The following is a 72,089-nucleotide window of genomic DNA, read 5'->3' as shown; positions in this document are numbered from 1 at the left end:
TTTCTCATCTATGTCACCCTCTCAAATGCAGGTGCATGACTTGTGAAATAGAGGTTAAACATATCAAAATATTTCACTTTTTCTTTGTTAGGATTACTACTTAGCGTCCTCTATAAGCGTTAATCAGTGGCGTCTGTGAACGAGCAAACTTTCCCCCTATGTGTGCAAATCAGATTAAAATATAGCAATATAGAGGCATCTAGATGAGCATGATAGCAGACAAAACAGCAGCATCTCTGTAAAATGTTACCCACCTTATTTGGAAAGGGAGGAACTGGGAAAGGATTGGTAACTACCATCTAGAGAGATGAGATTTTCAGTTGGAGTTGTGTTTTGGGGTAGTTTTATATACATGTTGGAAGAGTGGGACACTATAGCATGATGATCCTTAAAGAATGGGACATCTTTTCAAGGATTCAGGTTGGAGAAAGTAAACAGTAGATGGCATGTGAGGAAGCGAGCCCTGTCAGAGCTCCCATCAGCCACTGTGGGCTACATCTGCGCTAGCAGATTAAACAGTAGCAGAGAGCAGTTTTTGGTTCTCAGGCCAGCTGGCAGGACTTGACCTTGTCCATGCTGTTAAACTCCTTCAGCTGAGCTGCATGCCCACATGGAAGCTGCCTGTTGGACTTAGTTGCTGGGCTGTGTGCTAACAGCAGAATTTGGGAAATGCCTTGTTGGTGCAGGCCGAAGCATGCTGCAGCCGATCTGCAGATGTAGCGTAGCTGACCGTCAGGCTCCCGTGCCCAGAAGTGGTTTCTGGCACTGTGTTTTTGCCTGTCTGTCTGCCTCTGGATACTTATATTTACTCTACCGGTCTGTTATTTCAGAGTGCCGAATTATCATATATGCAGAAATTTGGTGTGGTGCGAGAAGCACTTAGCGTTTGAAAATACCTTAAACTCTTCCCTGACTTTCTGAACCTGACTTAGGCAAATCCTCATTAGCCCTATTAATGACATGAGATGCCAATGGAGCCGGGAAGTTGGTTTACAATAGCGACAACTCCTGTTTTGCGAGTCAGACTTGTGTCACTGAGCCATGACCCTTCGGAGCTGGCAGCTCCTTTGCCATCCGGAGAGGGCAGGCGCTTTACAAAAACTTGCAGGTAGTGTGGAAGAGCGTCATCAAGCAGACGGTTTCTGGTTGCCCCAGTCAAACAGTTGTCTTTCAAGACGTGTCCTAGATTTTAACCTATTGAACAAGAACACAGCAAATCAAATGGAAAACACATGGTTCACTGCTCTCAGTTTTGATAGCATCAGGAAGGTCAATCAAAGATTAATGGGTGTAACTATTTTCTAAGCCTATCTATAATGCTTTTAGCTTGGTTTCCAAAGGAAACGGGGCATATGTAGTAATCCTCTTCTGGTTTTTTCCTTCCCAGTAATTCTTACTCTGAACAAATCTGAACAAATCTGACAACTATGTCAATTCTTCCAAGTTTTGTCTAGCCGAGTATAGGAGAGAGTCTCTGTCAGTGTCCTGAGCGAGGAAAGATGTTTCAGCTCAGCAAAAGACAAGCAGAGATTGCACAAGAAAGAGCACTTCTGTAAACACCACAGCTGAAGGAAGAGCTTCATCCTGAGTTTTCTCCTTCATCAACAGAGATCTATAAGAAAGTAGGGCTCAAAAACTGCCTTTTGGGTACTCTCTATCACACCTCCATCTTTTTTCCAATTTGCAAATGGGACAAAGTAAATAAAACCTACTTGGGAAGGTGAGGGCTGGTCTTTTGCAACTCTGCCTTGGTGGATTCGAGCATTAGTTGCTAGAAGAGAGTGGCATCATCAGGCTTTGCTGCCTAGAGGTAGCACTGCTTGACACAGCAAGCTGCAAAGAGATCCAGCTGCCTGGTCCTGCAAAGTACTGTGTGCTCAGAAAACTGTGCATGCTGCAACTTCTTCACAGTGGTAACAGACAGGAACAAAGAGGTGTGTTTTGCCCAGAATGGGAGATTTTAAGACACCATTTTTGAATGTGCCCTGTCATTATGTGACTTTTCATGTTTCATTTAGAATAACAGCCTAAATGCAAGGCCAGGGTAACAGAGCTGCACGCAAAACCTTAGGTAAGTTTCAGGAAGGGAGAAGGCAGAAACAAGGTATGGCGTGTTTTCCAATTTTTTCTATATTTTCTCTTCTTTTGTTCCTTTCCATGCGTGTCTCAGCTTTCTCAGTGTCTCCTAACCATCTTCCATTTCTCTCTTTTTCTGTGAACTCCTTTGCTGCTCACTTTGTATTTCTTCTCCTCTTCCTTTCTCCCCATTATTTTGTTATTCCAGGTAAATCTCATTTATCTGTTTTGAGCCTTCTCGCTCCATTTAAGTCTGTCCTGAGACTTTTCCTTCTCTTTTTGTCCCCTTTCTGTATTTTGTCACCTTTGTCTCTGCTGATACTGCCTGAATTCAAATACCGTGACTCAGGTGGACAGCAAACTTCCCCGGGTGCTGAAGAGACCCTTCATTTGATGGGGATCAACTAAAGACCAAGCTTGAGCATCTAAATTCTAACTAAAACAACGTCGCATCTTTCCCTGATCATGGCCTGACTTTTCTGCAGCCCTAAGGGGTGTGGAGAATTGGGTGCCGTTAGGACCAGTTGTCTCTAACTGGAAATAACAGAGCTGAACTCTGTCAGAGCAGAACTACAGCTACGCAGTGCCATTCGACACACGCGTGCTGTATTTTGCAGTACAGTGAACCTGGGAGTGCTAATGGCGCTCACATCCGAGAGACACAATGAAAATGAGCACTTGCTCCAGCTATTTCAGTTTGCTATTATTTTGGACCATTGGCAATGAATGAAGTTCAAGCCAAATTGAACACGGATCACCTAGAATTGCATGTAAAAGGTCTCAGATAAAATTAGCAGTAGAGCCGCTAGCCTCATGCAGCTTAAGTGAGCCATCATTGCATATCTGCCCCTAAATCTCAATACGGCTCTTCCTGCCTCCATGCTGCTTTACATTTGAGAGCACATAGCCTTGGCAATGCTTGATTGCCACCGTACACTCAAACGCTGGCGATATGGATTGCCTTTCTGTATGGCATTTAGTGAGCACATTGAGTGACCGCTGAAGGTTAATAGGACTTGTGACAGTGGGGACTGATGTTTGTTCTGTCTCCAACGGCACACGGGTAGCGATGGGGAGGCTCTTCTGCATTGTCCTTCGGGTGACCTTTCTCCTTCGCACAGGAGGAAGGCTCGTTCCACTGCCTACTCATCAGCAATGCAGGAGGGCTCTGAAATTACAGGCATCGGCCACAGGGACTGCATTTCAACCAATTTCTGGATGTGGGGGGAAAGGACAGTAAAAAGAAATGCAGGAGTTTGTATGGGAAATGTTAGAGGACTAGATGCCTTCTGTTCCAGACCCTGGAGCTGTGTTGCTTTGTGTGCCTGTCAGTAATCAGGAGCGGGAAAGAGCCACTTCTCTCTAATTGTCCCTCTAATTTTCTTTAATTGAGGAAATGGCTCTTTTTGTAGACGTTTTTCTCTGTTGGGCGGGTTAACGCTACCAACGGCTGCTTCGGGCGTCTTGTGCAGCGCTTGAATGAATGGGAGGAGAAGTACCTCTGGCTGCCTGGCATTTATTCATTGCCTCCTCCTTGAGAGGGAGGTTAGTGTATCACAGCATGATTAAGGGCAACAGAATCTTGCCCTAAATCAGAGAAAGCTTAGGAAGAAATTAAAATTGACTTCCTCAGGCCACATATATTTGTTTTCTTTCTGCTGTCTTTCCCCCATCACAGAGCTCTAGCATTGTGGGCACGTACGATCTAATGGGTACACCAGGGCCAGCAGCATGATGGATTTTAATGTCACAGAGAGAGTACTGAGTGAAGCACATAGGAAAAAAAGAGAAAAGAAAAGATCCTTGGATTTCATTGCACAAATAAATGTCAGAATGAAGCAGGTCTGGCATGACTTCAGCTCCCTGCTACCCAAAGTCAATCACACTGAAATGCTCATATAAGCAAGAAACACTGTACTGCTCTGATACGGGTGAAATACGGGGTCTAGAACAAACCTTGTTGACCACTGAAATGCCGCTTAAAACTTAAGAATAGGTTTAGTAGCACTTCACTGGAGTCTGGGACTTTCCACCCAGCCTTTTAGCAAGGGTAACCAGTACTGCAGGTTATCAAGCCTGGGTTGGAGGAGTTGATCTGACGGTGTGCTGTGGGACCCCAACTGAAGCTTCTCTCACCCCTTTTACACAAGAGCTGTGTGTCTTACACTGTGCCATCACCAGGTCTTGAGCCTGTGTTTTTGTGCAGCACAGGTCCATATTTCCCAAGCTGAGGGCGGGCATCCCCAGCTCTTGCAGCCAGCACCTCCAAGAACCAAGAGCAGGAGCACATCTCTCAAAGGCAAGGAAAAGGTGACTTGGCACCTCGGTGTGATGCTGGCTGAGATGGAGGTAAGGGTGTGGTCATAGAGCAATTTAGCAATGTGTAGTGAATTCAGATCATATGTATGGCCGCCTCCAGATGTGCTGCTTGCAATGCTGCTGTGTGACAGCAGCTCAGGTCAGCTCCGTTCAGTAAAGATTTAGCCTGGACTTACTTGTCTCAGGAGACCAGCTATTGCTGTTTAACGGTTTTCATTGGAAATCCTGTAAGTAGAAAAAGGCTGGGCTTGCTTTGATTTTTTCCTTTTCCCCACCACTTTTCACAGGCAGGCTCTTTTCTCAATTGGAGCAAAACACTGCATCTTTAAGGAAAAATAAAGTCAAAAGAAGCAAGATTTAGAAGTACAAGAAATCTTTCTTCACAGAATAAATTGCCTTTAAGACCCGCCAAAAATATTTTTGAGCTTTTAGTTAAAATATTGCTTGTTACAGCACAATCTCTTGTGATTGCAGAGACTTTCCAGAACCTGCAGTTGTTGGAGGGCAGGTATCTAGCAAACAGCACAAAGCAGCAAAATATTCATTAAATACCCTGGCAAGGGTACACTTGTGGCCAGGTCTAGATCCCAAAGATATTTTTTTCCTTCATTAGTTCCTCCATTTCTGCAGGCATTACAAGAGGGCTTAGCACATCCACCTTGGTCTGGAAATAGTCTAATCTTTATTTGCTACTACCAAAATGGTAGTTTAAAACTAGAAACTAGCCTAAGAGGCATCATGTCAATTGAACAAATAATCATAACAGTTTTCGTGTCTCCTGCAAGGTTTTTCTTATTTAAAAAATAATAATAAAAAAGCTGAAAGCAAGCACTGAATCTTTGTGTAACCCAGTGAGTGCACAGACAATAAAATTGCTTTATAAGTGTCCCTCTCTTACCCTTACCTTTCTTCAAAGTATCAAAAGAGGAAGGCAATAAAAACAAATACCTTATAGCATGGTAACCTCTGAACTGCACCGTTTTAAATAAGTAGCCATATAATCTAACATAATACGATGGTGCTGTTTCCCTTGCTGATGCCAGGCTGAAATGTAAGGTGAGGGCTGTGTCCTGTATGTAGCTTTTGAGCTGCTACTTGAAAATTTGGTTTAGTTAATGTGGTACAGATGTCCGGAGTTACTTGTATGGCGATGCCCTTAAGGGTTGTTTCAATTAAAATACTACAGTATAAAATTAAATCATTAACCGTTTGGGATGGAAATCCTAGCTCCTAAATAGTTCATTAGTACAAATCCTTAATGTACAACAGAACTGTATGAATACCATGGGTTTTTGTTCACAGGCCAAAAAAGGGAAAAAAGGTAGTTAAAGCCTCTGGTTGTTCTCATTGAAAGAAAAGACAACCCCAGTGTTTTGAAAGAATTTTATTTGACCTAAATAACTGAAATTTTGAGTTTTAAACATAACATTTATCTTGAAATTTAAATTCTATTTGCAGTGATAAGAAGCATTGAGTGGAAAACAACCTCCTGACTCTTTTCAAATACCTAAACAAACTGGACACTTGCAGTACTCACCCATTCCTCTTTTCCTCCCCCAACCGCTTGTTTCTGTCAGCATCATCATGAGTTTGCCACGTTGGCTGTATGGGGCACCTGAGAGAGCCTGGCTCTTTTTAGGTAAAGCATGGCATATCTCAGAAGATATCCTTTCAAAAGTGCTTGTGATCACATGGTCATACTTAAAAAGTCATTGTTTTCTCAGTTTCTTAAACTGTACACTTATTCTTCTTGTTCTTTCCTTTGGAAGATAAATTTCTATTAATAACTTGTACACGCTGTGTAGGGACAGAGGAACAGCTTCACATTAGGTCACAAAATCCTTCGTAAAAGAGTTTGCCTCCAAGCTGTCTGATGTGCTTTGCTGGGATTATTCTCTGCTCTCTGGGTGAGTTTCTGTAGCGTCATTGCTACTGAGCCCCTGGGTGCCTCAGACAGGGCTCTCTGGGACATGGGAGGTGAGGGGATATTTCACACTCTTCTGGAAGACATTTTGGTGTGAAAAGAAATGGGCCAGATTTACGCATCTCCACTATTTTATGATCCTGGGTATAGGAAAAGAGGCTGTTGATAGCACAGCTTACGAGAAAAATATGTTCCTCAGTGGTGCAGCCCTTCAACATCAGGTAAGAATAGAATTGAGGACATTTCCAGGGACTTGCTAAAAACTTACCTTCAGGGGAGAGACATGTTATGCCCACACTGCTGTTCCTGAGCAGTGGAGAAACTTTCAGGCTTGATTTTTTTTTAATCTGAATTGGACAAAAAGTACTCTGGCATAAACATCAACCTGGAAGGAGTTTTGGGAGTGGTCCCTTATGTTTCTTACATTTCCCACAGAATTTTTAGCAGAGATGTCAGCTGCTTCTGTGGTAAAAAGCAGAAAATCAGGACGGGGCAGTGCTTGGTTTGCATCTGGTCTTAGGTCTCTCTTTCTGTTCTCATAACGAAAGTCAGTGAGTTTTCACACGTCTTTCATTTCATCAGGTGATTCTCAGTGCTCTGGGATGCAGGCTTCAAACCAGTAATCCTCTGGCAACAGAGAGGTTCAGTTCGTCCCCCAGATGCAGCTCTAGCAGTATCTGTTTTGCGTTTGCTTTGGTGACAAGGTGGCATCTTTGCCTGTGAAAAACAATCTGGAAACCTTCCAGCATGGTAATGCAGAAAGGAATCGTGGTTGGTACGTATGGACAAGTGTCAGTTGAGCAGCCTATATCTCACTGATAGCAAATGAAAGGTAAATATTGTGAGCGATGGGGTTGTTCAAAGGGCTGAAATGAAGCTTTGCTCTGACTCTCCAACATGCCTTAATTTCCAGGCAGAGGAAACTTTTGCCCACCTTGAGACGTGTGCCAAAAGCAACTTAGGAGACTGGAAGGAAAGCCATCCTCAAAACTGTGGTTTTGTCACTCATAGGTCCTTTCCACAAAGAGGAACAGTAATCAGAAGGTGCTGCTGGTGTTTGATGGGATGGCTTGACTGTGAGCTGAACATCTTATTCCTGCTGTTGCTGGGTCCAGTGCTGATCCATAGCTGTTAGAGTCCTCCAAAGTTCTTCCAGCAGCACCAGAGCAGTCTGAGTGGTTTTTAAAGGAGATGTGGTACAGTAATAGCGTCTTTGTTTGGCACATGGCTGTGGAACAGATTGCTTCTGCAACCAGATCATTTCATTTACTTGCTTTCAGTCCATGTTCTCATCTCTTTAAAATGGGCACTATAATGCTGTCTCATTATGCACAGACTTTATGGGAGAGGTTCAGTAATCATTATGAAAAGGTCAGATGCTTCTGTGAAGGGCACCCATAAATGAGTCTATAAATAAATAGTCTGGAAGCCTTTAGGAGAGGCTAACAACTTATTTATCTTTTATCCTGCTGGTTGCAGGGGATGTATAAAAGCACTAGCATACTGCTAATTAGTTTAATGCTCAAGTTTTGGTTTGGGGGCACTGAGACACTGCTGGGTGTAGGAATTGGCTTGATACGAGACCTGACCAGCGCTGAGCTCATACCAATGCAGAGTGCGGCTCCATGAGATCTGTGCTAATCCTCACTGGGGACTGCACTTTTAATTGGGAAACACATGTGTTCTATTGAGATGATACTAACTGCAAAATATATCCTTGGCAACAGTGTGGCACCGTTTTTTTCCGCTTGGCTTAGAGGAGAAGTTAGTAATGCATTTTATTGACTGGTCTGAGTGCTGCTGGTTGTTCGGGTAGTGTTCAATAGTGTCGGGTCTGGACTTGAAACATGCAGCTGTCTAGCAAGAAGCTGGTTTCATTCCACACTCTAGTGGTGTTTAAGGCAGGTAGTAAGAAACACTTCATTTGCTTTGAGGTCATTCCATTTTTATGGGGGAAGACGCTCCTGATCTGCCTGTATACCAATGGGATGGTTATTTTTGTTCGCTCTCTGCCTGTGCAACGGGTTTTGGCTGCAGCAGAAAGGGCTGTGGTGGAGCACAAAGACACTCCCAGTTCTGAGGGATGGCAAGAGACAGGGGAAGTTTCGGGGTGACTGGGGGGATGCCTCTTTGAAAGGCTTCTCCCTTGGGCAGCTCGTTTAATCACGTCAGTATTGCTTAGCTTTTTGTCACATGGGATTCAGCACTTCCAGCTGCAGAGAAGCTGAAAGTCTCAGTGTGGACGTTTTCAGAGTCTCTGGCACCTGATCCTTAATACGCAGCTCCCTGGGAGATCCCATCCGACTCCTTGATCCCTGGCTGCAGACTGAAGCACAGAAAAGCCGCTTTACTTGAACTGTAGGACATAGAGTGCCCCCCTTCTTTTCTCTCCGACCACGGAGACTGGAGTTACAAAGGGAATTCAGTCCCAAAACATCCTGGTGCTTCTGAATCCATCCTGATCCAGGTTGCAAATCTGCTTAGGCCTCTGACTGTTCCCTGCGTTACACAGTTTAATGCCAGGTAAAGAGAGAACGTGGCAGTTACTCATTGTCTTACCTTTGTCAGTCTTCTGAAAGCATTCAGCCAGGCTGGGTGTTCATTTTCAATCTGGTTTAAATAACTGAGTTAAAAGAGTGGCCTTTTTCTTTGATAGCCTGATCCCACCTGGGTTTGCTTTTATCAGCAGTCTGACGGGAATCAATCTGACGGGCTCAAACCTTCAGTTGCTTCATGACAGACAGGCTCGTTTCTACCTGCGGGGCTTGCGCAGGATGGTACTGGGTGTTGTACTCTTTGCAGGTGAGATTTTAATGATTGCAACCTTTCCTTTGTTGCAGCCCTTCCTTTCAGAGAGGTGGGAAAGACGTGTGCGTCCATGAGAAATAGCAGGGACTACTATGAATTCTATGATTCTATGAAATGCACTGATGCACCAGGAAAAGAAAAAGTGAACCTGCAGACTTTGTTCCTCACTGCAAGATGACCCATATTAGGAAGGCAAATTTGGTAAGTGGCTTATTTTGTCTTCAGTCCACTGTCTCTTCTTATTATCTCAGAATACAAAATGTTCTCCTGCTTTGGCATTTGCACTGCTTTGGTCGGGCTGGAGAGAACCGCAGGGCAGCCCCTTTCTCTGATGGGGCACTGAGACATTTCAGCCCAAGAAGCAGGAGAACGCCCACTCCAAAAGCATAGAGGCAATAGGAGCTACAGCAAAAGGTACAGCTGAAGAGCGCCTGCATTCAAGAGGGTTCTTGAGAATGAATGAATGGAAGAGGAAAGAATTAAACAGCATGTTGGCACATTGCCAGTTAGTCTAGCGTCTGGCTGGCCTTCCTGAGCCTCCAGGGCAGGCGTGTAGTTGAGGTTCAATTCCTACAGACCGGCAGTGCATGAATTGATATTGTTGTATGTATTAATTCAGCAATGTGGGAGCTTTTCCATTGGCACATCCAGCAAAGCAGCATTATTCTGTGTAAGATACAGCAATGTGCTGGACTCCTCACTTTGCCAGAAGAACATAAGGTAAGGCTGAGAAGAGCCTAAGTTTGAGCCCCAGCTAGCTGGGCAGTGCCCACTGCGTGTTGCCTTTCAGTGAGATAAAGGACTCCATCTTCAGAATTACTTGGTCGCTTGACCTCTTTCTTTTTCCCCAGAGGTCTCCCCTTCTCCCCTGATTTTTTTTTCCCCAAAATCCTTTTCTCACAAGGGACCTCTCCATTTTACTTCATGCTAGCCTTCTGAGAAGAGCTCAGACAAATATGATGAGGTTGGACAAGCCGAAGAAGAGCATGGATGGAGATTTTCTGGATAAATAGGTCATCAGGTTCCTTGGAAGCTTATCTCCTCTCTTTCTCACGTGGGTGTACCCTGTTTCTCCTGGGGCTTTTTCTTAGTCCAGAGCAAGGAAGTAGCTCCTCTTTGCAACTTTAATCACCACTGAGGAGTATTGGATCTTCCCTGAAAGGAAACAACATATTTTTGCAAGCAAAGAAGCGAAGTGCCCTGATGACTGCTGCAATAGACTTTCCTTTCAAGCAGAACGAAACATTTTTGCCAACCTGAGGCTGCTTTGCTTTGGGAATCTCTAATAATGGAGATTATAGTCATTGCTAGATGAAATATTGTCAGTCTTCCAGGCTCCACTTGCAGGCATTAGTATGTGTGTAAATGAGAGTTTTCCAGACCAAGCCTCACACCATATAAAAGTGTATGTAGCCAGGGCTAGACTGGACATAGCGTTAGCTGGACTTCCATTCACGGTGTGTTATAGTCGTAGGGATCATTCATTCAAGCCCCAACTTGCGTTATTTTTCATTACTGCCCAGGTGCTTTCCTTGAAAATTTTCACCTAAAAATTTCACCTAAAGAGCTAGTGAGTTCTTTTTTTAATATATATAAATATGTATTTTTTTTTTTCCTCTAGTAAGCTAGTGAAACGAGAGCATTTTCCTCGACATCTTTCCTGTGTGACCATTTTTTCCTGCAATACTGGCAAGACACTTAATCACTCTTTGTTTATGTTTCCCCTTTTTGAAACAGGCATTAATGGTTGCCTCGCTAGGCAAATGTGTGAGAAGGATGAATCCAGTCGTACATGTGAAGAGGTCATATACTGAATATGGAAACGCTGAGCTTCAGCTCAGTATCTTACTCATTGCCCAAGCTGTGGCCTGGCCACGGGAGATGCCAAGCAGCTCCTATCAGCCAAGGTATCCCTACATAAATGGTAATATTTTTTTGTCTCAGGTCAGATGATGATCAACTTGGTGCTGGCTGACAGTTATACTTGCAGCCTTTTCATTTTTTTAAGAAAGAGGGGTTTTTTGCATTTGCTGAAGGAGGAGAAGTGGGGATATTTGTTCTACAAGTGCCTGCTCCATACAAGATATTTCATCTCTATTTATATTCCTTCTTTCTACAATGGGCACTGTTATTTTTGTCTCATTATTCATAGAACTTTGGAGGATTAATTAAGCAATAATTGAGAACAGGCCAGATTTCTTATTTAAAGGTTCCAGATCAACAAGGCAATGAATAAATAGGACAAACAGATTTAGCCAAGGCTTACAGTGTATTAACTGCGTCTCATTACTCATTAGTTTGGTATCAAGCTTGTCTTTTAGTCTGCTGGAGTTGCACTGTATCTAAAAATCTCCTCTCAAAAGCAAGTTGGTAGTTTCTGGGATTTATAAATATTGATGGCTGAATGTGGCTCCCGCTTGTGTCATGACATTTCACTCTGGAAAAGAAGAAAGTTGCAGCAGCTGTGCAGCATCCCAAGATCCCTTGTCACCAGCCTTTTTTCCTCCACTGTTCAGCCTTTCTTTTCAGCCCTCCTGAGAACAGAGACATCTCTTTTTTTTCATGAGCTTGAACCTACTTGGGAAATAAACAGTCTGCATACATAAAGGCTAATAGCTAACTGTTAATTTTATGTTACTCTTGTTAAAAACCCTGCCTCTTACACGTGCCTTTATGCTGTCCCCTCAGGCACGGTCGGAGGTTGTGCTCTTCCATGGTCTTGGACCGAGGTGTCAGAGCTGTAATGGTTCAATTCTGTGAATTAGCTGCTCGAATTCTTTCTCAGGCCTGGAAATGAGGAATAAATATGTCATGTGTCTCTAAGAAGTGAAGTACACCTCTTTCGGTCTCTCTGCAAAGACTATCATGTTTAAGAAAACAAAGCAGAGGATACTTGCGTGTGTTTATGTCTTACTGAGAAAGAACTGACACTGTTCTTAAAAGCAGAGGTGCAGAGAGCAATCCAGGCTATCGATTTTTGACCCAAGTTCGTTTTGTTCCAAGGGAGAAAGTAATTCATCCTTACATTAAGCTGTGGTTGCATGAGAGATTGGAAATCTGTATAGCAAGGGGAAAAGGAATGGCTGCCCTAAAACTTCATATAAGTCTGCATCCTCTCTGGAAAAATCCCTGTTGTAGCTACAGAACTGGTGACATCTCATCAGCTCTGAGCAGGAATTGTCCCAAAAGGGGGTTCTTGTGCGCTTTTTCTTGCAAGCTTGCGCCTTGGAGGAGAGCGGCTGAACACCGATCACTATCTGACAACTGCCTGTGCAACAGCTTTCTCCTGTAATGAGTAAGTCAGGACATTTTGTATTTTTGTGTTCATATACCTCGCTCTGTCTCAACAGCTCTTGTAACATTAACTCACCGAGGAAACTCGCTGTTATGACAAATGCTGTAATAACCACAGAGATCAGCTGTTTTAGGAAGGAGCTCCACTTGCACCCTGATAAATAAACAGAAGGGTTGTTTGATAGTGCTTTCAGGGGGAGAATAAAGAAGTCCTGTTTCCCCTCATTGTCTCTATTTATGAAAAAGGTTATCTTTTTTTCTTCTTGGTTTTTTTCTGACCACTAGACCAACAGAGCCGTTTCCCAAAATTTGGGAAATTTTCCCAAAATGTGTTGACACAATAAACTGTTGTCTGCCAGTGTCCACAGCTGCTGTGCTGGGAAAGGAGAGGGACCTGGTTGTTTTCCAGTGATGGTTTGTTGCAAGCTTAGAGGCAAGGATACCTGCTTTTTTCCCTTCACCTAACTCTTTCATTTACTCCTCCGAGGAGAAAGCAATCCTGTTTGGGAGACACGAAGGGGATACAGTAGGGTAGAGTTGGGATAATACTTTTCTCAAGGTAATTCAACCCTTACTGCAAGAGATATATCTTCGTATGGGTGGATGGGAAGAGTTTTCTTGCCCAAACACTGCTCAGTGATGTGGGGCATGCAAGCTTAAAACCTGTGACTGTCTGGCAACATAGTGGTTCAGTTTTGTCTCCTGGTGCCAGTGAAGACTGTAAAAAATACAGTCTGGATCCAAAGATGAAGTGGCATTTGTTGCCCCATCTTGTCACACATTTGTGTGCATGTATGCCTGTGGCTGTCCCCCCTCAATTACAATTACACCCACTGCTTGGATGCAACCTAGAAGTCTCACGGGTGCTCCTTTGAGTTTTGTGAAAGTAGGTGTCCAGATGGAAAAGAAGTGCCCTGCTGAGGGAAGGGCTTTCAAATTCATGCTTTATTAGACTTTGGGGAAGCCACACAGTGGTGCCTGTTGGGTAAGAGGATACATAGCTCTGTTGAACTCAAAAACCTACCTGTTGGGTGTGTTTGGTTTCCAGACTGCCAACAAACCCCTCAAATCAATCAGTCATGCAGCTCTACTTGCAGTGCATGTTTTACTGCTGTTTGCAGGGAGAAGCCATTTTATGTTCTCTCTAATTATTTTTGCATTCAGCTTTTCTTGCTGGCTAAGGCAGGCAGTGCTTTTTGTGGGGGAATTAAATCCCAGGTAGCTCCTGGGCTTTTCAAACCTGCTGTAACCCACACTGAATATCTGCACTGGTCTCAGACACTGTTTGTATCACTGTCTGGCACACTTAATGGGGAAGGAGAGAGAGTGGCAACTGTTTAGCCTCCCCCATAAACCTTTGACACTACTCTTTAGGGTAAGTAGAAGACCACTTCTTCTTCCCATGGCCAGATCTCCATCTCTCTTTCCTAGATTCAACTGGAACTTCAGAGTTCAGCTCAGAAAGCAGGATAATGTGATTGTTTGGTTACATGGATTTTAGTAAATTGTTTTTATACATATTGGTATATGCACGTGTATTGCGTGTGTATTGCAATCTGTTGTATACATGAGCCTCACTTGGATGGGCAATGGGCCCAACCACCTGTAGGTGGTTTCCTTTTTTGGGTGCACTCAAAGTTTTTTCTCTCCTCCCTTTGAAGAAATTTTCAGCTGTCAAAGATGCTGGCTGTTAGGTCCCAGCAGGAAGAGATAACCCACTCTGATCTGCATTGGGAAGTGTCTGTATTATCCCAGGAAAAAAAGTGTATCCTGGTCTTACTGTACTAGAAGAAAGTGCCACTGTGGAATTTCATATGTGATCCAGGCATCAGCAAATGTTTTCTGTCCACTAATGGTCCATGTTTTAAACTTAGCTTTAAATCAAAGAAGATGATCCTTTTTCTACCACAACCCAAAGGGATCTGAAGGATGTGGAAGTTGCCCCTTGGAAAGCTGGACTTCTACAGGGAGCTACATGCCTGTTATACGTGAAGACACAATCCTGTTTTCTCCTGTGCATTTTCTTTGTGAGACCATCGTATCTTTTTTGGTCTTATTGATTCTCACCGCAATGAAGTACACACAACGATTTTTTTGAGCCCATCACTGCAGTGTTCACAAAGACTGCGCCTTAGCCCAAGGAGGTTCACTGCTCTAGGCCTCCTTTAGCAAGGCGAGAGGTACATGTACGGGGACATCACACGAGCGGTGGCCTTACGATGCCAGAACAGCCTGGTGCCAACAGCATGCACAGGCAGAAGCCAGCAGGTATTAGCCACACATTTGGTTTGCAGTCCTAGCAGTAAAATTAGGATTTTAGTCATTGATTTTACTGAACTAAAACAGATCTTTTTATTTATCATAGCTCTCTCCCAGCCACCAAGCCAACATAGGAGATAAAAGGGATTTATACTGAAAGCTCAGCCAAACGCACTCTTGTTCCCCCAGCATTCGATGGAATTCTGTTTGGAAGTGTCCCCCTTGATAGCTTGGGCTACACACTTCAGATGTGTTTTCTCCTTTTTTTTTTGAAGGAGGGTCTTCTTCCATGAGAGGGAGCTGGAGAAAAGGGCTTGATCCTGAGCATGATGGGAAGATGTCAGGTTATGCATTCTCTTAATGAAGTTAAGCATGGACTTCTAAAGAATGGCTAAGCAGTCCTTGCTGGCTTCTTGTAGGAGCAGCAGTAAATGCAGCAGTTAGTAAGGCAAAGTTTGCTTGCAAAACGAACTGGCAGGTGATGGTCCTGTTAAATCTGCAGCAATCCCTCCTTTAAGAAACTGCAGCAAGCTTCCACATCACAGGGCAGAACATGGCCCTTGTTCAATAGCTCATGATCCTCTGCATCTGTGCTTGAGGAGAGAGCACACATATCCTTTATTTTAGCCATTTAGTCAATAAAAAAATAACAGTCCTTTCAGCAAGATGAATCCTTTTGGCCACTATGTATTTGACATCACGAGAATTCCTTTATAGAGGGATTATATCACCCTTATTGGTAAGATTTATCTGGGATGCACTTTACATTCCTTAATGTTAAGCATTTTCCTTTGCTGTAGAAATCTTCTGTGGTGTGGGGTGCAGGCTTCAAATCTGTGGCTGTTTCACAACGGGGTGGTTCAATTCCTCCTCCTGGAGGAAGAAATGTAAGGCTGGGTGCTAATTCTCCAGCAGTTATCCCAGCACTAAAGTTTGGATAACGCAAGCAAATTTGGCCATCCTGTGGCTGTGTCTCTTGCAGACCCTTGTCCTGCTAAGGAAAATGCCATAGAGGAGAAGGTTTCAAGTTAATTTGACAGGTTTTCCCCAAAAAACATCCATTAGTTTCTTCATTTACAGAAGTCTGTTAACGCTTCTCAGTGCTGAAGGGGATGCTCCCCATTATGTCTCACGCTCCTCCACCCACTTGCTCCAGTTTTTCCTCATCTCCTCTTCCCCCTTTTTCCCCTGTCCTCAGCTCCCTGTCCCTAATTCCATCCCTCGGCCATCTGCTAATGGTTACCCCGGCAGGAGATGGGACGTTTTGAGGCTCGCTGTGAGCTGCCCAGTGGCTGCTCAGCCGCCTGGCAGGACGCGTGGCACAGGGGACAGCTGAACCCTTCTGCTTAGCCCCAGTTTTCGCAGTTTGCTGCGATTCATCTTTGAGATTTCTACCCTCCCTACCAACCCGGTTGAAACCGGGCGAGCAGCTCAAATGCTGTTAGGAGGGGCCTTTCAGACAGCCACAGTGCAGCCGTGCAAACGCACGCCCTTAGCAAACCAGGGCCAGAAACATCCTGTTCCAGCTAAAGAGTAAGAACGAAATGGGACGTTCTCACGCCAGCGGAGTGTTTCAGGGTGATCTGTGAGAAGAAAATTTGAAACGCTGCCTCTGTCTCTGCTCTGTCCAGTAGCTGTCCTGGGACCTGAGATAATTTGGTAATTTCATTCTTACGACTTCAGCTCCCCTTAATGACCCTTAAAATTTATTTGCTTCATTTGCTTAGATTTTAAGAGATTATGCTTAAGTAATGCTTTGCTGCATTTAATGTTTTGTTGTATTTTAATTTACTGTGTAATGACTTTCTATATTAACTAATAGTAACAACATCTGAAATTATTAATCAAGAAAAGATGACAGATAATGCATGTTAAGTTCTCTCTGTATTTTGAATCGTTTCTTTCCCAGGTAACGTAAGAAAAATGTTAAATCGTACTGAACCACATTGCCTCAGCTGATGTAAATCAGCTAATATACAGCAGCTGAATTTCTGGCCCATTATGTTTTTCCATGAAAGATGTCTTTGCCTTCGGAGTATTAATTATCCATGATTCTTTTACTTTTCTTGTTTTCTGCCTTTGCAGGTGCTGCTAATTCTCCCAATTTCTTCCAGAAATGGGAAAATTGATCTATATTAGGAAATGTGTTCTTCCTTTCTTCAGTAAGCTGCATTTTCATTTTTGGCATCCATATTTAAATCCTAATGCACATACACATATGAATGATGTGGGTTTTACTGCTGACAGTTTTAAATCCTACCATGTGTCAGCTGCATCGACAGCTTAACCCCTTCTTGCTTTAGCAGAAGACCATAGGTTTTTTGCGAAAGATGACCATGTCATGTACTTTGTCACACACTGCAACAGAGGTCTCTGTCAACAAACTGTCCCCATCTTCAAGTCCTATCCCCAAAATCAGTTAATTCAGATAATAAATGATGCACCAAGACTGGTTGCTGGAGGGGGGATGAAGGGAAGGCTCAGAGCCTCTTACCCCACAGCTTGCTGGCACCGGTAGATGCACCAAAGCTCCCACTCAAAGGGACATGGTTGCAGAACTTTCTTTGCCCCTCCCTGATGCCCCGTTCAGCAAAGCTCAGGGTGAAGCCCACAATATCTGAGCTCTGGCATAACTTTTCCATGCCCCACTGCTGTACGTGGGGGGCGTTTTGGGCAAGAGTGGGTTGTATGCCAGGGCAAGGAGCATCCCATGCTGCTCTGGAGGAATTCGTCACTGGTGACCTGCATCCAGCAGGCATGACCGGAGCCACAGCCGTGGGGGAGATCCTTTCCCCGTAAGCCTGCGGGTGCGATCCACCACCCAGCAGCGTTTCCCCCAGGAGCCGCAGGGCGCGCAGCCTGGACAGAACAGGGGAGAGGATTAATCCTCCTGTCTCTACTAGATTTTAATTGGAAGGGAATCTGGTTTTGACTTAATTTCCTTTCTTGTCTCGGCTGAAGTCTAGTGGATCAAAAGAAATGCAAATTGAAAGAGAGTATTTTGGATGTGCCTGATTTCAAAGTTGAACATGAATAATCTTTCATGCCTCTGACTTAATGTCTGTACCACTTTTCTCACAAAAGTCTTGAAACAATGAATATTTCCTTATGCGCCAAAAAGAATTTACTTTTCATCAAGAGGGGAAACCTGAATGATGCTGTCGCAGTATAAAAACGTAGCTACTAACTGCTTCATGTTATCAAACCTGACATTATCCTTTACATTAAAATACTGTATGTTTTATTTTATAATGAGAGGCCAAAGACAGAGTTACTACAAAGTATTACGGTACTGTATGTGGGCTGCCATTATATTGCAGGGGTTATTCACAGAGAAATTAAATCGACTCATTATCAGATTATTGGCTAATGCGATTTAATATAAAAATCTTTCTTTTCCTTTTTCTTTCTTTTTCCTTTCTTTCCTCGTTATTTTGAATTACAGCACTAGGAAAGTATTTTTCAAGTGGTTAACTTGAGTTTGCTTTCCGACATCTCTTTATTTGGGAAGAAATGAATTCAATGGTTCTGTTTTATTTTTAGTGCTTGTGAAAATGAAGGATAGTTGTGCCTGCACTACAAGAAGGGTGATTTAGGTAAGTGTCTCTGAGGCAGCTTGAGACAATTTACTTTAGTCTTGCCCTGAAATTCTCTATTGCTTTGTTGCAAACCTTCCCAAGAGGAAAGATTTACTCTTGCTGAGCTGTATCGGAGTAAAGGGTGGTTTTGCTGGTGTCCTACATTATGGCTGAAGAAAAGAGGAGAGGAAAATGGAACATTGATGGAACCACTGGGGAGGAGAAAAGATTTAATTGGTTTTTGTCCACATATTCAACCTGGTGAATGGGTGATGGATGTCAGTTGTGTCATCTGTAAAATTCACAGCAGACAGCCAAGAAATCTATAAGGATTTTTTATTCCAGGTCTCCTTGTTACTGGTTTTCCAAGAATTCGTCATTTTCAAAGTGCACACAAGAGATTTTTCTGCGACCGCTTGACTGCAAATAGTAGAGCCTTACATGTTGGCTGACATGTCGGTAGAATAAATGCCCAGCCCTCTGCTCAGCCCTAGCTTGGGAAGGCCCAAATGTATAGATGGGAAAAAACCTCACCTATCTTCTCTGCCATTAAAACCATACTGTCCTGAGCACTTACCCCGTATCCGCCCCATGCGAAGGCAAAGCCCTGAGCCTAAACAGAGGGAGAAGGTGCAAGGGCAAATGCTATTTTTGCATTACCATGGCACTTATTTATAGATTGGGAAGAATACTTGTGCCTGCTCTTTGAACGGAGCCGTTCCTTTGCTCATGCAGAGACATCTCGCAGGCCAGCTGTGCTGTCTCTGAGTTGCTTGTTATCAACTCTTACAAGTCGGGGGGAAAGCAACAAAATCATGACAATGACAAATACTGCTTCTTTACACGCTTACACGATGCCAGCCCAGTTTGTGGTCCAAAAGCACCACTGTGGTCTGGCTCAGAGTAAACAGAGCTATTAGCAATCACAGGAGGCCGACAGGTTGCAGGTTTGAGCTGGCCAGTTCTTACAGAAAAACAACAGATTCCTCCTCTTTTTTTTTTTTCTTTTTTTTTTTTTTTTCCTGGGCTCCTTTTATTGCTGAATCTTTCACACTCCAGAGAAGAGCACTGCTGTTGTCTGGTGGCTAAAAGCAAAATCACATAAAGGGGGAAGAGAAAGGATAATAAAGCAAAGATGACTCTCTTTCCCAGCTCGGTAACAAATGCAGCAAGCGATCCCGTAGGTGCACCAGGTAGGGCCCCTGGGCTGGCACAGTGCTTGTCCATGCCATCTGCTGAGTTTCAAACCTTCTTCTGCTTCCCATCCTGCAGAACCTCCTGCAGCCAGGCGCTGCTTTTCTGCCGAAATCACTGTGGCATGTAGCCAGCCCAGGTTAGCAGTTTGCTAGCATTTACTACAAAAAAGGGGAACGGGAGTGCATTACATCTTCGTATTTTTGCAGTTATAATCTCTGTTACGGTATTTGTGAGTGGAATAGGACATTTCTCCAGCTATTTACAACAGGTCGGGGCAAGAGCCCCGCTTCCCATATGCCATCTCACTGGAAATGTGGATGTTTGGCTATTTTTGTTTGCTGACTGCAACTTTAGATGGAGGCTAGTGAAACAGCCACATTGGAATCATTGATGTGATTAGTGGGTTGAAAGAGAACAATAAATAAAGATATGTTGTATATATTATGAGATGCAGGACTCAAAATGATGGACTGTCATATAAAAGTGGGAATGAAATAGGAAATTGAGACCCAAAAAAAGACAGTAATAAAACGCTCAGTATTTTATTCCATGTCAGATGGTTTCTCTTCTATCTAAACTGGCATTTTTCCTAAAACAATATCATTTAAGGAAACAGCTGGTCCATCAGAATGTTTTCACTCTGCTGCATATCATCTGCCCAGCATTTTGCTCTGATCAGAAAGGTAAAGAGCATGAGTACAAAGCAAGAGCTGAAGGAGAAAAAATCCCTTGCCCCTAAACAACAATGTAGGAACTCCAAGCAAAGTCATAGTAGTATAAGAGAAATTCACCGATGAATCAAGCATTGACATTTTCAACAGGAGAAAATATGTCCCAACTCTCATAATTCCTTTCAGGTTTTACCAGGCCAGATCATCAGTACTTCAAATTAGTAAGAATGTAAGAATAGTGTCTGAGATTACTGTAAAACCACCTGATTTTCCACAGCACAAGAGATTTCCAAGAAGTTTTGTACAATTCATAAATAGCAGATCTAGAAGCTTTCCATGTGAACAGAATCATGTTGCTCTAGTCTTAAAAATTGCAGATATAAGATCCGGTGCAACATACTTGGAAGTGCAATGTGACTCTCCCCTTGGATCAGATGCTTTTAGGTAAAGCTGTTTAGGGTTGGAGCATTAGGTTTTAGTTCAACTTCAGCTGGTCTGTGTTAAAGAAAAGCTCGATTTAAGAGCCTGTCTTAAGATTACCGAAACATTTAGGGCAGTGCCCTGTTTCTCCACAGAAGGGTTTAATGTCCAGTCTCATAAGCCTGGATTCTTCAGAGAGCTTTCCCCTCTGGCATTTTACCTTTTTGTTTTTTTTCTGCTTGCAAAGTTGGGAACCTTGGAGACGTATCAAAATTAAAAGCAGGGTGAACGAAAGAGGTTTTGCCAGGAATAGTACAAGTTTTACATGATGGTGCATTTAGACTGGATTTATTTTAACATGAATTGGCACACTGTACTTGCAAGAATTGCACATACATTGATACCTGATGTTGGGTTTGAAGTGTTAGGTAGACGCCTTAATAAATAGCGTGGTATTCACAGCGGATGACTACTGACTGGCACCTAGTGAGTTATTAACCTTCACTTTGTTCATTTTACCATCTATTTTTCTTGCTGAATTTTTTGTGATCTTGAACGCAGATCCACTAGTTTAGCTGATTTTTTCTACAGCAACTCTGCTTGATCAAAGTTGCCAAGGTTTTCAAGGCAGACTTGCCAAATATGCCAGCGCTCATCTGGAAGTCAAATACCCGTATGTTTTGAAGAGTGGAAATGCTGGAACCTGAGTATCTCACTTAGAGCTGTTAACTCTTTTCAAAACCTGGCATCTATATTGTCACCTCTGCTCAAAAGCCCTGAGATCTTTTGAAAAATACAACTCTAAATGTGCATGCTGAGCATTTAAAAATTAGGCTTCAGGTTCTTTTTGGAAACACAGGTCTGCAGCTCATATCGATAAAGTTAAGGTAACCACCGCATCTCCTAAACTCTACCAACTTGATGCAGATAGATGGGAAAAAATGCCAAGTAGCCTTGCATTGAGACACTTAATTGCATTTGACTAAAGCACATATTTTTGCTAAAAGCATATCTTCGAAAAAACCATACAGATGTAATTTTAAAAGTGTTGAAATGAATTGTTTTGAAATTCTTTCTTTTCTAAAATACAAGTCAATGCTTTTACATTTAAAGAACATAATCTCAGTTTCAAGAGGTTTGCTTGCAGGCTGTAAACAAAAATACGGAACAGCTGTATTACACAGGCACAGGAAGGAAACTCTAGTATCTTTTCCCCCAAAATACCTGGAGAAGCCATAGTTTCTGGTCTTGCAACAGTTGATTTACTGCAGTTTTAACTTGGCAACCTGAAGTCATATGTCATAGGCTTACGTTGCTTTAGTTTTACTAAAACTTCTCTGTCGCTTATGCAGCTTGGTATCAGTTAAAGTTGGGTCCGCTATGCAGGATGACAGGGTGAGGAGCCTCCCAGCTCTGCTGGCTCCATGGTAGCAGCTGCTGCTTGGGCTTGACGCCCAGCTGAGGCAGCAGCCCCAGGAAAGGGTGCTCAGGGCACTTCGTCAGCCAGTCTAGCTGCAGCTGCAAGAAGAGCCTACATCATCCCCAGGACTTGCTTGGGGATGGCCGCACTGCCTTTGGAGGAGCTTTTTAAGGGGCTGCGGGGCTTCAAACTCGCAGGATTACAGCATGATGAAATCAGGTATTGCAGTTATTTTGGAGAGGCACAGCATTCAGTCTGGGCTAACTGGAAATGGTTCACTTTTTTCTTTTCCAAGCAAAATTTCATTTCAGCTTGACTTAAGGGATTCTGTTCAATCACCACCAAGTGTTTCAGGTTGCTCGTTTGGGGGTTACTGCTTTAGGTTGTGCCTTTTTCAAGTGTCACCTCCAAACATCTCTTTTTGAACCCATTGGCATGCTCCAGTGTGTCTGATTTTTCCCTGCCTCTTTCCTAGGTAAAACTGCTCATCAGACAACCAGAATTTGCAGTTTCCATCTGCCGCAAGTTGGGCCTTGGGCTGGAGAAATAGCTGCAGGCTGCCGCTCTCTGAAGGAGCACAGGATTTAGGATCTATCTGCACCACAGTACCAAGAGTCTGTTTACCTCTTTCTGGTAAGTACATGCAATGTAGACACACCTATAGCTTTTATGTAGACCTCCTTTAGGTGAGCGTCTAAGGGTCTTCTCCAGAGGCTCCCCTGAGACTGTGTGTCGGGTGAGTACATCCCATAACAGTCCTTGTGCACCCTGGAAATATTCATATAGTAAAAGATGCTCAGGGTTTCTACTAGTTGTGCTGGACACATCCCTGTGAGGTAAATGGTGTTGTGGAGAGCATGCAGCCCGAGCAAGGTTGTATGGGGGCACCTGGGCTGACCTGTTTTGTCGGGGTTGAATTACAGCCTCAGAGCTCTGCGTGGAATAAAATGCGGTTGAGAGGACTGCAGGACTCCTTTTCCTGAATGTTAGAAATCCCTTTCAACAGACACGAGGAAGCTGGAATTGCTGTACAGCCCCCTGTACTGATACAACAGCGTTTCTAACATTTAAACAACAGTTTAATTTTTCTGGGGAGAAAATGTCTGTAAAATGTCTGGGGAGAAAGCAAAGCAATCCTGCAGAAAACTGCAGATGGAAAGCTTGCATTTATGTAAAATGGAAGCACGCTGTGAATCATTGGAGAAAACCTATATTTTCTTGACAATTATAACAATATTAGGTAGCAGTGAAGGTTTCCAAGGCAACCTGGCCATGGGTGCATTCATGTGGAGTGTGTGTGACTACCTGCTTTGTCAAGCCAATGGAAGGATGTCAGATGGTGGGGGTGTACATATCATTTCATCAATCTACACTAGGAACACTATTTAAAAGCAGAGGGTTTTTTTTTTTTTTTTGGAGTATGTCTGGTTGCACTGAGCATCTCGCTGCTTTTGTTTCTAGAATAGACAAGACAAATGCATGGGAGCCAGGCTGAAGGCAGCTGGCTGGTGAGGTGTCCCATGGTTATAGGAGGCCTTCTGGGCAAGTTAATGTGGAGTCTGCTCATAGATTCTCTGCGGGTGTAAATAAATGTACAGCATTTCCCCCAAATAAGCTTTCTTTTTCCTTCTGTGCCTAAACTGACACCAGCCTGTATTTCCCAAAGTGCTAAATCAAAGGGATCCTTCTGCCACCTCAGGTTTCTTGCCCTCAATCGCAGTGCTTGGTACCATCTTGTCTTTGCTTGTCCCTCCTCTCTGCCGCATCTCCGTTTGGTGTATGGGAGCTTTCCTGGCCTCTCCAGCTGCCCCGCGAAGCGCAGAAAGTACATCACACAGTGTGGTCTCCCATATGTTGTTCTTCGGGCCATCACTCTTGTTCCCTCTGAAGAGTCATTGCATTTAAATGTTGTGCGAGGACCCCCGCTGTCAATCTCCAGGGAGTTCACTGCCTTGTCTTTGACCTTTTAAAAACTTCCAACCGTCGCAAATGCAGTTGGTTTAGAAAAAAAAATGTCAGGGCTGCAGGATACCTGATACGGGTGTCAGGAAAACTAAAAAACACCCCCTAGCCACCCACGGGAACTGAGGAAGGAGTGTACGTCAGATTCATCATCTGACTGCTTTCCAGATAGCGGGGGCAGGTGCGACACAGCCATGATATAGAGCAGCCCGTCCCTCATTTTACCTGGTTGGGTAAGCTGGGCTTGCAGGTCTGTGCTAACATCACAGCAGTGCAGGTCACCGGGGGATGCAGCCATAGGCTGAGATTTGGCTGAGCGTTTCCACTGTTCTTCAACAGCAATCGCCTTTTCAAATTAGTTTTGCTTCAGAAAAAGGCAGGGAGGATTCTCAATTATCTTTCTCTAAACCAAAACTATTATAGTATTGAGCTTACTGAAACTTTGCAGCTTCCCCTGGGAATTAACCTGTTACAGGAGGCCTTCAATGGAGCGGTTATTCAGGTACTGAAAACTGCCTGCGCAATCCCTTTCATCTCTGGTGTGAGGGCTCCAACCACATTGAAACTCTGGTAACACGTACAGCCGCATCCCTTGCCCCACGCTGCTTTTGGAATAGCCATGGCGGCTGCCGTGTGCAATGAATGTCAATCACACCCTCTGCACCCAGAAGTAAGCTTGAGTGAAAAATTAATATTCTGGGAATTTGTGTTTGAATTATTTTACCTAACCGTTGCTTTTTACTGCGGATTACAAAATGTCCTCTGTGCAGGCAGATGTGCTCACAGCTAGCTCACACTCAAGAGCTCGCACTTTTGTGCTTACAGCTGTGGTTCAGATGTGCGCCGTGCCGGTGCCATGTCCCTCTCCCTGCGCCAATGTGTACACTGACATCCAGAGGTGCAACAGCCGCATGTGCGGGTACACCCAAGCTAGCTGTGAGCTCGCTGCCACGGTGCAAATAGCAATGAAATCACAGCTGCAAAAAGGCTTTTCAGCTGGCAGCCTGGGACTCCCAGCACGCACATACCTGATGGTCATGCTGCTCTCGCACCCAAAGCGGCTGAGCCGTGACTGGTGCCATTAGGTGTGTGCACAGCACCCCAACTCCAGTGCGGACATCAGGGAGTCTGCAAATGAGATCCTCTTTCCAAAGCAGTTGTTCAAGCAACTGCTAAAGCCATACAGGGAGGAAATAAAGAGGGGAGGATGCAGGTCAGGAACCTACTCAACTGGCCAAGCCAGGAAAATGTACTCATCTACTTTCACCGAGATTTTCCACTGCATTGGCTGTCCTGAAATTTTGGGCATAAGCCCATTTTTCTGCTCATGGGCAAGGAAAGAAGAGACCTGGAAACAGCCAGCCCAGATGTCAGAGCCCGCGTGTATGGAAAAGGGTAAACTTAGGTGGTTTGTGCTCAAGCTAGCATGACCTGAAAGCCAGGCACCCAGCTCTGCTGCAGCACCAGTGAGTATCCAGCGCCAGGATGTGCGCTGTGTGCACCGGTTGTGTTTGTTGCAAGGCACTTGTGTTTCAAGAGGTGAAGTTACCTGCTGGATTACAGCTTGGGTGAGCTCCTCAGTCTGCCTAGGGCTTCTGAGATGGTTTTCAGCGCTAGAAGTATGAGCACAGATATAGCTGAAACATTGACGGCGGGCATCTAAAGGTGGCAGTAGCTCAGAAGTGTTGAATATGTTATTGAATATTTGGGCCCAAGTGATTCAGGCATTCCTGAAACCCAAGTTTTGTGTTTAAGGCTCTCAACCACCTTAAGGCTCCGCATTATTTGGCATTTTGGGTTCCAGAAAAAGGTGTATCAAGCTCTCGTCTCTGGAGGAAAAATCAAACACTGGATTGAATTGCCTTTCCTTTGTACAATATGGGACACTTGACAGAGCTATAGAAATCCCATTTGAAAAATGATAGCTGTTGATTTTCTGCTTGCTGAGAATTATTAATATTTTTCTATCCTGCAAAACCAGCCGTTAAATCAGCAAAATGCTTTGGCATTAGAGCCATTTGGAATGTAAAAAATACTGCTGCTTCTTGTTGAGCTGCAAATGTTCAGTTGCAAATTTAAGGGAAAATCTAAAAGGACGAATAATGATCTTAATTTGAAAGACATTTTACAAGTAAACATGCTGCAGTTGTAGCTACAAATCAGATAATTGCTGAACATTTTAATACCCAGGAGTATAAAATTAAAAACAAGAAAATCAAATTTAAGTGCAAACAAATAACAGGGGAATTCTAAGTAGAAAGTTCAGATTCTTTTTTTTTTTTTATGGACAGTTTCTTTATCTCTGCAACCTCAAATATCGCACAGTGGTCTCTACTTAATCATCCAGGTTATAATATTTAAATGAGCAGGTAGTTTAACACAAAATGGTTTACAGTCGGTTTTTCTATTACTGTATAAGAAATGTACCCATGAAACATAAAAAGGTCAACCACTTCAGTAAAATAACTTTTAAAAATAATGCAGTTTTACAGCCATACATAAATATATGTATTCTATTATGTCAAAGAATATGAAATAATATCGCTCAGCGTTAAGCTGCAACTTTTTCAAGGAGGATACATTAGCTTTAAACTGTGATATATGATCATTGAAATACATTATTTCTGGTTTGGACTTTACATTTCCAAGTGAAAGGTTTTTCTTCTCCCCACTTCCCATCTTTGGCTACTCTTTTTCCCCGCTTAGAACCATTTCCCTATCAAAGTACTAATATGTCTTGTCACTGTGTATTTTAGTAACGTACAGTTAGGAGCTGGGGGCTGTGCTGGCCCCCCGCACGCTGTCCATCTCCGTGGCCCAGCTGTGCCATGCCAGGACAGCCCCCCTGCTCTGACCCATGTTTCAGGAGGGTGCTGGCAGCTGGGCAGGGGAGCAAAGCTGAGGTGCAGCCGTGATGCAGGTGGCAGAGAGGCTCTGGATGTATCCCCAGGTGGGACGGGACTTTGGCTGGGAGGAAGATGCAAGGAGACGATGCTTATGGTGATGCACGTGGAAAACTGTTCAGCAGAACTTCCTGAGAAAGTAGAAGGAAGGGGAGAAGAGACCAGAAAATATACTTTGTGCACCCATCTGGTCCTCCTGTCTACCTGTGACAAAGTATGTCTCAGTCTGAACTGATTCTCAGAGAACTTCCAAATCCCTGGGTAGGTTCTGTAGCTTCTGACAAATCTATAGTAGCCCAGATACCTGCGCTGAGCTGCAGGCTAGCTCCTTCCATACAGCCTCCCAGCATGTCCTACTTGACTGTGGGATCCCATAAATACAGATTCCCAAAGTGTCCGCTGTTACACAGTTAACTAACATCTCTAGGCCATACCTGACCTAAATTTTATGCAAGTAATTAAAAGGGTGAGTTTATTTCTGAGGAGCAGCTGTTCACAGAGTCGGGAGATAGAAGGTAAAAAGCATTCCCATTCCCTACACATCCTTCCTCTGAAGCAATCAATAAGTTTAATTAGAGTGGTTAGGAATGAACTATGAAAGCAGCAGAGTTAGTACCAGATAAATTAGGGAAACACTGGGACAGAAGATACATTATGACATTTCTAACAGAAATCTGATGAACATAATCACCAGTGCCTGTTGTTAGGAAGTGGAGGAGTGTGTGCATCAGGACTTTGCAGCAGTGGAAAGAAAGTCCATTATAATCCATCCATTTCACACACTGTAACTGCAGTCTGGATAAGTAATTGGAGGGAAGAGTGGTGTAACACCTCCGCTACCCTGCTTCCCCTTTGAGAAATACTGGTGTTCTCTTGCTGACTAGCCCCTAAAGTCAATGAGTAACGTACAGGTTTGATACAATGCTAACCTCCTGCGTGCAAGTCCTTGCACTTCACATGCACACTTTGCTTCTTTCTAGTATAGAAGGAAGTCTGCTGCAGCAGTCCCTTTCTGAGTACCACCTGGGACAAAAAGAAATCCCAAAAGATACAGACACCCCTAGATTCATCCTGCTATTTCCCAGATGCCTAGGTTAGAAGTCTGGTTGGCACAGGAGAGCAAATGGTACTTCCAGCTGCTCACCTACAGCTTCATTCCCCTTTGGAGATGCCTGTCTCTCTTTATTGACCATGAAGGCCCTCCCAGAATAAGTGCCATGAATCTAGGCCAATGTTTCTATCAAGTTTCGGAGGATACCTGGAGGAAGTCAGCACAGCTGTCATCACTGGACTGGGTGATGCAAGATATCCCTGTGCCCTTTCCAGCTTGCGTTAGTATTAACATCAGCTCCACGCACAGTTCAAAGTAAGCCACATCTCTGCTATTCCCTCTTGCTGGTGTGCTGAATCATACTTCTCCACGGAGGCATGCTGACTGGGGGTGGTTAAATATATATTTTTAAGGAAATAGTCCCTCAAATGATGGACACACTTAGTTCTAAGGTGTGGAGGCTTCCACAGTAGGGATCATTTATAACTGCAAGCATTGGCTTCTTGGAGAAAGGATTTTTAAAAAACACTTTATTTCTAAGTTGAATTTTGTTTCTGGTGGGGCTGCTCATACTTTAGAAGCTAAGCACGTTCTTAAGAGCTTTGTTCAGTTTGGGTCAAAGCGATAAGTGACAAGAGCTGAGAGAAGCATTCATAGCAAACACCTTTGTGAAAAATGCTATAGATCTGTCGATACCAGAATGTTTTGTGGGCACGTCCTTTTAGTTGTTTTGATGCATTAAAATATCTGAAATTTTATCTGAGGCACTGAAATTATCTGAGGCACTGAATTTCAACATTTTGTTAGCTGAAACATCTGAAATTTCAGTTTAAAATAGCTCCTCATGTCAATTTTTTTTTTTAATTCAATTGAGACACTTAGCAAAACATTTTGTTTTGTTTTTTTTTTTACAGTGAGGAAAGGGTTTATTTAGTTTGGAGGAGAGAACAAATTGGATTACTTCGTCTAAAGGAGAGAACATGATGGAGGACATCTCTCCAAATAAATAAAAGGCTGCTGCAGTGAGGAAGACAATAAATCTGATCTCCATGTTCATGACTGATACAAGAAAAAGTAATGGGACTCCAATTGCAGAGAAAAAAAAAAAAAATCAAGCTAAGCATTAGAAAACTTTCTACTGGTAGGACTATAGCTCTTGGAGAAGACTGCCTGACTGGAGATCTCCACGAAGATGCATCAAACCTGTTCTCGGGATAACAGAAAGGACTTGTCCTGCCTGAGGGCTGGATGATCTCTGGGGTGTCTCTAAGCCTTTGGATTCTCTGATGTTGCACGGGCTGTTTTCTTAAAGATAAAACAGTACTGATATGGAAGCAGTCTGGTAAGAGATTGTAGATGCAGCAAGCAGACTCTCAAGGAGAGTTTCCCTCAGACAGTACTGGCTTTGGCAGGCTGGTGTGACCGTCCCCGGCCTTTGCGTGTGCCTTGCCCGTACGTGGTCTGCACGTGCACGGGCACAGATGGGACTGGCAGAGGCGAAACATTTCTTTTAATCCTTCTAAGAAATTACAAATTAAGATGTGATTATAGAACTGTTAAAAAGGAATTACCACAGAGGAATTTCCAGATGGTCATGCAGAATAACTATCGAAGACTGAACAGCAAGGTTGAGCTATTTATCCAAGTACGGTTCTCTCTTCTCTTTGTTTCCAGTTGGTGAGTCCTGTTCTGTCTTCCAGTCAGTGTAATAATTTCTTTTTCAGTCTGGTTACAACTACCATTCTGCCTGATAGTTCATTTTCTTGTCCAGTGCTGGTAATATTCTTTTAAAACCTAATTCCTCAGGAAAATAAAATGTATGGGATCAGTTTGTCTCCTGCTGTGGAAAATAACTTTGGGATTTTTTGGCTGGTGTTAAGCCTATTTGATAGTGGATAACAGATGCTTCGGAACTGTTCTGTGGAGCAGCACGCAATTCTGCATGATAGGGTATCAGAACAAATCACTGCTGATAACCTCCTAGGTTAATTACTGTGCAGTGAGTGACCCTCTGCTTTGAATCAACACATTATATTTGATCCAAGAACACGCTATGGCTACCTCTTTACACTGACTCCGTGAGGCTTCCAATTGTTATTTATGTGTGATGGGTGACATTTGTTTCAGAGCCATCTAAGTGATTTAGGTACAACAGTTTAACCATTTTTGCAGGATCTCATCCCTGTAGGTGATTCTGGCATAATGTACATTGCAAACGTTTCTACAGATTCCAACTAATGCCTAGATAATTCCCTACTCCCCTTTCTGCTAAAAGCTTGTAAATCCTTATTTGTTCTCTGCACAGTGGCTAGATTTTTTTTTTTTAAGTGCTGAGCACTGCACATAAGTCGCAAAGGTCACCATGAGATCCTGATGGAATTTGTCATCTAACTGGAGGTTTCTGTGCTTGATAGAGCAGCCAAATGCTGTGTTTGTTCTAGATGGTCCTCTGGGAGATGATCCCGGGGTGGAGGAAGATGTCAGTCAAATCAATGGGAAGATTCTTGTTGTCACTCCTTCAGCTCAGGCTTTTAGAAACTGTTCAGAAATCAAAAACCTTGAAGAGCAGCGGATTTGTTTTTGCTGCTGAGGATTGGACTGGATTGCAGTTTTACTAAGGGAAATTTCCCAAGGCGTTTTACAGGAACTAGATCCACATTCCTATTGAATTTTGCTGGCAATTAGATTTTGCTACTTCTGAAAAAACTTGCCTTTGTGATCTAACCGGGGCAAGGCTGTTCTAGTACTAAAAGGCATGCTGCTAACACAGCATCAAGTTTCCCTAGCTTAAAAAACCAGAGTAACAAAATAATATACTTAAAAGCAGGGCTGAGCAGGTTCTTGTTCACAATTTCACTGGCCAGTCATGAGACGGGGTGTCTCTGTAACTTGCTAAATACTTCTTCACTATCCACATTGCTTGTGTTCAGCCTCCTTTTTCATTAGGTCTTGCACTTCCTTTTTCATTAGGTCAATGCACACAACATTGTTCACAACCAGCTGACTATTTAAGTATTCTTGCCATGGAAGACTGCAAGGGAAGGCGGCTACCATTCCTCTTTTAATCTCTTTCCTGAGAAATTGTGCCTCTGTAATGCTCTGTCTTTTATTACTGTATCACTCACAGCTTCATTTTACGTTGTCTCACACCTCCATGTTTGCAGTATTCCATCCACAGTAATCAAGGGTGTGACTGAATTTACATCACCTTGTAATGTGGGGAGTGGGGTAAGAAAGGAAGGGAGACAATGCTATATGCACCCTGTTCATCTAAGCAAAACAAAGTCTGTGTACACAGCATGTAGTTACTTCAGCTGTAGCAAAGCCCAAAGAAAATGCTGTTTTCTTACATCGCCGTCAGCTAGGAAGTATTACAACTTGCACTATCAGCATCAAAATAAATCTTTGCTTCCAGATAGAGCAGTATAAGTTTTCTTTGCAGGTTCACAGAGTAGCTCTCAATCTACATCTTATACGTGGAATCTGTGGAAGGAATGTGTATTAACTGTTTCATCTGTTGATCTTTGCTTTGTAGTCTGTGAGGCTTTCCATTGCTTCCTCATTGCTTTCAAGGCTGGTAATGTGCTGACAGTGAATACTGCTAAGTTATTTTCCCTCAATCCTTCTCCATCACGTGCTTGGACCTGTAGTCTAAGCTAGGCTTAGACTAGGCTTTAAAGTTAATCTTAAGTATCCATGAAAGAAACTTATTGCAAATACAACAGTGGTCTCTCTGTAACTTTTCTTTGTTTATCATTTAAAATTGTAACTATTTTTTAAATGAGGATTTAAAACAAAATATCATTTGGACTCATAAAATCCACCTCTGTGAAAGAAGACATGTGGCTCAAAATATACATAGACACAGGAGTAGACAGCTCTGGCAATGAAATGCTCTCAAAGCCCTTCCCATGCAGAATGACTAACCTGCTAAAATCATACGTGTCAGCTCCTACAAATGAGCAGGTAGGGTTCAGTAAAATGCAGGATTTTCTAATCAATTGCCAACATTTCCATGACAAGGATTTTGCTGCTCAGGCTACTTCTGTGTATCCTTTGTGTTACTGCTACATACTCTTCTTTTCAAGTTGTACTTTAACTCAACTGTTCATCATAAACTCATTTGGCTGTTAACAAACTGTTTGTCTGGAATGTGTTATACCAAATGATGGTAAGCCACTTTACAGATAAAAGTATTATACAGCTTTTACAGATAGCTTTCCCTAAGAATGAGAGGTTGCTTAGTTGCTTCATAAAAAAAAAAAAAAGATTTTACTGGCTGGAAATCATGATTTCTTGTTTGAGGAAGGTTTCTGTCAGGAACATCTGCTGATCCTGATCACATCTTGGCATAGTACAGCTCTGTTATTAAATCTAGATTTTAGTCTTGCTTACCCGTTAGGCCAGGGTTGAGGATACATACCCATAAAGTATAATTTTACATTATAATCTGATGGGAAAAAGGAAAAGATGGGAGGCTGGCATTCACTAATAAATTAGGAATATCTTTCATTATCAATGAAAGCTAACGTTGCCTTTATGTATAGAAGTATATACAGTATATACCATATTATCAGTGGTTTTCTTCTTGTACCCTGCGTATTTCTCCATACTTTACCCTACCCCTCTATTTTTGTAGAACAGTCCTGCAAGAATTTTTCCAGTGATTCTTAATTAGTCTAGAAATTGGGGCCTGAGACTGGTCATTTAAAACTGTGGAATAGTATAGTGTGTTTTAACTGCTGAGATTTTTATTTGGATGGATGCATTCAAAGCAAACTTTCACCTGTAGTAAAAAGTTTTCAGCATGTTATGAGGCAGCAAAACATCATTATTTGTAATAAGCAAAAAAGAGAAGCCACTGTTTTTGCCAAAATTAAAAACAAGTGAGGGGGATCGCACAAGAATTGTGCACACTTTAAAAAGCATGGAAGAAGTAATCAATGATATGTGCTGGAAATGACACGGACAGAGGATCAATCGGCCACATCAACAGCCTGTCGTGTGTCCTTCCCTGCTGCCTGAATGGGGACACCAGACATGAAAGCTGCTTCCACACCACCTATGTTCACAACATAGAGGGTCATTTGTAGGGTATTTGCTGGTGTTCCAGAGAGTGCTACAAGTTGGTGGGTTTTGCTGCTGAACGCAAAGCATTTTAGTCTGTGGTCCAGCTTTTCTGTGCTGTCTCTTTGAAGTGTGTGTGTAGGTGGGAGGTGTCTGTGCATTCACACCAGTATGTAAACATTGTTCTGTATAGGTCGGTGCTATACATTGCTGCTGCTGCAGCTGAATAGTCAAGAGCAGCAAATGCAACTGGAGGATTTCATGGGTCCCTGGGCATTTCCCAGGTTCCCATTATTGCAGAGCCCTCACAAAGAGTTCGCTTCTAATCAAGCAAAATTCACTCTTGCTTTTACTTGTAAGACATCCTAGCTTTTTTGAGGCAGATGTGGCTGGAAAGGTCCCAAAGGACATTGCAGCTGGCACTGTGGGTACAGAAATGCTGTTGTGCCCGATGCCTCCTCAATCACTGACACTGCTCTCCAGTTAGCTGAAATGATGACTATGCCTTTGCCTACCTCAGCGTCAAGTACTTCTTCCATAAGTTTTGGGACATAGCGAGCTACAAGAAACAGGCAACCATTCCTCGGGGCCCACACAGCTCACATCTACGCCCGTCCCATTTTAGGCTGTACTGGCTAAAGCCTGAGGCTACATTGCTAATTTGTCTCAGAGCTGATGCGTGACCCTGTGTAGATGTATCCGAATTAGCTACCTCAGGGTCTCTGTGGTATTGCAGATTGCCTGTCATCTTTGTCGGCCTTTAGCTGCTGATATCCTGTAGGACTTTGGGGTCCACATTCCTGTTTAAAACAGTTTTGTGACTGCTCTGACTCTCCCGGGACTGGTCTTAATACACATAACCTTCTTGGGAGGGAACAGATCCTGTTCATGCTCAGATATCTGAGCTCCTTGTTACATAATATCTCTAAATTCATCTTTACAGGGGTGGGAATGACCAGAAAATTAATACTAAATGAAACAAGGAAGAGAGAAAAGACAACAGCGTTTTTCACGTATGGATGTGTCTTCAGAGGAATGACCTATACAGAAGCTGTGCAGTGAAAGAAGTATTTGATAATGGCTAAAACTCACTGAGCAGTCAAATCCAATGAAGACATGCATTGGAAATCAGCTGTGCTACATGAGAGAGGTGTGCAGAAAATTAACGATGCATTCCTCAATATAATAAATATTTTTTATCAGAATAGGCAGAAGATGATGCTGCACAAGGACCAATCTTTCATCGCTTTTGTCTTTTAATGAGAGCTTAGCAACTACCTTTTGTCATGAGTAAAAAGTGCTTTCTTTGAACATAAGTGCTGGTAGTTGCATAATATGAAACTTACTGATGCATATAATGGTAGCAGTGGGCCATCTGAGCACAGTGTACGCTTTAAAATTAATCTCTGCACAGATCAGCAAGCACATGCAGACTCTCCCATGTTGACAAGAGCAACGTTCTTCTTTAGGAGAAGCCAAACTTTCAAAGCCTGGCAGCTGGAGTTTGCAAGCTCGTCGTTCCATTATTAACTCTGTAGGCCATAGGGAAGGGGTAATGAATGAGATGACCCCATGGGGTCCCTTCCAGACCTACTTTGTTTGGTTTCATGGTTCCTAACCAAGCAAGCGATAAGCAAAAATGTCCTCTGAAATAAGCAGAGGGAAAGGGATGTGTATTAATTATGCAAGATGCTCCATCCAGTTCAAAGCAATGTAGCTGGCGCCGGTCAGAGTTCAGCAAAGGGTAGGTGAAAGGAGCCACAAGGATGGTGTTTGCTAGGGACCCCTGCGACCCGGTGTTGCTGGATGTACCTTGACGACGAACCATGAGACTGGAAAGAATGAGTTTTGAGGGAGTGAGTTTGGGCAGGAGAAGACTGCTGGGGAAAGCATCTCCCAAGAGACCGCAGGCTAAAATGAAGAGACCTTGCCAACACGGCCCATCAAAATCTCCTTTCTTTTCGGCAAGAAGTGGCATTTTACAGTGATTCCAAAATCACTCAACCTGTACTTTTAAATACTGGGGAGTTGAATCACAATGGCAGAAACTTACTGGATTTCTCTGTTGCTGACTTGTGTGCTGTGATCCTTTAGAAAGCATGAGGCTGGAGGGGAGCGGTTGAGCTCCCACTCAGAGCAAGGCGAGCGCCGCATCCAGGCACGTTTGCTCGGGGCTTTGTCCCGTTGGGACTTGAAAACCCCTGGGGTCTGAGGTCTCACGGCCCCTCTAAGCCCTTCTTCGTGTGCTTGGCTGTCCTCACAGTGAGCGCAATTCAATCCTAAAAGGAGGGGAATCGTAAAAGGCCAGCCCTGAGTCGGGCTGATCCGTTATCTGCTCTCAGGGACTGGGAGGTTTCCCGAGCCTGGCAGGTGAGACCATAGTTGTAGCTCAGCTCTTGGCAGACCTTTTGGTGCTCCAGTTGTCATCTTCACTTGCTCCTTGCGGCTTGTCTTGAGGAGACTTTTCTTGCATATTCAGTGGTTTCAAGTAATATCTCCACTTCCTTTTGGAAGGAGGAGGAAGGGCTCCTTTCTTTTGAATAAAATCTGTCCCAATCTTTTTGCAATGCTTTGACTAGAGGGAAACTACAACAAAGCATTTGTCTGTTCCTCCCTTTGCCTTCTTCCAACAAATCAAGCAAGCCCTCAGTTCACGTTTTAAATGGAACCCAGATGATTTGTAGGCATTTTTGTTACGCATTGTAGAAGATTTGTAGTTTTATGAGCCCAGGTTGGAATTTTTCTTGTATCTAAAAAAAATTCGATATCCTTTCCCCATCAGCTTTCAGGGGATTTCAGGCATACATGCAAAAGACCCTGAGTGATTTAGGTACCTACTGAAAGTCAGGCAGGCAGAGGACCCTACTGTGCTTTTAAAAATGTTACTTTCTTCAATGTGTTAAAATTCCCAGCTGGGATATCTGTAGTGCTAAGGCATTAGATTGAACTGTGCCTTTTTGTAAGATGGGATAGTTTTTCTCTGTGTTCTGGCAGATTTACAATCCAGAAAAACAAGTCATTAAAAGATTCATTTACAAGGATAAACAGAGTTGACAAATAAAGCTGGCTTTTGAAAGTAGGCTGAAAAAGTATTTTTTCTCAAGAGGTGATGATGGGTTTCAAAGCTGAGCCCGTGCTACCTAATGCCTACACCGTAATTCCTCCCCCAATTAGCCAGTTGTAAGGCAGTGCCGTCTTCCACTTGTCACGTTATAGGCTTTATTCAAATGAGAAGGGAAGAACGAGCTGATACTGCTGTCATTACCTGAAAGAAAAACCTCCAACCTGTCCAGTACCACTGAGCAGAATTCTATTATGTAAATGTACTTCCATATTTTGGGAACAAATGATAGGCAGGACATAAAATGGAAAAATAAATTATACTCACACAAGTAAAAGATCAGTCAGGCAATGTACTGAGATATCATTAGGGCTGATGAATCGCTATTATCATTACAAAAATAACATATAATGCTTCAAATCCAGCATCGTGCTTGACTTCTTTGCTGATGAATATTTATGCAGTTTCTTTTGTTTCTTTGTGTGCCTAACAGATGCCAAGCTAAGTTCAATAGACAAATTGCATTTCTGTGAACTGTCACAGCCTTGTCCTTGTTTTTTCTAGCAAACTGAAGTTAAATAGCAAAATGGAATAAATAAGCAGAGGTCAGAACCCCCCTCTCCCTACAAGATTCAATCAACTGATAAATAATCTGTGGAAGGATTCAGTTCAGATCAAAGGAGGAATGAAAGTTAAATCTTCTTTATTCGAAATGAACAGTTTGCTTATCTGTACTCTGAAGATCATAAATTATTTAACCAATGTGTATGTCATAATCTAATTAGTCACTTACCTCTACTAAATTTCTCAATACTCCTTGTGTCTGTGCTCCTTATCTGCAGTGCAGGATGGGAGAATTATTATAAATGTATGAGTTTTATTAGCAGATAAGGCTTTTAAACAAATAAAAAATTACAAGGAGCAAAATAAAGATGGTTAGATAATGGTATTTGTGGGCACAAAAGCTGAGGTCAACATCATTTACTACCTTTTTCAAGTGGCAATAAATCAGTTCAATTAATTCAGTGTCTTAGCATAATCTTGTTCCAAAGCAAACTTTTATCTTAGCACGGTATTATTTATGGCAGGTGGGGTTTTTTGGTTGGTTTTGTTTGTGGGTGGGTTTTTTTTTTTTTGTGTCAGAGACCTCCAAATGTACAGTCCTATTGATTTGCTTTGCAAGCTTTCTGTAGAAGGGAGAATCGATGGTGCCCTGTCACCCAAACAACTCTGAAGTAGAACTTATAGATTTGGGGAAATGGCTTAATTGCTGGAATGATGCTTGCAGCTAAGCCCAGCCACTTAAACTTGCGCGACTACTGTCCATTATCCAAGTATTAGGCATAAAATATGTAACAGTATATAAAACTAACTGGAAAATAATATAAGTATTTCTGGAATGTCACCACTCTTGTGAGGTCTTACACTGCATTTAACATGCTCACACAGGGTGGTACAATCTCTGAAGTTTCTCCCTCATTCTGCCTACAACAGCCTTGAGTCTCTTGACATCTTTTAAGATACACAAGTCTTCCCACAACTAACAGGATGTATGAAAGCAGAATTTGCCATTTAAAAACATGCCAGGCAGAGTTAGGTTAAGGATTTTCTCCTCCCTCAGTACTATCCATTTCTTCCTGTCTTCATGTGGAAAGCCTCCGCCTGCAAAGGCAGTACATGGGATTTGGTAGTGATTCAAAGGGCTAAACAGGTACATGCCTTCCGAAAAGCATTTAGCTTGGCATCGCTTGGCTAAGTGACACATTTGTAAAGATCATGTGTCTACTGTGAATGTAGAACCTCACACAAAAGTTGATTCTCCCTTGTCAGCTCAACTGTTCCAGTGCCCGTTTTTTCAATGTAGGCAGTGCCCATCAGTACAATTCCCACTATTCATTGTGGTTACTTAAGCCCAACCTCTTCTCGGAGGTCTTGTAGTCCCTCTGCTCCAACTTCTTCAGGTGAACTTGCTGATATTTAGCAATGACAAGACTGCAACCAAGCAGTGAGTGAGGGGTTTTTGTCTGGTAATGCAACACTAAATATACCATCCAAATGACAGGGCATCGTATACATCTTTTGTTGAGCTTTGTTCCTCTTTGTTCCATTATGGATCAGGCAGGAGCGCCTCTTGTTTCAGGCCAAGATTTGAAATGTTTAGCTAGAATTGAATGTTGTATACCTCTACATCTTTTGGGCAGCTTTGCCAGGAAATTTTAATATCTTCACAGAAATCATCACCTGCTATACCCACCTGTACAGAAGGTACTGAGCCTTGCACTGAACATCTCCTAGTTTTTCTGTACTTGGCCACTGCCAGGATGTTTTCCAGCGATGCCTTTGCCAAGGGATCCAGCAATGATGTGTCAGCCCACACCGTTTGCTAGCACTTCCAACTCCTGAAGAAAACATTAGGTCTAGAATTGAAGGAGTGTTTTTTATGGGGAAATCTTTTCGCGCACCTGCATGGTTCTGTCTTTAGCCAGTAGCTCTTCAAGTGGCAATGTAAAGTCATTTGATTCACTTGCTCGGCCAGTTTCTAATTGGGTATAATGAAGCAATGCAAAATAGCTGTATACACCCCCCTCTACTGCTGCTTTATTATTTCTTACATCTCTATGATAAGATCAGCAGGACCATTTCATACATGCAGGGCTCTCTATGCAGCTGCCAATCCCACCCAGCTAATCAGGCTTTACTGCTATTTCGGCACCATTACATTTTTGTTCACTCGTCCTTAGATTTACACTTCACATTAGCCTCTGCAAGTATTACACGAGCGTATTGGCTTCTTAACGCAAAACAAATACGTGGTTTGTCGGTATGTATTACGCATATATACCTTTTGCTAAAAATCAGCTGTGCGTTAAATGGATGACATTTCTATTTAAAACACCAAGCATGGTCTGAACTGTCCAAGATACACTGTGACCAGGTTGCCTTGGCAACAAAATTCCTCAAATTGGACGGGTCTGTAACAGAAGATGTTTAGATAGCTTTAATTTTGGGGCATGCTTTCTAAAAATCTTAATTGACTCCTTTCAAATGTATTTTTTCTAATGATAATACTACATTTCAAGTATCAACTAGTACAGCTTCATCTACTGTATCTCTGCTACAAATTATAGCTGTAAAGCATATAAAATAGAAACAAAGGTTAAAGGGTAACTTATTTCACAGTTTGGCAAGTGTTTAGATGGTTGAGCCTTGCTTGTTAGCTATTATAATTACTGAACATTTGTTTATTTTCTTCATACATACAAAGCATCAAAAAGTACCTTCTTCAATTTGACTGCTGTTGGGCTATCAGATAATAAAAACAAGGTCAAGAATTTTGGTAAGTTCTGTATTTTCTGTAATTGTTGCTATAAGGCTTCCTGCAGCACACTTGCTCCCTCCACATAATTCAGCGCCACGCAGAGTGGCGTGCTCTAATCCTGGAAATAGTGTTGAACCCATTATCGTGATATTGTAGACAGTTTTGCCTTGCCTCACTCTTTGGATAAGCAGGATGGGCCTTTTCCTCTCGGTAGAGCATGACTGCGGCCTCCCTTAATAATCCCTGCCCCTCAGATGGATACGGGAGCAGGGTCGCACGTTAACATGGCTTTGTAGCAAGGCTTTGGGGCTCAGTGTGGGGAGAGCTCCCACGCCAGGGGCTGCGGGTGCTTGTTCATCCACGACAAGGCAGCCATACTGCTGCCAGGGCTGGAGTCGGCTTGTTAGGGGCTGCATCAGGCTCTGCCGTGAAGGGTGACGTTGCAGGGCATAGCTGTTGCATTAGCATGAAGGCCAGGCTGGCTGTACATCTAGCTGAGGGGATGCTGCAGCACCGTATTGGGGATAACCATTTCTGAGGTATTCCAGCATTTGTTTCCCAAGAGTTCGGTGCCCGCAACTGGAGGGAAAATGCCGAAAGGCTTATCTCCCACTACTCGTTAGTTAATTGATGAGATAGTCTGAAATATTCAATATTAGGTAACTTCTGTTGTTCCTGTAGCATCCGAGGCCGCTCTAAAACCAAGCTGGTCATGGCAGCACGGGTACATCCTGCAGGTCTGTGGCAGCTGACAAATCGCTTTCAGAGGCAGCTGTTTGCGCAAAGTTGTCCCCACTCAGGGGATCCCTTGGGAACTAGGTTTGCTGGCTTTCCAGGTGCTTTGAAACGACTGAAAATTAATAGGAAGTGAGCATTCAGATGTCTTAAGAAGCAGTTTCAAAAGCACAGGCTTAATGTTTCTGCAGGCGATTTTTCCAAAGCGCTCAGGAGATTTGAGAGCACGAGGCTCCCTGCAAGGCAGCAGGACTGCACTCCTCAGTCCCTCATGGGAGACGATTGCGGGCTGCCTACCCAAAGACAGGTAGAAAATACCTCTCTGAACAAGAAGTTGAGAATTTTCCCCCTTGTGTTTCCTTTCTGCTCACCTGGATTAAACTGATCTGCGCTTAAAGCAAATGTAGGACTGAGAATCAATAATACATAAGCAACTGCTGCTGTCTGGATTTAGGTATTTCTTGGTCTCTGTCTGGAGCTGAAGTTTAAGCGCAGGGATGTACGGTTTTGTGCATTTTAACTTCGGGAGGAAAAAATTTGGTGTGCATCTGCTCTGAACAGCAGAAAACTTGTGCAGATGATGGTGATACTCACCTTTTTTGCCTTCCCCTCCAAAATTAAATCTATTTGTGTCCTGAGCAGATATTTTTGCTTTTCAGCACTGTTATCCACAGATGCTTTTAAAAACCTTTGATAAGTGTATCTTGAATGCAACACATGGAAACAGAAATTAAACTAGTTTGACACTGATTTGAGGAAAACTGGTGAAAATGACCTGTCAAATGTTACCAAAGAGCCAGTGCCAAATGGAGGCGCAAAATGTTTTCTGCTCAGCTGAGACTGGCTCTTCTTGCTGAACACCCATGTGCTCTCTTTCCTGAGGGCAAGATCTTTCCCACTCTCATTAGGTTTCCCTAATTCATACAGCGTTGTTTGTAATTCTCTGCTGACAGGTTTTGGCCTTTTAAGGCTCAGTCTTGCTGTATGATTATGAAAGTGCTACTGAGTGTTGCAATTCTGTATTTTCATTCTTGACTGCCCATCAGTTTTTTGTATCTGAAAATCTCAGTCATTTAGACAAGAGAGAGATGTCGGATTCAGTTTAAAGGAACTGACATGATAGCAGTCCGTTAGTTGGATTTCTCAGTGACTCGAAACAAGATGTTTTGTTCCTAAGCTTTCTTTTGCATGCAGCTTTGGACATTTATTGTGAGGGGTCCAGCTTAGACGGATGTGTGTCACATGTCCCGTCTTGTTCTTACAGTAAACAGGAGAGATGAAAAAATGTACAACTAATTGCCAATGGGGTAATGGATCTCCTAATCCTTTGACAGAGCCTGTTAATTCAGTTGTGATCCTGTGCGTTGTTTAACCAGTTCTGCTTGGAAAAGAGTGGAGACAGAGCAGCTGGTACTGCTGTGGACTAGAGGGAGAGCTGCTGAAGAGTAACTAGAAGGACCTGTTACCCACTAGCTATTTTAAACTAAAATTAAATTTCTGTCTAGCTTGCTGGAGGTACCAAGTGAAATGAGGGCTTCAGTTCACAAACTTGCGTATAAAATGAATATACAAATTAGTGCAAAAAGAACAGGGAATAAAAATGGCAATAATGGGTTGGACTAATAACTTTTTTGGGTAATCTGCTTCACCTAGTATCCCCCATTTTATACCAGCCAAAAGTCAATGCATAGGGAAGAGTATAACACATATGTAGTTTCCCCAAATACTTGCATCCTCTGAGACTTGGAGGCTTCCTGAACCAAAACAATTTCCTTTGTTTTTTTTTTTTAATCTGCTTTCTTTTAGTTTTATATGGTGCTCCCTTAACTCTCATATTGGAAGAGAGCTTGAACGATCAGTCCCTACGTACCCACTCCATGCTATTCAGGATGAAAAAGTAAGAAAAACTCTGTTTCTGGTTGATGCAAAATGAACACAAAATACAAAGTTTTAGTCAACTAAAATCTTTTAGAGCAAACTCTCCCTGGTTTTTTTTTAATTGTTTGGATTTTGACTGAGGTTTTAAGACATTTTAAAGTAAGATTAGAAAGGAACTTTTGGAAAGGCGCAGTCTCTTGGAGTTGAATGACAGAAGTACTTGTTTAAAAAAAACAAAACAACAAAAAAAAACCCAAAACAAAACCCAGCATACCAACCTGAGATGTCTAGATCATTATCATCCTGTATCTCGTTCCCTCCCTCGCTGGCATGAAAAAAAAGTGGAAGTAAACTGAAAGGTTCCTTTTCCAAAAAATACTGTGGTATTACCAGATCACCATTTCTCCCCCAAAAGCATTCTTTGATAGAAAAGAAAATGCTCGACTTGGTACTTATCTAGGAGCATGTAACATCCATCTGAAGTTGCAGGTGAGCGCAAGGAGGACTACAGATCTTCTGCTATCAGCAAAAAACAGCTTTAGAGTTAGCTCTGCACTGGAATTGGTGAAATCCTCTTCAACTGAAGGCAGCGGCAGTACAGTCCTTTAGGAGAAAAACAAGCAAACTGAAACCAATCTGTGTGGCATTTATTAAATCATATAACCGGAATTCATGCATACGGTACTTAAGTCAGTAAAATCTGCTTGTGGGAAATACATTTGGGAGGAAAAAGTACTTATGATTTCTTAGCATCATTTTACTTTGCTTTAATTTTCAAGTTAGATTTGGAATAGCTTAATACTTTTCCTGAAATGTGGTCGTGCACAGAATCTAAGAACTGGAGAATGGCAAGAAATCTAGAAATGGAGGTAAGAAGTATATACAAGTGACTGCTGAACCTTTACTCCTGTCCACAGCTTACCTGAAAGCCAGGCACCTAATGCTGCTATGATATATGCTTATTTGCTCTTAATGCCAGCAGAAGTGGAAAGTGCTAAGGGTGCTCCTTTTTTTTTTCTTTATCCCAAGTGAGGGGAAATTTATTTTGATGCATCATTTGGCAGTACTGGATGGTTATGTTGAAATCTGAGCTGGTTGGCCTGTCCCTGCAGTAGCAGACGGGCCAGACTAGCTAATGACATTACTGTTTCACGTTTTCTGCTGGTATTCCCCCTCTTAGGACCCACAGTGTCCACTGTGGTTCAGCGGATTAGTCCTCCTCCACCTCATCCCCATGCTGGCTTAAGTGCAGACGCAGATGTTTCTCCACACAAAAGGCCCAAACCCAGTCACTTCTCCCGACTTCATTTCTAGTGTATGTTGCCATTGGTTTGACAGAGTGCTTCTCTTTTATAACCTGACACTGAAAACATGACCTTAAGAAGTCCCACTGATGTGCTAAGTCACCGCCACAGGTGTTAAGGAAATGCTGTGATGAAACTCAGAGCTTCTGTAGACTGCTTCTCCTTTTGCAGTAAGCCTTTCTCACTCCTTTTTCCACAACTCAAATCATCCAACAGGTCCAAGACCTGCCTATAGGCCATATTTACTCCCAGAAAATGCCTTCTTTCCCTTCATGTCTCTAGGAGACTAAGACAATTCTTGGGAGTTTTAAAGAAAGGTGCCTACAGGCTGTGGGCTGCAATGGTCCCAGCACAGCACAAAAAGGAAGAGAGAAGTTTGTCCTGCAGATTTGGTAACTTGAAGATCCCGGTGTCGAGGAGTTTTGTGAATCCATGCTGGAATCACCTGAATCATCTGCAAAGTTGCCTGCAGAACAGCTTAGAAATAATTGCCTATATGTTAAGTATTTAGCCTGTAGCAATTGCTTGGGGAGAACCATTTCAGAAACTTTATGGTCAACATAAAGTTAGGCCTGGCTGACTAGAGAAGGGTGTCTCCAACCTCCATTTGTTTCCAGCTGACAGAAATTTGGTCTGCTCATCTGGACAGGAAAAATACCTTTGAAGCCCATATAAACCAAGGGAAGTAGCTGTGGTTCAGGCAGGTAAATCAGGGCAAATGTTCCTTGAGGGAACCCCATTCTGGACTGGGAAGCCTAACTCGAGGCAGCTGGATCTGGGAATATTTGCAGTGTTGATCTGTCTGCTGAAGAGGCAAACTCACTTCTTGCATTTCAGAGATTTTCAGATGTTTGTTCTGCATGTCTCTAAGTTGCCTGAATCCTCTGAGGGCTAAGGTCACTTCATCCTGCTTAGTAGGATAGGGGACAGGGTTTTATGACCTCTCAGGTCCCTGGTGGTATCTGTCCTCTTTCTTTGTAATCATTTTTGTTTTCTTTCCCTATTTCTATGGCAACTTTTGACAATGTCCCCTCTATTATGCAGTTCAGCGTAACTTGGAAAAAAACCCAACTGTTAAATTTTCAACAGGGTCAGATGTCAGGCTTTTTAGAATGAGACTGAGGATTTGGTCTGCGATGCTCACCTTGGCAAAGTAAGGGGAAAATTCCTTTGTGAGGAAGCTTTTTCAAAAAGCGTATGATATGGCCTGTGATTGCAGGCGATACGTCTCTGCATTGTAGCCCAGCATGAAGTAAAGGCAAGATGACAACAGCAGAAGGGAATCAGCCACCTTTCTGGACTACCTGCAACCTTGTAGGCAATTGCATGCACTTCTCTCATTGTGCTGCTTCATGGGTTTCTTTGCAGGAACAAGGCAGTCCAGCTCGCTTGCTCTCCTGGTGCCGTGACAAAGGGACAGGTTAGAGCCAGGCTTTGCTTCTCATCTCGCTTTAATGAGAAGAATCCAGAGCTGCCCAACTGCCCTCACCCTTGCTTACAGCACCTCAGTGCTGCACAGAAAAATGCCATGGGAAAACTCAATATCCACATGGCACGTTATGCCCATCTGTTCCTCAGCAATTACCATGATACCCATGGTGAGCCACCCAGGCAGTCCGTACACAAGTATGAATATCAAAATGTTAGCAAAGGTCTTGTAAAAGTTGCTGGCATGGTGCTTGGTTCTTCTTCACCACCTTAAGAGAAGCTGCAGGCGCCAGCACTAAGATATTGATGGGGGTCTTCCAAAAGTCTGGCCCTGAGTAGTTTTGCCTCTCTAGAAATGAGATGGTTATAAGAGTCTCTGACCTTGTATGTGCAGTCAGGAAAGCCTGCGAATGAGATCAAAGGGGGCTCAGAGATCAGAGCTTAACTGGAGTTGGGGGAGGAGCAAATATCAGCTGTTTTTAAAATTCAGATATGTAACACGCAGACCAGCAGTTTCAGAAGATGTCATGGTTATCACTGATACACTCAATTTATTTTTTTCTTCTGCCCTAGGAGATGACAATGTGCTAAATGAACATTGTGGAGAGGATAGGCAGGCCAATGAAGACACCTTAAAACAAGTGGCTTCCCTCAGATGAATGGCGGAACAAACCTGTGCATTGTTTACACACTGTTCATCAGCCTCATAGTACAGAGAAGTGAGTGATGGGCCGAGATCTCGACTGTGCCTCCCCAGGGATGGGAGTTGAGGTCCATGCCTGGGGCATTCCTGACAGGAGATGGCAACACGTGCCCCCAGCCAACCCCTGTGAGCTGTGAGAAGCAGAGGGGTTGCACTGGGGTGGCTGTCTCCTTTGCACTTGTGATAGTGTTTGGAGGGAGACAGAAATGTGGCAGGTGTTATTTTGAAGCAGTCCCTCCCTCTGTTGCTTTGACGAAAGCAGAGCAGCTGTCAGGAGGAATATCCCTATTCCATATGGCTGCTCCATGTAAATATAGCACTGTAAACAAAGACCTGCCTGGGAATTAATCCCAGGGTGACTAAAAATACGTGGGCATGTTTTTGCTGGCTCTTCTGCCACTTAGCACGGCACCTTTTCCAGTCATAACTGATAGATATTTCCATGCATGCACAAGCAATTCAAAAAGTTGCTGCTAGCAGAGCAGATTGGGACTGTCAAGTGTCGCAAACCTGAAGCAGAGAACAGAAGCCATGTCCAAATGCCAAGCCCAAATGCTTGCGTGTGCTGGTGCTGGTGAAGTACTCGGTGCAGGGAACGTTAAATGGCACAGACGGGTCATGCTGCCACACGACCCCAGGCTAAGACAGCTGGTCAGTGCCTGGCCAGGCTGTTTCACTCCCATGGGGAAGCAGGGTGTACCACAGGTCTAGAAGCTGCAAGGATGTTGTTTGCTGTGGGTCTGGTCTGGGCAATAACTTGCCATGGTCGCACGCTGCCTGGTTTTGGAGGCCATCCTGCCTCCTTGGCTACGCAGCCCTTGGGGGCAATTGCTCCCTGCCTAGCTGAGTCAGTCATTTTTCTCCCCCCAAGAGTCCATGGGAAGAGAAGTGAGGAATAGAGACTGGATTATCTATTTCAAAGAGATTCATTTATATTTTGCATGAAAGTTTTCGTATTTTTTTAAAAAACAAACCTCCTCCCCCCTCCCCTTTTGAAATCACAACCATATTCTGCTGCTTCTAGAGGAAGTTTGCATTTTTTTCAGTGCTTTGAAATAAACTTTTTTATTCAAATAACCCCTTCCTCACTCAGGAACTCTTGAATTTTTGAAAACTAAAGAGAACTCAAGGGTGTTGGCAAGTGCATTCCTCCGAAATGGTCCCATGGTGCAGATTTGGAAGCATTTATGAGCTGTTTTGACAATTCCTCTACTAAGCCACTTTATAACTCTGGATTGCAAAATACTTCCCTGACTCTGGCCCAAGTCACTTCAAAAACGGAATTTAGGCACTTAAATCACTAGGAGAAAAAATTCCTACCGGTAATGAGTAAGCCCTTTTGAGAGTATGACTCCATGTCTTTGGCAGCAAGTCCATAGAACCCGCATGTCAGACAACAAAGCAGGTTTTGCTAATAAGAAAATCCTCTCAACTTCGAGAATTAAACTGCCATGACACCGTACAATCATACACTTTTTGCAGCAACCTGTCATCGAAGCACAACATCTTGTTCAGGTCTCACACACTAGAAAACAGTTGCCTACATAAACCAGAAGCCGCACAGGCATCCCTCTAGAAAGAGCAAAAGTGTGACAAATTTCTTCTATGTCACATCTCACACAGCAAAATCAAGAAAGAGTTTTAAAGTGGTGCACAAAAACAGAAGCAAAAATAACTGGCGTAGACAACTTAGATGACCTACCTAATTACACAGTAAACAGGTAATGCCTTTTTATGTACACATGGGAAAGGCGTTACATGCAGATCCTGACTTGGATTCTTCAACAGGAGAGCGTGGTTGGTTGGATTTTGCAGGAGAAGGGTAAACTGCACAGTCGGGCGACTGCAAAGGCGTCGCATCATAATTCTGTGTGTGCCGTGCACTAAGGTTGCACCTAGAAATAGTTTAGACGTTCCTTTTGCCTAAACTGGATGCCTACTGTCACAGGGCTGGCAGACGGGAAATACGACCTGCAGGAGACAAATGTTTTTCTGGAGAGGTAGCCCACTGCTTGGCTGGGTACAGAACAGGGGAGACATTTCTACCCTCTGTCCGCAGTCTGCCTAACGGGTTGGTTGAAGGGTCTCACCACATCACAGACTACAACAGTTGTATAAAGCGTTATGATAACGTCCTTTACCTGTGCATCCCCATCTTTACTTTGCCTTATGTGGCACGTGATGGATGCATCCCATTGGGATTCCTTTTCCAGTAGCTCAGAATCTTCTTTTACTTTCACATATTTGCTTTAGGGGGAAGAAGGGGAAAAAAAAACAAACCATCAATGATTTGGTGTTTCTCCTGTATTTGTAGTATGTGCTTGCCTGGGTTTTGGTTTTCTTCTCTTCTTTTTTCAGATTTAGTGGTGAATGGATGACACGTATAAATACAATATCTAACATACAGTTACTGATGGAGGTGTGACTTGGTTATTGAGCATTGACATTTACAGTGGATGCTTTTCCCCACAGTACAGACTGCTCCCATTACCGAGTCCCTGAGACAGTCCGCTCCACAGAGCAGGCATGGAACAGCCTCGTTTTGAGTCCTTAAAATACTGAGTTCATCCGTCAAGAATCAAGGTATGTGAGAGTGTAAAATTGGACTTACCCAGCTTTTTATGAAACTTAGGAGAGGAACTTGAACCACATTGACCCTATTCCCAAAGCCATCTGTGAGGCAATCCTGAGGTCCCCAAAATGCAGTGCCCACAAAGTAAGTGCAGGAGGCACTCATTTCCTCTTGATTACAATGATCTCACAACCGTGACTTGCCTGTGGAGAACTGAAATCCCCGCAAAACTTGATGTATTTGTTTACCCCACTTGACCAGTATTTGTTGTGAGCGATACACACTTAAACAGAGTGTTTCAAAGTCTTATCTGTTCATCAGCCATATTATTCACTCCTCTTAATGCTTTTTCTGTGTCACGGATTTTACTGATCAAAACCATTGGTAAGACTTTATTTCAGGCAGATTTGCAGCATTTACATCACCTCATCTCCTGTGATTTGCTTGTTCCTCGTGCACAGTATCAGATTTTTAATAATGCTAAATGTAATACAAGTTAAAGCCTGGAAGTTCATTTGCTGTGATGCAAATTGATGCTTTATGAATCAAAACTAAAGACAGTGTTACAGATCTGTGTTCATACAGTTTCTTTAATAAGGTAACACTGGGAAGTGACACTGCCACACCGTATTGGCACAGGATGATGTATGGCGGCATTAATCTAACTTAATGCACAGGGATGTTTTGATCAGTTTTAATTCACTTTGCATTGCCCTCCCTATGAAGGCTCTCAGGTTTGATCAGTGAGCCCCTTCTGGTGCTATCGCGCTGCAGTCTGGAATCTTCTGACTGAGGTATTTTGAATGTAAGTTTGTTACACAGATAAATGAATTACATTATCAATCCTAAAACTCCACACTTTTCACTTACAGCTGCAGTAGCAGCATCACTGTCTATAAGGGTTACGAGTTGCCAGCAGTTTCCTCCTCTCCTCCCGGTTTGGTGACTGCCTGACGCTGCACGTGCAGGCAAGGACAGGAGGCTGTGCCCGGGGGCGGCCAAGTCCTGAGGGATCTTCTCCCAGCAGCGCCAGAAATCGTACTAAGATGCTGTTTGTGTCCTCCTCCCTACCATCACCCCCATTTTTGTTTTAATTTCCTCTTTTATCCCTTACTGCCCATGTCTAGACCCTCTGAACAGATTTTTCTCTGAAGGGATGTGTGTTGTTACAGATAGCAGTACCAGTAGTCGTAGGTAGCTCAGGGCTGACTCCAGGTGTAGGGACCAGTACTTAACCGAGGGGAAGGTGCTGGAAGCTGGCTGGTCCTCCTCACGTTTAAGGATAAGATGTGTTCTTGACTTGGCAGTCAGTCTGACTACACAGTTCCTTGGTGGAAATTGCTTATCAGCACCTGTAATTACATGGTCCCCATTTACCTCAGAGACAGTGTTGTAGCAATGCGAGGTGTGCACCAGACCTAACTCTGCTGTGAGCCAGGTCTTCACTTCTGTTGTGCACGGGGTGACTCTTCTCCATTGTCTGGCTAGTTGATTTTGTGTGACTGTCTTTTCATTGTGGCAGGCACCTCACTGGAGAACAGCTTTCCAACCTTGGGAGACTTCCCAATAGGTATGTTCCAGGCTTTGGGTTTAGGGCCACCTCTTCACTTCTTTCTGTCCCATCCTCCTCTGTTCAGGGGAAGTCCTTTACTCCAAAGTCTGTGAGTAAAGGCTTGTGGATGATACATTTTTGCTGTCTTTGCCAGTAGCATTGCAGTAGCAGAGGTCCAATTTCTCCTTCTCATGAACCTCTTTAGAGAAAGGAGCTGGTATTGCTTTTCCTGGATTGTCTTTGAAGCTCCAGTCAGCTTGTGACAGATGTGGCACCTGGGCGAAGTACTCTCTCCTTTTCTCTTGGCTGCTAAGATCCTTATTCTGTGGCCTTCCAGTCCACTTGGGGAGCTCCCAGTGAAAGCCGGCTGCTTGTTGGCTGTAATTGGCAGCTCTTCACCAGCCTCTTGTCTCACTGCTACTTCCTAGAGTATTTTGGTGGGACACAGTTTTGCAGAGATATTTACCTCCTTCAGCAGTGCTAGAGGCACCAAGGAAGTCCTCTGTGAAAAGGGAAGGAATCACATACCAGCTAGTGACAGTAGCTACCCACTGCTTCTGCACACACGAACTGCAAGCAGTAGATCAGCTACTCAGTGACATGCAAAGCAGGCAGGAAGAGATGTTCAGGTTTTCTAGGTTTTGAAGAATGACACCAGTAACTTTGCACGTCTTTGTAATGGCAAGATAGCTACTGGGATATTTGGGGGGGGAATAGCTAAGCCTAATAGCAATAAACATTTAAGAAACAAGGCTCTGACTAGCTGCTTGAGTTTTCCTTTGGGGGTATTATTTTAAGGTAGTAAAAATAAGAAAAGAAACCTTCTGGGGTTGGTTTGGCCCACAAAGAGCTACTATGAAGACAGGGTGATGGATGTGTTTGACAGAATGGCTATTATAACTGCTTCTTGGAGTTGAAATACTGATTATTCTAAATATGTTTGAAAGAAGGCAGAGTCTGACTGACTACAGCCCAAGTGACAGGAGAACAGAGAAGTCCATTTGGTGAATAATACCTGGGCATTTCCCTGAACTCAAGTATTAGTTGTCTGAGGTCCTCAAAGCAAAGCATGGGGGCAGCTCACCATAAACTTCTCATCTGCAGTCTGACAGGCTGTGCCTATGTCCACTGCTCCATCTGCTTAACCTTCCTAGGAAGCTGATGTTCATCTTTGGGCTCCAGTGGATGGTTTAGTTTTTCCAAGATAAAAACCTGGCACAGTAGCACTCACTGTGCTGCCAAACAAAAATAGAATTCAAAAGTGTTGGCAATTGCTCTCATAACCAACAGTCTGCTTTGAAATACTTTTGATGCTTCCTTCTCAAATTAACTTGAGAAACATTTTTAAATGCAAAATCTTTAGGAGGTTTTCCTGACCCTGAGAGTTTGAAGATTGTCATTTGTATGCAGAAAGCTGGAGGGAGCTCCTGAGAAAGCAGTCTATAGAAATTCTCATTTTTAGTGCTTTTATTATATCCAAAATAGGCATTATGCAGGCTTTTTGATTTGTTTCCATTGTTTTTGTTGCAGGTTACTAACAGTTCAACTGCACTCTAAAAGGAAACTCATCAGACCCAGACAGGAGCAAATCCTGCTTCAGTTCATGTTCGTTGAGTACTTCCTGCTAATCCTGGAAGTTTGGCCATGGCATAAGAAAGCTTGATTTATGTGGGGTTTTTGGTCAGGTTTATCAGGTCTTCATATTTGAATTTCTGGGCTGCTGGGGACTCAGTGTATCAAACACAGAAGATTTACTCTTGCCATGCTTTAGGGGAAAGGTTTTGATTCAGCGTTTTCTAGCCTGTGCCAGCCATACTCCAGTTCCTCCAACCATATCATTCCGACTTTAGACTTCTTACAAAAGAGGGGCATGTACACACAAAACAGACTTGAACACATGCTATTAAAGAGATCTTTGTAAGTTGAGAGCCAAGTACTCAGGCTTTTGAAAAGCATCCTAGTTTCATTTGGCTGTGCTCAATCTCCCTATGGTTTCTCTCACCTACAAGGCTAATAGTGCTGACTGGAGGGAGTATGCTTGATCAGCACAGAAGTTGCAGCACTAATTGGCTGTTAAGCTTGTGCAGGTGCATTGCTGGGAAGTATTTATTGACTACCTAAGTGACTATTAGCTACTAGTGTATCTTCTAAGCTCTATTTGCTCCCTAGCACAAGGGTCTAAACTCGTAACACCAGCCCAGACCTGGAAGAAAGGACAATTCATACATTAAGGACAATACTAGCAGGCATGCAGCCTTCAGGATCTGCCAGCGCAAGGTGATGGGACGCTAAAGGGAGAGGCACAGCACACAGCACAGGTCAAAGCTCTGCACAGCTCTCCAGTGACCCTAGCACAGCGTGCTGGCCCTGGACACAGCTCTGACAACACCCAGCATTACAGCCCACCCACTAACCTGTTCTTGCCCACTGCTAGGATGAAAGCTTGCTCTGTACACATGCAGTAGCCAGGATGCAGTAACACAACCATCAACATACACTTCACACTATGGCAGATGTAAGTGACAGTTTATAACAGGGTACAAGGCCAACAGTCCTCAGGCTGAGAGGCCTGAACAAATCGCACTATTGGGAGGTTACCACGTCTTGTAACTGACAGACTGTACAGACTAACATTTTGGCATGGTCGATAACCCAGGGTAACTTGCTAGAAACAGTTTTATCCCTGAGAGCACAGTGCTGGCTGCTCCCCTTGTGTCCACAGATTCCCACAGGCTCAGTCGCTGGTGGAGTCTCTTCTATTACAGGTACGGTGTGGGTGGCAACTTCAAACTCTGGTCTTACTGCAAAGATGACGCTCTACATGTTTTACTGACTATCTTGCTCACAGGATTTTAATGGGAAAATAGCAGCTAGCATTCAGAAAAGGAATATAGTAACTTTATATTTTTACAATTACTTGGTTAATCATTTGATAACACTTCCCCAAAAAGTTACATGCCTACATACTACAGATTTAGTCTTTTGACATCTCTAATTGAAGAGGCTTTTCTATCTGCCAAGTACTACTTTTAACCTATTTTTACCTACTCCTTTTTACCTATTCAAGGACCATTAATTTCTGTAATGGTTTTCTGAAAAACATGAAACTATAGTTCTCACTTCTGAAGTTGCAGAGATAGCTTAATGATAACAAATTCTACTTTACCAGATTGCATGTGGGAAACATTTGGACTTAATTGAATCACTTGTTTCTTCCAACTCCAGTATCATTTGCAAATACATATAATTATTTCTACACAAACTTATATACACACTTCACAATTTGTACATAAATATATTCACAATCAGATCACTCTGATCATATTTAACAGTGGGAGGGAAACAGAGTCTCTCTTGCTTGGACTCCGAGACACCCTTGAATTTGTGCCAATTGGGTTCCTTATCTTCTTTCCTATAACTTCAGTCATGGCCATGAGCTAAGTGTTGCATGTTTTCCTCCTCATATAAGTACGTGATAATGGAAAATAATTAAAGCAAAGTTAGGCAGCAAGTACTTATCAATATTTATGGGGTGGAATGAACTACTTGCTCTTCTGTGATACTTATAGAAGACATTTAAAAATAACATAAAGCTGGTGTTAATGATTATCTTGGTTACCCAGGCTAGAACATCTTCCTCCATAGGAGTCAGATATTAACAGCCTAGTCAGTAGATTTTTTTCTTCTTTTATTCAGTTTATTAGCTATTATTCTTAAACAGCTGTTCACCAGATTGTTTGTTATTTCTTGGTTCCATCTCTTGCCTGTAACAAAGAGATGAAGTTTATACTTTAAAGTTCCAGTTGCTACATTTAGGCATAGATTTTTACCATCTTTTTTTCCTTCACAGGAAAGGTTTTAACCCCTGAATTATAATCATGTGCCATAATGTCAACTTCAGGAAACATGAAATGCAACACTTAAGCCTCAGTTATAGACAGGTATGATTATCCTCTACTATTTTATTGGTTTTGGCCAGGATAGAGTTAATTTTCTTCATAGTAGCTTGTATGGGGCTATATTTTGGATTTGTGCTGAAAACAGTGTTGATAACACAGGGACATTTTAGCTAACGCTGAGCAGTGCTTACACAGAGTCAAGGCCTTTTCTGCTTCTCACCCCACCCCACCAGTGAGGAGGCTGGGGGTGCACAAGAAGCTGGGAGGGGACACAGCTGGGACAGCTGACCCCAACTGACCAAAGGGATACCCCATGTGACATCATGCTCAGTATAAAAACTAGGGGGGCTCTCGTGGCTCAGGACAGGCTGGGCATTGGTTGGCAGGTGGTGAGCAGTTGCATTGTGCATCGCCTGCTTTGTATGTTCTGTTGTTGTTGTTGTTATCATTGTTATTATTACTGTTCTACTTTGTTTTATTTCCGTTATTAAACTGTTTTTATCTCAACCCGGGAGTTTTCCCACTTGTGCCCTCCCCATTCTCTCCCCCATCCTACCAGAGCTGGGGGTGAGCAAGTGGCTGCGTGGTGTTTAGTTGCTGGCTGGGGTTAAAATCACACCACTTTGCTTGCATGTATAGCTTTTGTTTTACCTATTAAACTGTCTTTATCTCAAGCCACAAGTTTTCTCACTTTTATCCTTCCAATTCTGAGCAAACAGCTGTGTGGGGCTGAGCTGCTGGCCAGGGTTAAGCCACAACAACCATTTTCCTTCAATGTTACTTCCACTCTGGAAGAATCAACATTTTACTATTTATTATTCTCCCCTCTAGGATTTCTCCTATACTTACACACACTTGCTTGAAAGAACATGACTTAAATCAATAGCTCCAGCACTAGGTTCAGCTGCTTCTTTAAGCTGTTGTCTTGTAGAGGATTACACTGTACAACAAACCAGAGAGCTCCACCAAGGCCATGAAGGTGCTTGGTTTTGGAGTACTTTCCTAGCAGTTGATGGAGATTTATGGAATCACCTTTTAGGACTATCTATCCTTGAAGTACGAACTCTTTGTCAGTGTCTTCATTTGCTTCATGATTTGGACAGCCGTCTCTTGTTCCTTTTGTTTTATAGTAGGTTTTGGGATTTTTTTTTTCCAAATAAAAATTAGTTTCTTGAACTTGCAGTCTTTTTCTACTTTTTAACTGGGCTTCCTGGGCTATTATCTGGTTCTCATTTTTGTGATTAGCCTCTGCAGGAGGCCATCATTACTAATTAGTATTTGTACAGGAGCTTTGATGTATTCTACTTACCTATTCAGCTTCTCCCTCTTAAATATACCCGTAAAAATGCTGTAGCGCTTCATCCTGTATTTCAGTAGTGATTTGAATAGCATTCCTTACAGCCTGCACCTCCCTAAAGTTTCTACATTATGTTGATGGATGCACCAATATCTTACACTACCCAAGAAGTCTTAGTTTAAGTCAACTTTTAAGTTTGTTAAACTTGAAACTGCAAACTGAAAAGCTGAGAAGTAACAGATTAACTTCAACTCACAGAGTTACTGCTATTCCTTCTCTCTTTGCTAATCATCTTACTTTCAACAATACTGGAAAGTCACACTGGTAAGGGCAATAGTACCTATAAAAATCAAACACACCACTCCTATTCCTGCATATTTTGTTTCTTTAGAGGAGACTGGTGGTTTTGCTGTTCATTCCCATGTTTCTCCAGCCAGGGCCTCAGGATCTGAGCTACAGCTCTTCTCCACTCCAGGTTTGGCCAATTACTGTAATTTCCCCAGGATTCATGGGTGACTTAAGGGCAAAAGTAACTTGTCATGGTGAGCTGGTTCTTAAAGCTATTTTGGCTGCACAAGGGTAAGCCACACCATGCTCCAGCAGAAGATGGTGGCATGCCCAGAGCATCACACCAATCGATGTGAGGAGGGTCAAGGCAGGGACCACCCCAAGGTAGGCCCATGGCCACCAGCATCCCCTGCTCACCTGTAGCTCTGCCTGGGGCACTGCCACATCCTTCTGGTGCTCACTGTGACCAGCCCCACTGTGGTCCCATTGCACAGGGCGCAGCCGGCCCCATGCAGCCAGCACTGAGCCTGGGGCTGCCCAGCCACCAGGCCAGGAGCAGCAGCAGCACCCTGCAAGGCACACCAGGCCCCAGCAGCTCCTGTTCCTCCAGCCGGCGCCCTGCTCCCAGCCAAGAGCTCCCTCCTCCAGCTGCCCCAGCTCAGGCACCCAGCACTAGGCCACCGCACCCATCAGCAAGGCAAGGGAAGGCAGCGCAGACCCGCCACTGCCGCAGGCGGCGGCGCCGGGAGCGGGGCCGGAGGTGCCGGGGTGGGGCCGGGGTGGGCGTTGGGCCTGGGCAGGGAGCAGCGCGCGGCGCCGCCGGGGGTTTCCGTCCGCTCTGGCGGGCGCCGAGGAGCGGCCGGGGCCGGCGTCCCCCCGGCCGCCCGGAGGGGCAGCGCTGGCCCCGGGAGCCCCCGGGCCGTGCCCGGCCTGCAGCGCCTTCGCCTGGCGGCGCTGCTGCTGGCGGGTGCGGGGGCGGCCCCGGGCCGGGCCCCTCGGCCGCGCTGGGGGCGCCCCGGGAAAACGTGCGCGAGGAGGGGCGGGAAGCCCGGGCGAGAGCGCCTGAGGGGGGAGGGGCCGCAGCGCGGACCCCCGCGCGCTGAGCGAGCCCGGTGCGTGTGCGCGCACCCCGCGCTGCCCGGCGGCAGAGCCCGGGCTGGGGAGCGGGTCCGGGGGAGGGGCGAAGGGCGTCGGTTTAACGTCCGTCCGTGCTTGGTACGGTGCGCATTAGTAACTGCAGTTGTTAATTGGGGGTCAGCAGATCCTCCCCGGGTTGAAGCTGTTCTGCCCGCGACGGAAACTGCCTGCAGGGAACCGGGCGCCAGGCGGAACGCGGGTGCACCGGGGCCGCGCTCGGGGCCTGACTCCATCGACGAAGCCTCCGCACGCTCGCTGAAGCCGCCTCGCCGCCGCCCGCCCAGTGCTGAGCCCAGTGGATCTCTGAGGTGGGTCCCGGCCACGCGGGTGGCTTCGTCCCGGCCCCGTGGGCAAGTGAAACCGTAGCCCATTGCTGCCCCGCTGCCTCGCCAGGCTCTACCCCGTCATGGGCTCCTCGTCGGGGAAGTGACCCCGGGCTGAGCCGAAGGGGCTGGTGCTGGGCACCGGGCTGTGGCGTGGCCGCTGGCAGGAGCGAGAGCCGGAGGGACCCGCAGCTGCGCCAGAGCAGCGCCTGGGGCCCGACTCCCTGGGGATGAACCCACAAGGATGAACCTTGGGAGCTGCTCCCACCTCCCTGAGGCCACCCCCTGCCCGATGCCGAGGGGAAGGGCCTGTGCTAGGCGACTGCCGGGGCGCTGCCTGATCCTGCCTGGCTCCTGCCCCCGTCGTGGGGGTGGGAGCGCAGCTCCTGCTCGCTGCAGCGCCAGGGGGACTCTTGACACGGCTGTAAATCAATCGCTGCCATCGCTTGATTATAAGTATCATAGGTTAATATTGAGTGCTGAATAATCAACTTACAAGTATTTAAATAATAATGAATTATTAGTTTACAAATATTGTCTGATTATTAAACACTCAATAAGTAGTTAATAAATACAGGAAGTATTGTATAAGCGTAACGTGAAATCGAAGACCTGCCCAGGGCTGAGTGGATCCCTGAGGAAGAAGCCGGGCTGCCTGCACCAAGGACGATGCTGCCGCCTGCCCTGCTCCTGGCTGGGGACAGCCCTGCCCATCCTTAAGCCAATTACAGCTTGTGCTCATTATAGCAGTGTGGGCTTTGACAAGGTCGTCAATCAATCACTGTCATAAGAATAGGAACTGTCATAATTGTACATTGTCTAAATATGGACTAATGAGTTAATGACTATTCCGGCTGTTGTACACACCTCGAATAAAGAGTTGGACACACGAGGACAGTGTGAGGAGTGCCTTTTCCCCCAGAGACTCTCTCAGACGTTGAGCTCAGCCTGGCGCACGCCGGCCTCCCAAGCTTCGGGGACCAACATGACCAGACCCGCACCTCCGGCGGGGCTCCACGCACCCTGCCCACCCCCCGCCTGCCCGGAACCCAGCGCCCTCCCGCCCCCCTGCACAGAAACAGCCGACCCAGGCTCCGTTTCTGAGCCCAAACAGGCGGGACTCGGTCTCTGCCCCAAGCCCCCAGCCCTGCCCCAGGAGCCCGTTTCCCAGTCCCAAAACCGCAGGACTTGGGCTCCGTTTTCCAGCCCAAAATGGCCCCATGAGCCTGTTTTCAAGTCTGGAAAACGCAGGACTTTTAGTCTCACACAGGACTTTGTCTCCATTTCTAGCCCCAAAACCAGCCACATGGGCCAGGTCTTGACGCCTGAGGACACGCATCTCCCTTTGAGGCCCAAAGCTGGTGATTCGCCTGCCCTCTCTTTAGTCAAATGAGCCGGGGTTTGTGCCCCGAAACGGGCCCCCCGAGCGTGTGTCCAGGTCTGGAAAACGCAGGACTGACTGAGTCTCTGAGTACTTGAAAATGCAGAACTTAAGCCCGTGTTCCTGACCCTAAAACCAGCTGCATGTGCCTGGTCTTGAGCCCCGGAACCCTCAACTCAGCCCCGTCACCGACCCCAAACCCTGCCCGGCTGCGGCAAGGACGGCTCTGCCCCTTCCCCGGGAGCCCCGGAAACGCAGCTCGGTCAGGCGGCAGCACCCCCGCCCCCACCTCCTGGGGGGCAGCTGCCCCGAGCTCCCCTGCCCTCGGCTCCCCACGGGGCGGAGCGAGAGCTCGGCCGGCGGCACCGCGCGCGCTGCGACCGCCTCACAGAGGCTCCGGCCCCGGCCCCGCGCCGCCGCCGCCCCCCGCCTGGCCAGCCCCGCGCCGCCTGCCGACCCCCCGCGCCGGGGGCTCCGCTCCCCCGCGCTTGTGAGGCGTGACACCGGCGAGGCACGGGGGGGCCTCTCCCAGCACCGCCCAAAAATCCCTGCCGCGGGTGCGGGGGGGCCGGCAGCCGTGGTGGTGATAACCGGTGCCTCAGCTCCGCGAGGACAAGCGGTGCAGGTTCGCGGAGGGGGCGCAGGCGCTGGGCGAGGGTCTGTACCGCCGGCAAGGAGATCACCCCGGCGCGGGGCAGGGCTCTGCCGCAGCGCAGGGGCAGGTGACACACGGTCGTGCATGAAGGTCGCGGCCGCGGGGGGTGGGGAGGCTCAAAAATTGACCTGTGAGGAAAACGCAAAGCACCCCTGAAATGACGCCCCACAGCCCACACGTCTATAAAGCCGACAGAAACACGCGTTGCCACCTGTCGTGGTTGCCTCAAACCTGCTGGCGGCAGGAGGAAACCCAGAGCCCCCCAGAACCCTCCGTGCTGGGAACCCAACTGCTCCTCTAACCAACATCTCATGAGGAACAACTTCCAGACAAGAGGCAGTGCCGCTGTCCCGCGCCCTCAAGGGGTGTGGGCAGAGCACAGTCCTGTGAGGAAGCTGTGTGATGGGACCCCCCACCAGCTGGGGATACGTATTTTAAGAGCAGGAATTACTGTGCACTGACCAGTCAGCACTACCCACCCGTGGGTCTGCCACAGCACGGTGATCATGGGTGGGGGGGACAGTTTGTGCTCACCTATGTGATCTGCTGCTCCCTGGCAGGGGGGACATTGAATGGCTCAGCCTGGCCCTCGCCAAGGGAGCTCGGCCATGCCCTTTCTGAGGACATACACACACACACACGGAGCAGTTGCGCTCCTGCTCGCTGGACGTCACCACATGGGAAGCACATAGAGACCCTCAAGTTTGAAAACATTTCAAGAGAAATCAAAACAAACATCCAACAAATGCTAATAAAGCAACAATTACAACCAGACAGACAAAACCAAAATAAATGGAAACTAGAGGGAAACAATGATGAACAAACATACCAGTTGGCTCTACTGAAATGACCAGGTCTCGATGCCCTATGCTGCACCAGTTACCCCAGTCCCAGCCAGGTTGTCACCTCCTCCATTTCAAGGGCTGCTCAGCTTGGTGGGTGCCACATAATGCCTTCATACCTGGGAACTGATGTTTCCGAGAGCAAGAAGCCTGAATGTAAAAGTGACTTCTAACATATTTCTAAGGGAGAGGGATAGATATTTCATAATGCCACAGAGTGTCATGTCTGTCACCTTGCTTTGTTAGTGCTTTGTTACTTTGTAGACTGATTGGACAGGGATTTAAACAAAACCCTTCAAAACAAGATCAGGACCTTCAGTTCTCATCTCTCCTCCCTAACTCGGGGCATTGAACTAACTCTCTTCACTTTGGAAGATCTCCTCCCTGACTGTTTGAGAAGGGAAGATGCCTTGGGAGCTAGCTGTCTCTCCCAGAACTATGCAAGGAATGTCAGGGAAGGTACCCCAAAAACTCAGCATTTTGTCCAAACTAATTGTCTCATTTCATTCTGTTTCTTCCAGAGACCACCTGCTCTCAGGTAGCAATGGGGAACCACCCTGCAGGGCCTGAGGGTCCTTACAGGCCCTAATTGCCCTGAGCAGCCTCACCTGGGTCATCCCCACCACCATTTAAGCTCCATCTGAGGGGCTCTTCTTCTTTTCCTGGCTGTGGGTAGGTCTTTGTACAGCTCAAGCTAGGTGTCCTTCCCTGGATGTCTCAGTTTCATCAGCCTGTATTTGCTGTTTGTTTGTTGGACCTTTGGCGGAACCTGGTGTTGCTTCTTGCTCAGATCTGCTTCCCCTGCTTGGCTGCTGGGGGAGCTGGGCTTCATCTATGAGGCTGATGTATGTGGGGTGCTTATTTTTGGTTTCCATCATGGATTGTTTGGGCCTGGCCTGTAGCTTTAGGTTAACTTGCAAGTAGTGTAGGAGGCTGTTATCAGGTTGCAGCTGTGCAGGGTTCTGTGCTTCCTGCACCCTAAAACTTCCGATGAGGCTTGAAGGGCGTAGGGGTGCTGTAGTTAAATGCAGGTCATATCTCTGCCTCCCCAGCAGCTTTTAACAACTGTTTAGTGACAATAGCTTCTTAGCTCTCGAGGATAGTTCAAGATGTCATTTGGATGTGCAGTAGAGCGATCTTTGCTCTATAACCGTAATGCCTTATTTATTCACTTTGTGTTGTCTTGGGGGTTGCAATGAGCAGAGGGTGCTGCTGCAGGCAACAGGCATCCTTGCACAGCAAGGTGGTGCTATCCTGCACATATGTTTGCACAAGGTTACATATGTCGGGGCCACACACATCTATGGGGCAGGCCCTTAGAACAAGTGCTGGTAATGGATGTCAGGTAAAGATGCCTGTTGTGAAACAGGTCTGTCTTTCTCCAGGTCCTACAGACAGTACTGCCTCAACTTCCTCAAGAAGTAGCAGAAGACCTTTGCAGGCTGTGCTTGGTTGCTGGATGCTTACAAGGAGCAGCTTAAGAACGTGTGAGTACGGGTTGCCTGTGCGCCTTGTACCCCTTCCTTACCAGCTGCCGCTCTGCCTTTATGCCTGGTGCTGGTTTCTGGGTCTCTTGGGGTTATAGGGTGGTACCTCCCTCTGCCCTGCCACAGCTCAGGGATCAGCACCTCTAGGAGCAGCCAAGTGGCTCCTGGGGCTGTTTGAGACCTTTCTCCTGCCTCTTGTACCCCCAGGGAGAAATTGCTTGTGAGCAATCTGGTTCCCCTGGTAGGGCTGCTGGGCCCTCTGACCTGGGACTTGTTGGCCACATCCTGCCAGTGGGCAGGGGCCTGCCTTGGCTGCCTTGAATACAAGGTGGCCCTGACCACCCTGATCTTCCATGCCGGAGGACACCAAGGTCATGCAGGGCCGGACCCTGCCCACAGGAGGGAAGTGGGAAGAGGCAAGATGCTTTGCTAGTTTCTTACACCCACCCTGTTAATCCTCTGTCTTCCTGCTCACCTCAGGAGGGATCCCCGGGAGAAGCCATTGAGTTCCCCCTCCCCAGGACATCTCCCTGTGGTGGTGGACAGCCAGTGGCTGAGGACACCAGCAGGCCTTAACTGCCCTGAGCAGTCTTGCCTTGTACCTCCCTGGGCTTCCCCTCTGGGGTAGGGAAATGGGTCCAGACAGTGACAGGATTTGGCAAGGGCTTGGGTGTGCTGTGCTGTGGGGAGCCTGGATGGCTGCCCTGGGCTCTGTGGCAGGTTAGCCTGGGCTGTCTCAGCTTTGAGAGCCTCAGTTAGTCCTGGTCTGTAACAGGCCTTAAAGGCTCTTTCCTCTACTGAGTTGAGCAGCCAGTTTCATGAACTGAGCTGTGTAGCATGAACTTGTGAGCTTGAGGTTTTTTGGATTAACATATACTTGTTTGCATATTTTGTCTGTGCAAGTCCTGTATAACAATCAGCACAGTGCTCTGAAATTGGGTGCTCCAGCACCTCCGTGTGCTCTCAGGGCAGCGCTGATCTTCATGAACTCACTCAGTGGTGTTGTCAGAGTACAAGTTTTGCAAATAAGCAGACATGAGGGGAAAAGCTTCTAAATCCATTGGCTGCACAAAATATAAGGCCAGTAAAGGGATTGTGTCTTCTGTGATCCTCTAACTGCCAAACCAACAGTCCCTTTGTGTTTTTGATGAGCTGGAGCAGGATATATGTGGCCTCTCCTGCCTCTGATTTCTCTCCAGATCGTGAAAACTTCCCTCCACCAAGGACAGGCCACAGACTTCATGACCACTGTCCTGCATAACTTGCCATGTGCCAGACCGACAGGTGTATGAGGACTGGATTATCATCTTTCTAGTGGAATGCAGAAGTGAAATACTGCAGGACATAAGACACTTTTTTTTCCCCTCTGACTCTGGATTTTTTTCTTTCCTGCTGATGAAAAACTTTTACTGGCATGGGGCAGCCTGGCTGCTGTTGGCAAGGGGCTCTGTATGTTCTGTAAAACTGCCAAGGGGGTGGGGGGATATGTGGGCAACTTGCTTTAGTGAAACTGTTTCTCTGACCTCAGGTGAGTTAGGCTGAAAAGATAATGAAAATTAGCTTTAAGTTGTCTTTCCAGTGGCCCAGGAGGCAAATTCTGCTTTTGGGAATTACTTCTGCAATTCCTAGAGTGGCAAGTCTTGTTACGGGAGCAGCTGGGACTTTTGGTAGCTTTGGCCAAGTTTGGAAAGGTTTGCATGGCACAGCCAGCCACTGGGGTGACAACTAGTGTGTAGGACTTCAACTCATCAGCTGGGGAAGGGCTTTTATGAGCATGCCGTGCTCACTTCTGGTAGCCTTTTGCTGGCACTGTTTTTTCACTGTCCCAGAACCTTATCTGAGGAGAAGGTGAAAGCATATTTTTTGAAAAAGTCCCGTGTGACCTGTATTTTCCCCCTTTTACTGAGGCTGTGGAATAGTATAGCTACTGAAGCTTTGGAGCAGTGAGGCTTTCAAAGATGCAACCTGTCTGCAGTCCAAAAGCTGTATCAGTTATTTCAGAATTAAGATAGGACATGTGTTTTAGATGACACACGCACAGAGCTTTTGACAGCAGCAAAGCTTACATTTGATTCTAAAGATAAAATCACTTCAACTTTCAAATGGCTGTTGTAATTTTCACTGGAGAATTTAGTATCTAGCAAAAGCTCTTGCAAAACCTTTAAGGTGACCTGTAATGAAAAACAAAATTGCAGTTCTATTGTTGCAAATAACTTGATCAGTTAAGAGGTCTATTTCTTGCTTGATTTCCCACCTGCCCCTTTGTCCTTAAACAAAACCTGAATGGCAGTCCTCCTTCCAAGAAGAGAAGAAATCTTCCCACCTTTGAGACCAAAAGGTGCAAGTATCATTTAAGTACGTACTTTGAAGGTGGTGCTTAGCATGAGCTGATTTTTCAGAGCTTTGAAACAAGGATGGGAAGTACGGAATCTTATTTGCTGGGCGTTAGTCTTGCATACTTGAAATCCAAAACAAGTAGTGCAAGTTAGTACTTTTTGAAGCTGTTCCATAACTGGAAGGGAACATGGATGGAAGAATCAACTGCTATGTATGTCAGTATGGTTCTTGCTTTAAGTCAGCCTAGCCTCCTTACATGCACTGCTGAGAGCTGCTGTGTGAAGCTCAGCTTGGGTAGGCACTGATCAGTCTGACAGTGCTAAATGAATCCTGCAAAGCTGCATGGGTATTTCTTTTGGTCGCTTGTGCTAACAACTGAGCTTGAACCCGAGATGTGTTGTTGCTGAAGTCTGCAGAGACATTGGCTGCGCTGTCCTCCCTATGAGTGAGAAATAGCACCACGCTAAGGAGCTAATGACCTGAACAGACATGGCCCATAGAATGGTAAAGGAACAGTTGTAGAGACTAAGGGAAGAAATGTTATTATTGGTGCTTTTCAGCATTAATAACATCCCGATCCAATGATCTCTCATATATACCTGAAAGTAAGATGCCAAATGCCCCTGTTGTAAGGGGATAGGACAACGGCTAATGGCTTTAAACTGAAAGAGGGTAGATTTAGATTAGATATAAGGAAGAAATTCTTCACTGTGAGAGTGGTGAGGCACTGGAATAGGTTGCCCAGAGAAGTTGTGGATGCCCCCTCCCTGGAAGTGTTCAAGGCCAGGTTGGATGGGACTTTCAGCCACCCGATCTAGTGGAAGGTGTCCCTGCCTATGGCAGAGCGGTCAGAACTAGATGATCTTTAAGGTCCCTTCCAACACAAACCATTCTATGATTCTATTATCCTGGATGTATCAGAGTGAGGGGGGCATCAAAAGATGCAGGTATGGAAGAGATGAACGGGTATTTGCTCGATGTTACACTGCTCACTGGTTCCTGACTGTCTGGCCTACCTGCAGAATAATTTCCTGTCTGCAAAAGTGCAGTATTAAACTTTGAGTGGACAACTGATAATTTAGAGTGTAATTTACAGTGTTTTCACATCCCCCTAGTTTTAGGTTCATATAAAATGTCTTGTTTATTTTCCTGATTATTCATTTCAACTGTACATATGATTAAAAATAATGAATGGTTATTAATTTTTATCATTAGTATTATCATTACACCTACTCATATCCTCTGATATTGTGAAAATTATCTTTAATAGTTTTAATAGGAGCTATTCCCCCATGCTAATGAGGATATAAATCAAAGTATTAAACAAGATAGAAAGTACAGTTTTGGACTATATTCTGAAATTGAATCCCCTCTGTGGAGTAGATACCTTCGGGTTTTGCTCAGAAGAATAATGATTTATGTCTCTTCCATGTACTTACACAAGATGGGGTTTAACAACTTGACTGGCATCAATTAAAGTGTCTGTGGCAGTAGGGAGACAAATTCAAAGGTAGAGAAAGAGCAGCTAGGATGTTGCATTGCTGAGCTCTGTTCTGACTTAGGTCAGGAGGTTTTATGCCACTGGCTGCGACAAGGTGGGGTATACTGAGTACTTTCGGGAATCCCACCTGAAGGACTTCAGCATGAAGTTCGGGGCAAGAAGCCTGTGCTCTGATATTGAGTAGTTATCAGTCATTACATTTCATAGCAGCATGCAACAAAGTTCCCTGTTTAATTACTAGGATGCCATCTCTCTTAAAGCGGAGACACGGCCAAAAGGAATAAATAATCTCCCTGGTAATCTTCCAAAGGATGTCTTCTAAACATGGTAAACCAGCTCTGCCCTCTTATTGTCCTCTGTTGCTTTGCTGCTTGTAATAGAGCGAAGCCTAGCAAGGGTATGGTGCTGGCAATGGATCCGAAAGTCAGGCTGGCTTCCTGTGCTTTCTTGTTTTATTGAGTGTTTCACCCAGCTCTAGTTAAAATGCCATTAATTTTTGTGAGGCTTTTTTTTTCAGTGAATATTGAACTAAAGCTCACTTCATACAGCACAATGCTTTTGCCAACATGAGCAAAAGCAATATAGCAGGATAATACTTTGGCATGTTTTCTGTATTCCTAAAATTTCCTTCAGAGTTGAGATCCCTGCTTTAAGAGGATTGCAGACTATTTGCTACGGATCCTGCTAATGAAAGGTCTTCAGATGCCCAGTTCAAGCTAATTGTTGCTAGTCTTCTCACAATTTTTGAGGCCAAGGACATTGCTGCGCTGCACGGGGGAATCTGTTGATGTATTGAATGAAGCTTCTAGAAAGCAAAAGTGAAGTGCAAAGGAAAGAGTTGTGCACCTAGCCTATTGCTGGCCAAATACTTTGAGCAATTGTGGTGTTTAGTGACTTCAGTTGGAGTCTGCATCTCTGAGGTGTTGGCTTTCTCCTCCATTCTGTGGTGAACCGCTGTCCTGGGAGGACAGCAGTGATGGCTGGTGTTTAGTGCCATAGCTGATAATTGGACAGTGGGTTTGTTTCTGTATGCGGGGTGGAGGGTAAGAGCTGTTGAGAAACTTCACACAAGAAGAAAATAAGACAGCAAATGAAGTTGTTGGGTGGAGAGTTTAAAACTATTTTTTCCTTGCAGAGCTTAATTAACCTGTGGACCTCACTGCCAGAGAATGCTGTGGAGGATATTAGTAAAACTTCAGAAAGGTTTAGTCAAGTTAATGAACATGCTGAATATCCATTAATGCAGTTAATGCTCTAGATAAAATCTTTCTTGGGAACACTCATCTCTTACCTGTCAAAGTGAAAGGATGTAGTGGGGTCACGATCTGTATTGACTCTTGCTCTAAACAATTGCTAGATAGAAGGCATCAGTTAGCCGGACTTCAGTCTGGTCCAGAACAGGTCCTCATAGTTTCCTGTTCCTAGGCTTTGAGGACAACTTGTTGTTCCTCAACAGTTTAGGTGCCAGCCTTTAGATGGGTCACTGAGAAAATAGCCCGAGCCTGGAAAACTGGAGCTGGGTCCTACCTAGAACTGCTACCAGCAGTGCTGGGAGGCAAGAGGCTGTTGCAGGGAGGGTGACCGGAGCTAAGTGACTTGGCCAGGGTCATGTTACAAGCCTGCAGCAGTCAATTTGAACCTGGGTCCATGGTGCCCTGAGGCAGCATGGGATGTGCCCCTCGGTCCTTTCAGACTGCAGCCCACTCTGTTGGTCCATGGTAAGTGCTCCCTTTACACTGGTATAAAGCACATCTGGGGATAAATGCTTTCAAATCTGCTTGGCTTTGGTAATGGACTGTAATTGAGGCAGGCTTGAAAAACTGATTTCTAATGTTATGCAACACTTCTGCGTTACTGTTGGTGCTTTTTTGCAAGAGATGATGAAAACTATACGAGCAAATGGGGGGAATTACAGATGCATTTTCTCTGTGACCTTAGTAAATGAGGGTCTTCGGTGCCAGTCATCTTTCAAACTACTTGATTATATATCATCATGTGTGCCTGTCCGAGAGCATTTCTCGTTTGAATAGCAACAGCTCCCTCTGTCTGCCTTGAGTAAACAATGGGCTGTTGCACATCAACAGATGATGCTATCTTGTTTGCTGCCCAGTGAAATTCAAGCTCTTCAGATATGTTTGCAGCTTCAATGGATTAACTTTGAGGTGGTTTTAGATTTTCTTCGTATATTTTTAGGAATGGTTGCAAAATTTTTTTCTATTACTTCAACTTCCATTTTATGAATGGAAAAACTGTTTTAAGGGGTGGGGGGTGCTTGCATTAATGCAAGAGACTATTTTCTGTTGAAAGGGAGCTTTGAACAACCTGTGAATTGCTGTCACGTTGAACATGTCTGTGGAGGTTTGAAAGTTTTCTAACCCTCTTCCAAAGTGCTGCTATTGTCTGTGTAACAAATGTGAACTGAACTGTTCTGTTAAGTCATGCACACTTAAGAACATAATAGTAGCTCAGCGTTAACAATGCTGCTACATTCATTTCAGCAAACTGTTATTGTAGTACAGCTCAAGCTCTAGCAAGCCGTTTGCCTTATGATGAAGAGCCAGCATGCGATTAAAGGCATGCTATTAACATTTCCTAGCTCTTTTCTTACTTTGACATTTGTCCCGTATTAGGGTTTTTGATCACACTCTCATCAGTGGACTTTACTATAGCATAGCACTTGAAGATTTCACAAGGCTGCCTATTAAGGGTACCTCATATCTCATCTGGTATTTGCTGCAATAGGTAAAGGAGAAACAATAGCCTGGTTTGTTTTGGCTTAAAATATTTTGCCCAAGAACTTCCTTTCTTTGTTAGTTTTTTTAACATATGAAAATAGCTAGGGCTTAGCCACAGAGTACAACACAGGTGATGGCTTGATGCAGCTCTACTACTAGGAAGGTGTTTGCAATGCATTAGGCTGCAAGGTGTGTTCAGATGACAAGCCAAAAATTGTTATTCTCCACTGCAGGAAGAAAGCTTGTGTGGGTTTGTGGGAGATGTAGTCCAGCCAGGGTGCACTGGATTCAGGTGGCACATACAGTCCTTTAAGCTGGCTATGGTTCCTGTGAGGTTTTGCTGCAGTCTTTCTGAATAAGTCTTTCAGTTCTAGTGTTTCAATCTTTGAGGGATTTTCCTCTTAACATAAAATTCCCAACTGGATGGGGGAATACGTTTTTCTGTTCGGTTACTGCTGCTTCCTTACTGAATAGGAATGCGATACCTTCAAGTATTTTCCCCAAGCAGCCAGATTAAAAAAAAATGAAAATGAACAACCCCCCCCCCCCCAAAAAAAAAAAAAAAACACCAGTGAAACCAACAATGTCAGTTTGCTGCTGTTCATGAGTTCTGCTTTTGGAGTGAAATACCAAGGTTGTCTTTGCATCTGTGTGCGTGGTCAGAGGTGTGAGAAAAGTTGCAGTCAATGTGGAGTTGTGTTTTGTAGCACGGCTCAAACAAGTGTGTATGGCTATACTTAAGAAAAGTCTTGTACAAGAGCAGCCTTTTGTAGAGTCCTCTGATCTTTCATGCTTCATAACCAGGTCTGAGGGACAAGTTTTAGAGGCATGTAACTTGTGGAAGACAAAGTTAAAGCTTTGTCAGAATCAGAATGTGCTCAAAATTTTGATAGTGTATACAGTTAGCTACTGAAACTGTTTCAGCACCCAAGTCTCTCCTCAGAGGCGATAGTCCCACTGTGGATGTGCTTGTTGGATGTACCCGTCTGGATTTAACTCCTATACTTCAGACTCTCTCTAAATATACATAAAAAATAAAACCACTTTATATTTAAAAGGTCACTTAAAATTCATGATGCATTTTTCTGTTGTTAATAAAATATGAAATTCTTTCACATGATGAAATATTTCATGGTTTTTCTTTTCCTTCAGTAGATGTTGGCAAGTTCAACAAACATTCTTGAATGAAAAACAGTAGCTTCTGTGGGAGGAAAAAAACCTAAACAACCCAAGCTGTATAGCTCACTGACAGTCCACTCACTTTGCCCCAGGGTACGTGGCTAAATTATTAATTCAGTCACTGCTGACTATTCAGTCAATGGTAAATGCCTGGCCCTTCAAGTGCCTTGGCTCTTCTTTTTATTTTTTTTGAAGCCCTCTGTCCAGCCTCTGCTTGCCAGGAGGATGACTGCAGCCCAGCTGGCTGGCTGTGGTCACATCACCCTGGTCATACCCCACAGTCACTGTAGAAGGCGACTAGTCTCTGCTCCCTATGTGCCAGCTTGAGCTGAGCCTGAATCTGGTGCTGTACCCATCAGCCAAGTCTAGTGTAACACACAGTATGCTCCATTTAGCTCTCTAGCAGGGATAAAGGTCTCTCAAATTGTTCCCTGTAGTCAGAATACTCATTTCACTGGACATCTTTCCTGAACCTGTACAATTTCTCCCAGTGAAACTCTCCTTAACGCAAGCTCTACCTGTAGACACCTTGTTTTGATGAAACAATGCTTTCTTTTTTTTTGTATATACATATATGTATAAAATAATCCTAACTAGCCTTAATTAGAAAGGGAATTGTTACTGTCTTAAAAGAATTCTACTCCTATGAAACTTAGTTATGCTTCACTCTACTAAAAGTTGTAATGTAAATTTGCTCAAAGGAAAATAGCATGTGGTGACGGCAAGACAGTATATTTATATGTAAGAAATCATCCTGTTGTCAGTAGTGTTGATAACAGACCTGCTAGTTAAGGCAGGGTGAAGTAGCTGAACAGCACCTTATTATGCTAGTCACAGCATTGGTTGTGTGAGGCTTGATATGTTTTTGAGAGCAAAGAGCACATGCTATAGGGAGACAGATACTTTGCTGATGTGTACCAGTTAGGTGAATCTAGATTGGATAGATGAATGTAGGAGATAACTATGTTCCCTATGCTGTACTACTAGGCCAGATGTCTGTCATCTCTTTCCTGTTGTCTTGGCATTGCTTGCATGAGCACCCATTTGTTATCAGAGCCAGCTGGCCACCGGGAATCCTCTGATCTGCCCTGGGCTTACTGGTACCAGAGCACAGCCTTGCTGCCTGCAAAACCTGGAGGGCCAGCCAAGAGGCATTGAAGTCTGCGTGCTTGGGCTGTGGGCGTCTGAGGCAGTCTTTAAAGCCCAGGGGGATCGTTTCCAAATCTAATTGGTATTTTGGATTTCCCATGAAGTATTTAGGTAATTGGAGCTGTACTGTGTGTGTTTGTGTGGGGATGGTGGGGAGAAGGCTGAGTTAGTTTGTTTTTCAGGTCAGTGAAGGACTATATTGCCGTTCCAAGGGGAAGTGAATGTATTTCCCAGCTGGTTTGGTGCTCAGAGTTTTGAGGACTGTTTCTATCAGCTGCAGTGACAAAGGGTCATCAGGTCCTTCCTCATGTGCCTTGGACTTGTGTGTGGGACTTAAATTCTCCATGCATGCAGGCAAACCAGGAACAGAGGCAGCTTGGACCATGCATCTTCTGTCTGAAGGACAGAGGGGAGAAATGCTTCCCTCATGCTCATTCGATGAAGAACATAAGGGAGCTAGGGTGAACCCATCTGTCCCTTACAAAAGACTTTTGCAGTGAATGAGGACTGAGGGCACTAGAAGGGAAAGGAGGTGTACCCAGGAACAATGTCTGAGCTGGCCTTTTAGAGCACCTCCTGGCTGGTGCCACCACCAGCGGGGTCTGTGGCACACAGGTGGCAGGCAGCTATCCAGGCTTGTCAGCTGCTGCAGCTAGCAGGGAGGAATTGGGCTAGCACAGCCTGTCTGTCTTCCACCTTTGGGAAACACCCAGCTTTTGACCTCCAGCCCTACAGAATGGGGTTCCCACAAACAGCTGGGAGCGCCATGTGAGGCACAACCTTGAGTGAGGTCTAAACTGAAGTAATAGCCAGAGGCCTTAACCAGTCTCTGCTTACTCCATGAGTGCTGCCGTTGTCCCTGGCCTTCTGTCTACTCATCTGCACCTGCAGGGTTGAAAGCCATAAAGAAATCCTGTTCAGTCTGAACCAAAAAGTACAGCTGGGCTTTGTGTGCACAGAGGGCTTTATAAAGGTCATGAATTGAGCTCTTGTGCCAACCTTTTTGTGATTTACTTCTCATTGTTTCTCTTTCTCCAGGAATTCCTCCTCTGAATTGCCATCTGCTAGCTTTTTTAACAGGGAGTTCTGTGTTGCAGGTTTTCTATTAGTGCATGTCTTAACGCCTTTGTGCAGGAAAGCTGGACCACTGTGGAGGTCTGTCACTGCCTCCATGTGTTGCCAAATCTACTGGAGCCATGCTGGAGAGTTACCACTTGGTTTTTGGAGGGGAAAGAACAACTAACTCCAAATTTGCACCACTGGGTGTAAGCTAATCTCTGGGACAGCAAGGAAATCCAGGGTGTGAGAGACACTGTTGGATCGAACACAAATTCATTTGTTTTTACAATCAATTCTGTGTTTTAGGTCTGTGGGGGGGGTCATTCAGACTCTTCATAAGCTTCTGTTACTAGTTCTGAGCATGTTTTGAACCGCTTTCACTCTCATGCTGTGAAAAAGGTTTAGGCACAAAAGGCCAGCTGCAAAGATGCTTCTTCTGGTCAGCTGTTATAACTTGGGTTTACTGCTGCGCTCAGTCCTGCAGGTAGCTGATATGACAGGCTGACATGGTCCTGTCTCAGTTCAGTAACAAACACTACAAAATGCTCAGGATGCTTTTGATTAGTAGTGATGTAGTTATGGCCACATATGCAGCCTTCATATGTATTTCTTTCAAAATACTCAAGGTGATTAGGTCACACTATCAGCATTAAAAATTCTTCATAATTCTACTCTTGGAAGAAACCAGCGTCTCCTCCTGTGCAGAAGAGTGAGGGCAGCTTCTTCTGTTGAAACTCAGCCAGGTACTGTTTCTGTTTAGGAGCTGAAATGCATCGATTGTAAATAGAAGATTGTTACTACTGCTCTGTGGTTCCAACTATGGCAGGAAAGCAAAGGCTAGGCTATGCAAAGCAGGAATCCTGGGGAAGGATTAATTTGCCCATCTGCGGGGCAAGTGTCTAAGTAATGGTTTAAGCTCCCTCTGATATGATAGGGTGGGTCTGCAGCGAGAGGTGCTTGATTTCTTTAAAATAACGAGCTTAGCCTAGATGCCTGACTTTTAGCCATTCAGTGTTGGGTAAGATGATTCTCTCCTGCATATCCATATTAAGAAATAAGCTGTTGATTTTTTTCGGTTTTCCGGTCTTAATTACAAGATTTCATAGGATATCCTAGGAAAAATAGAAATCGGGGTGGGACGTGCGTACTCACCTATCTGTTCCTAATGCCAAAGCCCACTTTGCAGATGGAAGGCTGAGAAGATTGGTGACTTCTGGGTTGTGCTGCACCCCACGAAAATACTGAATGTCATTATATTTTAATAGCGAAATGCAAGACAGACACATCATTAAATAACGACAGGTGTCTGCTACGGCAGG

Source organism: Calonectris borealis, chromosome 4 (genome assembly GCF_964195595.1).
Source record: "Calonectris borealis chromosome 4, bCalBor7.hap1.2, whole genome shotgun sequence".
In the NCBI taxonomy this organism is placed as follows: domain Eukaryota; kingdom Metazoa; phylum Chordata; class Aves; order Procellariiformes; family Procellariidae; genus Calonectris; species Calonectris borealis.
This window is presented reverse-complemented; position numbering follows the sequence as displayed.